Raw genomic sequence first — 72,089 nt, 5'->3', positions numbered from 1 at the left:
CCTGCTTCATTTGCTGCATTTTTGTATTTTCTTCTGTCATCAATTAAACTCAGTATGTCCTGTGTTATCCAAGGACTTCTTCTAGGCCTAGTCTTTTTACCCATTTGATATTCTCTTGCCTTCACTATTTCAGCTCTCAAAGCTACTCATGCATCTTCTACTGTCTTCCTTTCTCCTGTTCTAATCTGTCATTACTGAATGCTCCCTCTGAAATGCCCTCTGGTTCTTTTAACCTATCCATGTAACATATCCTTAATTTCCTCTCTTTTTGCAACTTCTAGACTTTTAATCTACAGTTCATAACCAATAAATTGTGGCCAGAGTCCACATCTGCCCCTGAAAATACCTTACAATTTAAAATCTGGTTCCCAAATCTGTCTTATGACTATATCATAATCTGGTAGTCTCCAGTTCTCTTCAATGTATACAGATTTCTTTTGTGATTCTTAAACCAAGTGTTTGTGATGATTAAATTATTCTCAGTGCAAAATTCTACCAAGTGGCTTCCTCTTTCATTGCTTTACCCCTATCCATATTCACCTACATTTTTTTTCTTCTCTTCCTTTTCCTACTATTGAATTCCAGTTCACAGCCATATTTAAATTTTCCTCTACCTTAACTAACTGAATAATTTCTTGTACCTCATCATACGTTTATTCAGTTCCTTCACCATCCGTGGAGCTAGTTAGCATATAAATTTGTACTACTGTGTTGGTCATTGACTTTATGTCCCTCTGGTCTATGATAATGCATTCAACACAATGTTCATGGCACCTTACCCATATTACTGCTTTCTTATTCATTGTTAAACCTTCTCTTGCATCCCCCTATTCGATTTGGTATTTATAACCCTAAATTCACCTGACCAGAATTTCTGTTCCTCCTGCCACTGAACTACACTAATTCCTACTATATCTAATTTCAACTTATCCATTCCCCTTTTTGAATTTTCTGACATACCTTCACAATTAAGGGATCCTACATTCCATGCTCGAATCTGTTAAACACCAGTTTTATTTATCCTGATAATGATGTTCTCTTGATTTTGATTATGCTGCTTAATTAATCTGCTATCCTTCACATTGTCACATAAAGACTAGTAACTCAGAGTTCTGATTTCATTTTTGATTGTCTGTTTCTTACTAACTTTGTATCTACCTTTACTCTGTCTTAAGTGTCCACAATGATTTGCCATTCGAAAGTGTCTTACAATGATCACACCCTATATAATTTCTTTATTTTTGATAAAATACACACAATTTCATTTTATCTCTATTTCATCTATGTGAAGGTCACTTTCTTTTTGTATTCTTCTCTTACAAAACAGTGTCCACTTATAAATGTTCTACTATCTTTGCTATTTAACCAAAGGTTTCCCATTGAAGAACTTATTTTTCCCATTAGAGTTTCCTTTTATCATTTTCCTCTGAGATTTGTCATTGATTAGTTTCTGTAGCAGTTTGTTGAGATCAGTTACCTGCTATCAGACAGTGAACACATAGATTTTAATGACTTGCATTCAGTAATCTATTTTAAGATCTCAAAGTTCTGCAATTCATTGGTGCTAAATAAATAGCAGTAGAAAGATTTGCATTTCTAGGGCCCGTATTATTGTTTGCTTAGCCAAACATGGAGTAGAAGGCTGTAGAAGAAGATGGATGAGCCTCATGGACTAAAGCCATTGCCTGAGTTCAGTCAGTCCACTGTTCCAAACATTCATTGAGATGCAGATCTAGGCTCCAGTTCTGTGGGGTCATAGTTTGTTACTGACTCTGTCCCATCTATTCACCATCCCCTACCCCCCCAAATACAGTTTGCTATCACCTCCACTTTTAATATGTCACAAATGTATGTGCTTTCAATAACATTAACAATAATATGTATAAAATATTGTAGTATAACAATGAATTGTTAACTGCAACAAAATATATAACATATTTTAATGTAATTCAGACAAATAATGCCTTTGAAAAGCATACATCCAAATATCTTATATGTATGTGTGCCATGTTATTAAGAAGTCTAAAACCAACAAACTCTCACAACTACAATAACATCATAATTTGCACAATATGAAACTGAAATGTGCACTCACAGTTATTTCTATTTAAATAAGCATTACAATTGCTAACACTGATTCACAAACAGTAGCTAAGTGAGTATGTAAATGAGGGAATAATGTTTCTTTCAGTCATTTTTGAGTTTGTTTCAGAATTCAGTTTCTTATTTTTTTAGTTTTTCCATTCCCCTTCTTTGTCTCCCCTGCACACCTTCCTGTGGGTTACCTCATCCACCTGTGGACCTATGAGCAATGTCAGATTCGCAGGCCACAAACCCATGTAAATGAGTGGCAACTAAAAACACCACACAACTAAGAACATCATGTATTGAACATAGCATTTAAGTTACTGAATTCCTTGACATTTCTGGAACTCTCAGTTTTCATGATGATTTATTCTCCAAAAGTTAATTGTGAAATTTGGTGACTGGTATTACTAAAAATATAAATGCTTCTGCTAAAATATTTTGTGGGGGGGGGGGGGGCTGGAGAGGCTATGAACACAGTGTCCCCCTCCTCTCGAACATTAATTCACCTGGTTTGGAAAACCATTCCAGGAATGCATCTATGGCAGTAAGTCATATGGTATAATAAGCTTACAAAGGTCTAAAGAATTTTGCAAGATGCTGGAACCCTGAAGGGTGTATGCTCAAAGTAGTCTAGCACATACAAATGTGCTTCTAAGTCTCAGAGCCTGGGATCAACACAAAAACCGAATGTATGTTTATCAAACGCACACTGGCCTCTTGTGTCTGATGTAAGTATTGTTATTTAGCAGTCATTCAGTCTTTGTATGACTCATTAATTATTGCATTCAAGAAAGTCATAGGTTTTGACTTATACATCATGGACTGGACATTGGGATACATCCTGAGTGGTTTCTGAAACCCCCAATACAATGTAACAACAGCTTATTCCAATAAGCTACTGATGTACATTTATATATGTTCCATATAGGTGGCGCACTCATCCTACAATACGTCAGAGTTCAATCATTGAAGGCTTAGCACATAAAGTAAGCACCAAGATACTCCAGTATGTATGGACAAATTCATACCCTCATCCTACAAGACGTCAGAGTTCAGTCACTGAAGGCTCAGCATATAAAGTAGCGATCTCGATATTCCAATATAATGAACAACTTCATAAGCAGAATGTCACGCATTTCATTTGGTTCCCATACAAATCTTCATGAACAGCAGCACACAACATGGCATGAACATTATCACTGTTTTGTGTAGCTATACTCCTTACTGAGGTTTTTCTGCTATAATGTAATGACACATTCGTTTTAAACGAAATTTTAGTTTCAGATACAAATCCATGCTTGAAATGGTCTTTCTGTGTTTTCATAATACCATACGATCTCACAACACACTGGTTTCAGAGGGACAGCATTGTCCAAGTACATAAATAATTACTTGTTCCACTAAGTTTCCCACCTATCATGTAGTTGGTGACAAGTGACAGAAAACAGTTCTGGAATTCTTTCTTCCTCATCAGAGTGCCTGATACACCCCTTTCTAGCCATCTGCTCTTGACCACCTTACATGTTTTGCTTTCCGGTTTCTCTCAACAACCTGATGTACCATAAGATTTCACAATGTCTTAAACCTATTAATTTGTTCTAACACTGTAGAAGGGGGTGAACAGGGACACTTTTGTGGTCTTTAATTAATAATCACACATTGGGAATAAAATTTGAGTTAATGTTCTATCCATGTGATGTCCATCAGTATAAGGCACTTACTTATATAGTTGTATAAATTTTAATTCAAAGAACACAACATAAATTTTTAAAAATAGTGGCTGTCTCTTTTCACCACACAGGTGGGGTGAGTAGGGACAGCATATATCTAACTGTGTTATTTTATTCATTGTCCCAATACATCACTTAGGAGAGTGAATAGGGACACCAGAGAAAGATTTAAAATAAGTTGTAAATATATCAAACTGAATAAAGTTTATTTTTAAGCTTACAGTACCTTATAATGTGGCATTAGACTGCAGTTTACAATAATAACACAAAACTCAAAGAAAGCAAATGTCTGTAAAATTCAGGCAGGATGAAATAGGTACAACACTAACTGCCACTCATGGAAATTAACACTAAACTTCATTAGCCCTCTTCAAAGGAGTTGTGGGCGAAGTAGACCTCCTACAACACAGTGTCTCTTGATTAGGCAGCAGTCTTCTTTCTCTGGTCACTTAAAAATTTATCCTGAATTGATTCTGGTTTCAGCGAATTTAACAAATGATGCTTCAACGTCTTTTTCATGTTTTACATCTGTCATACCTGTGAACCAGGAGTGAGGGGCCTTTTTAGTAGCATATCATTCACTGACGTCCATCACAATCCACTCTTTTCTTTTAAGATTTTCTCTTGTCACAACTGATAAACTCCTGTAACTGGCAGGCCATTCCGCTTCACATAATTGCTTTCTTCAACAATTTCTTGCTCAGGTATAGAATCTGAATCTGAAGAACTGCTCATTTCATTTCCTAATGCCTGGCATTCATCTTCTGATTCTTCACCACTGACATTTGGACACAGATCAACATCAGAAAAACCCTTCCCAGGTTCCACATTTATTCTCTTCTTGGGGCTCTCGCCTTGGGGCCATCATATCTCAGCTCTTTCAATAGTGAAACAATTGAGTCATTTATTAAATTCGTATCTGTAATTGCGTCATCAGGAGCAGAAAGCCTGTCTAGTACATGGTGAGGATTTCATCGAATAATGCCAGATTTTCTAAATCCAGCCACAATATTTTCTCTTCATTTATCATAATGTGATGTCTTAACTCCCTAAGAAGTTGGGAAAATGTCTCTTTTGAAAGAGAGGACTACTTTCTTCCAGGACCTCTTTCCATTTCTCCAAAATTTGACACCATGTTGACTTTAGAGGAGCAAAAAGGCCACCTCAAGAGGCTGAGTAGGATGTGTAGAATTTCTAGGTAAGAAGACAAACCCAATATCATTCTGCTCACATAACTCTATGGCATCTATGCACAAATGAGATGGCAAATTATCACCAAGAAGAATTTTCTGACCTGATAATTTTGAAACATATGGTATGATAACTGTTTTTAGCCAGTCTTGAAAACTTTAGTGGTCAAACCAATCAATTGCACTTCGTTTATATCTGGAATTTTGGTCCTCCAATTGTCCATCTGTCATAAACATGTAAAGCCTTGTGTACAATCTGTTCTGGTAAAAGCACACCATCACCTGAAGCAGCATACATTATTGATGTCTATCCTTTAGTATGGTTCATTACACATTCAAAATATTTTGTCCCAAGTTTCATAAGGATCTTCTTCCATCATCTGATAAATTGGTTACATCATAGTTTAAAATATTTTATGATGGTACATCATTTAGAGTGTCTTCATGCCTGGTGTAATAAGCTTTCAATGTTTCAGGGGTAACTGCAGCTCTGGATCTCTTAATGTTTTGGCACACTCTTTCTGAAACTTCCCTTTGTGGCATTCCAGGAAACTATATGCAAAATCTTTTCCTGGAAAATTGTTTTTAAATTTAGAAACAGTTTGTCCCTTGGAATCCAAACATACCTTAACTGCACACCTTAATCATAGGCATCTAGAGGGTAACCCCATTCAGCATATGTCATTAAGCATTCCAAGAATCGATGCTGCACAGCTTTGGGCAGAGCAGGCTGGTCACCAATTTTTAGAGATGTTGTGTTTGATTTAGTGCCTTTCTTACGTCTATGCAGCACTGACTTCGGAATTTTATATTTCTCAGCTGCTTTCCTTAAAGACAAACCTCTTGAAACAGCTTTTAAGGCCTGCTAAATTTCCTCTGCTGAATGTGAAACCTACTGCTTACCTCTTACGTTATGTTTGTACATTCTAGGCATTTTGTCCTATATGGATTTCAGATAACCTATAAATAATATACGAAATTATATGTGGTTTTATTTTAACAAATACAAGTTTAATAATAAAATGGGGCAGCCTTTACCTGTCCCTTTTCACCCCAACTAACAACAAAAAAACCTCAAATTCGATTTTTGCTTTGTTAAAATCAATCACAATGACGTAATGAGTGAAACATTTCAGGAATTAAGTACTGTATCATACTTTAAAAGAAAAGATAACAATAATGGAACGAAATTAATATTTACCTATTGTTTCTCACAAAGAATTTAGAGTATTAGGTGGCTTACAGAATATCAAAATGGCGGAAATTACAGCAACAGCATGACCACTGACTGAGTCAAATCAAAAAACTAAATTTGTCACTGTTGGGAAAAAAATAGTGGGTAATCGTAAACATATTACAATCACATGTTTTACACATAAAAGTAATTTTACTGAATTTTGTCCCTATTCACTCCAGTGTCCCTTTTCACCCTACTCTGTGGTAATGATGATCTTATTAACTTGATTAAATTCTTACAAATTAACTTTCAGATGTTGACACTTGAAACAACAATACAAAAGTTATAGATCAATTTACTCATAAATTTTCACTGTACGTTATTGACATTCTAGATGTAATCTGATACAGAGTAATTAATATGTAAAACACAACAGTCTGTTATCACAAGTGTTTGTATGAAACTAACATAAGAAAATATTTTTCGATTACGCATCACATGAGCATATTACATTGGATAAGCCATGTTTCTGGAAAAGAACAATAAGCAGGTATTTTAAAACCAGTTCAAAAATAAAAAATAGCACTTCTGTTGTACCAATAAGAACTCTAATGAGAATAGGACATTGACACACCGATCAAACAACTGATTCCGCTTTAATTCCCCTATGTTTTACTTATACATTCCGTTGCCTGCAAAAGAATTCCATGAGATGCAATGGAAATCGATAAATGTGTTATCACATTAGACAAATCTTTAACTGCACTTAATTCGTTAACAATCGTGTGCCAGGAACGATGCAGAGCTCTCTTGAATAATGTTAACATCGTATACTCAGATATGCCACTCCTGATGATAAAAACTACGAATGAACTAAGCATATACTCATCATGACTGAACAAGTATTAAAATGTGCAAGGGTACATACTTCAATGTCTAAAGCGAAATACGTTTTTACATACTTTGTATCTGAAGTGTTGCACAGTCTACCATGATCCATGTATTTCTATGAATGTGACATTTAATATCGAGTTTCTGGAAAACTACTTCTGGATACTACATGTGTTTTAATTTGATGGAGAGATAAACTTTCAGAGTGACAGATAATGCATTATGGCAATAGTGTTGTGATGCATGCATAAACAGAAACAAATAAATAATCTTGATAATGTACAATCGATGTGTGCTTTTTTCATAATTATAACATGGTGAATGATGTAGATGACACGAACTGTCAGACACACTGCAGTCCTATATACAGAGACCAAAGTTCCACATCCAGTTAGTACAGGTATCACCAGCCACATCACCTTGTTAGAACCTCTACCTAACGGTGGTATGTTCAACTGGCCACTGTTTTTAATAATTTTCTATCGCAACTGTGAGATTACATAGCAAATATACACAACGTTGCTTCAGATGGGTAAAGACAGAGTTCATAAATTGCATAGTTTATTTGAATTCTTACAAAATTTTAATAAACACATCTTTGAAAATATTTAATTTGGAGATGTTGTAATGGAATGGTCTTTTAAGATTCAGTCGTGTATGAGCATGTTTTGACTTGCCTGGCATAAATGCAGACAGTGTGTGTTTATCCCTGTCTGCTGACCACCACATAGACAACAAGTGCGCAGTAGGACTAACATGCCATTTGAAGAGAGACAAATTGTCATCTTTCGCCATGATGTGTTGTAGTTAAAGAAATATCACTTGCGGGGTCTTGCCCACTCATCTCTAATGGGGTGCCTACGGGATGCAGTGTTCTTAGAATGCTATGCAACAGTTCAGTCAAATAACATTAGTAGCTTTATTTCCAGAAAGCAAATTGACAATACTTAACTATAGCAAATGTCGCTAGCAAGAGACAGCATGAAAACACTACAGTTCTTGTTATACACAGAGTTCAAGGAAGCACTTGATATGGATTATGACAATCTGACAGCATAGTATTAATCACATTGCATGCTCGGGCCGATCTGCATAGCCGAGGCTATCAGAAGCGTCATTTATATGTACTTGCTGCAGGGGGGCGCCTGGCGCAGCATGGTCCAATTCTGTGCACAATTGGCCGCCGTTTCCTCACTGCCTTCTCTGACTTGCTTTCTGCCTTTTTGTTCCAGCGTTTGTGATTGCGCCAGAACATCACTAATTTGCTAAATGTACACAGAAGTAGAGCTGGTGATAACATGAGACAGTTTGAAAAGAAGAATTAGAACACAAAATTTTTCTATTATTTGATAATCGGTTTCAGTCTATGTGGTCACCATTAGATATCTCTAGAAAAAGACAAAAAAAATTACAAATTTAAGAGAGAGCATTACACTGCTGTAAAAAGAATGTATTTAATTTATATAAGAAGCACCTAAAAGGTAACACCCCTATCATTTTAATCTCTTTCACAAAACAAAAAAGTTTAGTACATCAAATTCGTTGAAATTTGACATTTTCTGTTTTCCACTCCATAATGGACTTTGGACTTTCCTGAGCATTTTGGTATGTAATGTATTAAAATCAGACAATTGTGAGACTTTCAAATAATATTTTGAATCTTGACATGTGACCGTCAAATTTCGCAGCTACGCATATACTGCCACAGTTGAGCAATCATATCTTGGGAACTACACCGTCTAGAAGGCTGTGAATTGCTTTGGTTTGTGCCTACTGAATGTATGGTAAAACAGTCCATACATTCAAGACATAAAATGTAGGATAACCTACTTTCAAATGTAGTTCTTATAGTGTTCTGGAGATATACTTTCATCAAAAATGGTTTCAGCTGGAAATGCTGGAAGACTAATGGAAAAAGTAATTGATGAATTACATGAATATTATGGGAAGGCCATTAGAGATAATTGTGACAATTCATAGAAGATGAAAAGAGCTGTGAGGACCACTTTCTTTATCGAATATGTCTGATGCTGTAATAACTTTTAATGGTGGGAACTATGAAAGACTTAAGGTCCTGGAGAAGTTAGGGGTAAGATTTCAACGGAACACACTCAAAGGGCTGCAGGAACTGGGTGAGCTTCGTGTACGTGAAGCTGAGTTAGCTTCTCAGCAAATGACAAAAGAAGCAAGAATCAAAAGGAGGAGGCAAGCACTGGGCTGTTGTGACACTGAAGAAAACACATACTATGGGCCAGGGCAATACTAGCGCATAAAAGACGCAGAAATGTAAATCTGTATAGGAATTTGTAATAAAAAGGTTTAAATCTCAATATCTCTTAACTACAATTTTGCAGTAAATGACCCATTTTCTAAAAAAGTACTGCTGGTAGAGACATGAAATTTTCACAGCATGCCAAGTGTGAGATTCAACACATATGGAACTCGAATAATTGAAATATACTGCGTGGATTTATGTTCATTTATTCACAAAATTCTGTCAAAAAGTTGAGTGTTCGAAAAAAATGATAACATGCTCCACAATACAGTTTTAGTAATAATTCTAGTTCAGTGTATCTAGAAAGGTGCATTCAATAATTATGGAAAATTGTAAAATGGTGTCCAAAAAAGTTTCCAAGATAATGGGTTACAAAATTCGGTTATTTAACATTGACGACATAGGACATACAATATCCCGTTAAGGTAGGTGCCATCAGTAGCTATAAAAATAATGAAACAGAATTGATCCCTAGTGAAGGTCACTGCCTGTATGCTGTGCTTGCATTTGCAGCACAAGTAACTGAAGAACCTTGGCTGCCAGATGACCCTTGCATGCACAGTTTACCTCTGTATATTACAACAACATTGACATGAATAGTGAAATTCCATGTGAGTAAATATATCTTGTATTGATATTAAAAAAGCAAGGACAATATTTTAGGCCTGTGATAAAATACTGCCTAGAATTTTAAATTACCAGGTGGCTTAGATGTCTTTACAACACATATAGTATATCATAAAATGCTTTGGAAGCAGCATACCAACCATCAAAAGAATCTCTGGACATAATGTGTACATGCTAACAAAGCCAATAAGGCGCCATAAAATCCGGCATTGCTGGTATCAGAGAATGCTGCACGCCTAAGTGATTGACAAAGATGTGGGTAGCATGCAGTTAGAGTTATAAGAAACTGGGCAAGAAAGACAAAGTATGCTTTGATTAAAATATCCTGCTATATCCAGGAAGATAAGCATTTCCTTTGGATTCATCTCAATTTTACTGGGATGATGTTTCTTGCATCCATCGACTCCTACTTCATCTAAGACCTTCAGCAGCCATTTTTCTTCGCCTTTCTGGCCAAAATAAAATTTAACAGTTTCTGAAATTCATTTTGTAGGCATATGATTTCAAAACTGATTATATTTGTTGTCCATCTTAAGCCCAATTTGAAGTTCATTTGAAAGCTATATCTCAATGTTGCCTCCTTAAATTTCTTCTCTATTTGTTGAGAACTCAATCCGTTATATAAAATCCAAACAAAGTTCTAGTTGTTCTTTATTGTCACTAGCATTCCTGGATGCTTGTGTTGTTCCTTTTTCTTTTATTATATAGTCGTATGTTGTAGTTCTCTGTCCATCTATTTACTAGTTATTTGTTTAATATGTTTAAGTCTTAATATACTTTTTGTCTGTCTGATAGATACAAATATATTGTAGAATTATTATTCTCAATTTCAGAAGTTAAATCAACTTTGAAGATTTAATTAAAAATTTATTTACATCGTATTAATAAAATATAGCAGCTAGTGAGTCAGTAATAGCACATAATTTTATTTTTAAAGTGCAGAAACTTAATAAAAAATTAGTTCTACTCCATTAATAAAAACATCAGCCAGTGAGCCAGTATGGCTATTGCCCACTACGAGGTTTTGTTGTTGAGAATATATTTTATTGTATAATAAGGTATTTATTATATAATAATATATTTTATTATATGCTGTGAAGACAGGTAGCAATCAAAACATCCTCAATCTCGGATTAGAACCTCACCACTGCTTAAATTTTGAATAAAAGTCATCAGCTATGGCAGCCAAACACTTTTGGCATAAGAAGTCACCATCATACTGCCTACAGCCTTATCAAAGACGGCAGAGGAGCGGATAGAGTTTGAGGGCTCTATCTTGTCCTTGGGGAGTGAAACTGCCCCCAAGGGCAGAAGAATCAGCAATGATCAACAGCATGAGGATGCAGAAGGCAATGGGAATTACTGCATTAAGGACATATATTTCAATTCTCATGTTTTCCAGTTTTACCACGGTCCATGTTTCACTACCAGACAATTCTGTGCTCCAGATGTACATTCTCAGAAATTTATTGCTCAAATTAAGGCATATGTTTGATACTAATAGACTTCTCTTGGCTGGGAATACCCTTTTCAGCCTGTGGTAGTCTGCTTTTAATGTCCTCTTTGCCCTCCACCATGAATTATTTCACTGCCTACGTGGCAGAATTCCTTAACTTCATCTGCTTCGTGGTCACCAATCCTAATGTTAAAATTCTTGTTGTTCACATATCTGCTAATTCTCATTCCTTTAATCTCTTTTTCGATTTGCTCTCAATCCACAGACTACTTATTAAACCATTCATCCATTCAGTAGATCCTGTAATTCATCTTCACTCTCACTGAGGATAGCAGTGTCATCAGCAAACTTTAACGCTGATATCTTCTCTCCTTAAATTTTAATTCCACTCTTGAACCTTCCTTTTATTTCTGTCATTGCTTCTCCGATGTATAGATTGAATAGTATGGGCAAAAGACTACATTTCTGCCTTACTTGTTATAGGAGCACTTTGTTCTTGGTCTTCTAATCTTATTGTTCCATCTTGTCTCTTCCACATATTGTATGTTATCCACTTTCCCTATAGCATAGTCCTATTTTTTTCTCAGTATTTCGAACACCTTTCACAATTTGATACTGTCGAACGCTTTTTCCAGGTCGATCAGTCCTATGAACGTGTCTAGATTTTTCTTTAGTCTTGTTTCCATTATCAACCAAAACCTCAGAATTACCTTTCTGTTGCCTTCATCTTTCCTGGAGTGAAACTGGTGGTCATCTAACACATCCTGAATTTTCTTGTCCACTTTTCTGTATATTATTCTTGCAGGTAGCGTGGATGCATGAGATGTGGTGCAATTGAAGAATGTTGAAAAATAGGTCGACTGATAAGGTAAGGAATGAGTAGGTTCATGGGAGAATCAGCAAGGAAAGACATATATGGAAAACACTGACAAGAAGAAGGGACAGGATGACAGGGCATCAGTTGAGATATCATGGAATGATTTCAGTGTTATTAGATGCAACTGTATGAGGGTAAAAACTATAGAGAGAGAAAGAGATTGGAATAAATCCAGGAAATAATTGACAAAGTAGGTCATAAGTGCTACTCTGAGATGAAAAGGTTAGCACAGGGGAGGAATTTGTGGAAGGTCACAACAAACCAGTCAAAAGACTGATGACTCAGAAAAAAATGCGAAAACATTGTAAGAAAGAAGGAGTTCTACCATTCGAACAAGCTTCACGCTTTTGTTACACTAATTACTTCTTATATCTTTTCAAATTAATTATTTTTTGTGACACATTTAAACAAAGCAGACAAATACTCTGAGATGCATGTCTGCAGTATAAGAAAGATAGAATGGTGCTCTGGACAAAGAACTAAACTAAAAGCAGAGGACCATAGACCACACATTGCTGACTATGGTATAACAAACTGCCAAGCTTTGTTAGGTGTTACAAAGAAAGCTCACTCAAAGTGAAACTGAAATCATTCTTTATTGATGTGCTTATACTGTTTGAATGAATATTAATTTCAAATTAAATTAGATTTAAATCTTTCTGATTTTGTTCTGAAATATTTGAATATATGTAATAATAATTGTGATGTAACATGCAATTTTGCTGCCTTATTAAGTATATTACACTGATAACTATATCAGGTGTAAGTATAAGCAATCACTTACACATATATAAAATGTAGCTACTCTCTGTTGGAAAAAAATTATAAAAAATTGCTATGAGATTTGTAAAAGCAGTTAGTTGGTGGCTCTATGCAAAAAAAAAACACAATAAATACAAAAGTGAACAAAAATTAAGTGTATTAGTATAAAAATTAGTTCTTCACGGTAAATGAAAACAGCCAAACAGTTCCAGAATAAAGATTTATTGAACGCCTTCACCACAGTTTCGATATATCTAAATATACTTTCATCAGAAGCAAAATTACACCTGTACAAGGAGACACCTTCATTATCAGAAACCTTAGCAACATAACTGAGATAAAAGAAAAATCAAACACTTGTAGTTTTAAGTACCATAAAAATTACCAAACTTTAACAAGCACAACTTTTAGTCACTTACTAAAATCACATCCTATAGTGGAGGTGCATAAAACAATTGTGCCAAAGGCATCGTCAGTAGCTAAAATCAAAATATCACCTCCATTGGTACAGCATATTTATGAAGAGATGGTCGATGTGAACATGGCATACTATCAAAAATGGTTCAAATGGCTCTGAGCACTATGGGACTTAACATCTGAGGTCATCAGTCCCCTAGAACCTAAGGACTTCACACACATCCATGCCCGAGGCAGTGTAACATCCAAGTGATAAATTTTTGGCTACAGTGGGATGAGAGGAAATTATGCCTCTAACAGTTATAAACATTATCTATCTGACATATGAAAAAACAGTGAAAACGATGATAAATATTAATTATTTATGTGATATTTTATGATGTAATTGGACATATCGATGTGTATCATACAAAGACAATGATAATTGTAAATTCCTTTTATGTTCTGCGATTGTCCTCCTTTGTTTTCACCTTTTGTTGGTTGGCTTTTGGAAGTTGCGGATGCATATCAAACTGAGGTCTGTGAAGAAATTGTAATTATTTGTTAATTATTACTTGAAAATAGAGTTCATTATTATTATAAATATGAGTGAATAGTTATTTGTAACTTTAATTCCTCTCTCAGTAAGCATTATCTGTGTTAATTATATCTTTCCGCTGCAAGGAGCGCAGCCATTGATGATAGCGATTTGTATCGCGTTTTTGTCTGTGTTTTCCTTAGAAAAAAAATCAAATGTTTGCTTGATGAAGTCTAAATAGCGCACAATACAAAAGTAAAGTTTAATAAGCATTTCAAATACTTATCTTATTTGCTGTGACAATAGAAAGTCTCTATCAATTGTCTGCCGCCATCTTAACAATTATCTCACCGGCAAATTCAAATTACGCAACTCTGCAGACATAAATGCTGAACGTAATATAAATTTGTAAAAATAAATGTGCACCAGTGGTTCCGAACTCATTTTAATGAGAATAATTCGAATCAGATTGGTTCTTTAAAAATAGTGCTCATAGCACAATCGTTATAGCAAACTTTTCTACCTGGTGTATGGAGCCGAAATTAATTATGCACGAGTTGTGAAGAATATTGTTTCAGGCAACATATGTCAGTGTTGTGTGCGGCTGATATTCGGTGGTTTCAGTGATCATTTTGCTGAAGATAACTGTTTCCATCATAATCCATAGTTGTATAGAATCTGTCGTATGAACTGTGATTTAGTAACACTTACACAACTTACAGACAACTCTTTAATACGATGTTAACTTGGAGTTCTTTAGCAACTTGATCAAATCTTTAGCCGGGAGAAAAATTATTTAGTAACTACTCAATGTAATAAAATAAGATTATCATTTCCATTTACAAACTAATTAAATACCAAACCACTGAATAACCCAGCAAACGCCACAGCAGAATTGGAACCTGCGACCGTAGCGGTCGCGTGGTTCCACACTGAAACACCTAGAACCGCTCGGCCACTCTGACCCGGCGGCATACTATCAGTACTTATCCTGTGAATTAGTGCGAAAAGGGTGTGGAAGCACTAGGGCAGACAGATTCACTGGTAGAGGGCACTTGTAGTATGCACAAGACACTCGCAAACATTAAAACCCAGGATACATACTCATGCGCGTCAAAATTGTAAAGGTTATGCTGCTTCATGTTCTGTGTCTTAAAAAATAAAACATATCTGAACCATTTAAAACACCTGCATACAATAGAAATATGAATACCCATTTGCCTCTGTCCTAGTGTCAAGCAGGTAAAGCTTACGCTAAAGAACATATCCAATGAGAGAGGGCACTAGTGTTATGCACGAGAATCTCGCGCAAATTAAAGGCTAGGATACATAACAGCGAATACAAACAAAATATTGTAGTAAATCGAAACCATCTGTCGTCATGAATAAAAAACATAACAGAATCATTTAAACCACAAACACACATCAAAAACTGTGAACAACAGCCATCAAAAATACGTAACATCCCAGCAAGCCAGAAAAGCAGCATTCCACCAGCGTCAACAGACAAGAAAACTAGCTTCTAGTCAGCCACACTATGTTATGTCAGAGAAAGAAGGGGTTTGAAACAATCCATAAAATTTTTGTTTCTAAGCTGCACCTGTTCATTAATCCATTTTTTGAGATAGGTGTTTGAAAATTTGTAATTCCCGAAACGGGTCCAGTTTGTAACCTTCACTCACTTCGTGTAGTAATTCTACATCATCCAGTTTACGTGGCGTATGTTGTAAGAGCAATAGATGTTCAGCAAACGTGGAACTGCACACGTTTTCCCCATTTTTACCTAGCATGTGTTCTTTATATCTTACTTTAATGAGTCTACCTGTCTGTCCAACATAATAGTTGGGGCAGTCATTACAAGTAGTTTTGTAAACTCCAGATTTAGTGCCAAGTTCTCCCACTAACAGACATTATAGTTTTCCCTGTCTTGTGTGATAAAATTCTGCCAATAATAAATTCAGGTAGAAAGGCTGACTTGACATGTAACAGGACACCACAGCTGAAAAACGGATGAGCAAGTATGACTGATCTGCATGTCTGTCTGGTAAATTGCATTGATTGTGGACTCAACTTTTAAAGCTGACTGTACATGTTTAGTGTGATTGCAACAGAAATAGTGTTAAATTTTTCCATTTAATCTGCTGCTGCTTGTGCAGATTTGTATTGCAGTAAACATTATGTATTTTGACATGCAATAAGCAACACAGAAAAGTCAGAGCGTTTCAGCAGTACAACATTGTAACTACACTGTTCGTCCATGAAAATAAAAAATGTAGTGCTATTTTTTCAAAAATAAAATAAGTAATTGTGTAATAACTGTTATAAAAATATGCAAAATGATGTTTTACCTCAAATACACTGTCTGCATCAAAATAGCCTAAATACATAACTATAAAATAGGTGAGCAAATAGATAAGCATAAAATATACAGAACACAGAATACTTCAGTTATATCAATAACAAAATTCCATTTCTCATTCATGACTCACTGGAACACACACCATTTATTCAACTATATGTGAACGAAAATAGTTATTGAATGTTTTGTGTATGAAAATGTTAGCATAGACAAGAAAAATTTACATACACAGTACATAGCTAACTCTGCCACTGGATCTGGCATTACCTACACCTGTTTTAATGTGAAAGTTATTCTTAGTGTAACATTAACTTAAAAATATGATTGTAACTCACTTTATAAATCGTATATGAATGAGAAACATGAGCCGCAATTCTGCATAGAGCTGAGCATCACATCTCATCATGGCCAAACGTCAACATACAGGGTGCAGAAAATAGTTGCACTTGGCGACATGCAATTCCTCATACAAAATCAAGACAAAAGTGTATCTAGCAAAACTTAGTACCACCAGTGGGTTTAAAAACGAGGCCCTGGTAATACTGTAACTGTATTCTGCATGGTCAAGAACAGATAGCATTAGCTCTGTGCTGTGCTTGAGCTGTCCCATTAGCCCAATGAGAAGAAGCAAAGCTGTGAGGAAAGAATATGCAGACTTGCCAGTGTTCAAGCTGAATTCGCTCAACATGTTTTTTTTTTCCTTCTTCTTCTTCTTTTCAGTTAAACATCAAATTGTATCCAATTTGCACCTCCACAATGCGGTATCTTGTGTATTTCTTTCTGTTATTGCTACTTTTATTTAAAGATTAAGACATAACATGAACTTCTTACAGACGTAATAACCACTTTGTTTCGTCTATGACATAAATAAAACTAATAGAAAATAATGGCGGATACAGTAACGTAGCCTGTATCCAATGAGACACAAAAAACACAAATGGTATCCTTCACTGGACTGCACTTCATGCTATGCACTAAAATTCCATTGTGTATGTTTATCATCGCAGCTTATCTTCACAGAGCCAGTATGTATACCTACAAATAATTTACACTTTAGAGAAGACGCTGAAAAGGATCACCTTGCATTTGCAAATCTTCGCCACTCACTGGCTCATGCTTTGCTGAACTCTATGCAACACAACCTCATCCACAACCGCTGAAGTGGCATGCCCACAAGCTATTAGGTTGTATATAATCATGGATGGAGTACTATGAACTTATTCCTTTAAGTGTCACCAAAAATACAAATCTAGTGGATTAAGGTCCAGGGAACGTGGAGATCATAACATTAGATCTCCACAACCAATCCATTTCAATGGAAACGCTTCATTTAAATAGTTATCCACATTCATTCCAAAGTGTGGTGTGCACTATCATGCTGAAACCGTAGCTGTAACCGAACACCAAGTAGTATGTTTTCTAATGCGTCAGGCAAAGTATTGCAAAGAAATGTGCGATATAGGAGTGCATTCAACTTGTCTGGCAACAGGTAAGGGTCCAAGGGCACATCTTCCACGATTGCAGCCCACAGGTTTATGCCAAAGCATGACTGAAAGCCATATTCATGGAGGACATAGGTGTTGTGTTCTGATCAATAATGGAAGTTGTGGAAGTTGAGGAAGGACGATTTGTCAGTACATGTCACATTATTTATAAAATGTTCATTATCTTCTACTTGGTGCAAAAGCCATTCCCAAAACTTTACTCACTTAACGCAGTCTTCTGGCCGCAGGTGTTGAGTTAGTTTGTAATAATATGGATGCCGTTCTTTATCGTGTAACACTTCAACAACCAGTCTTTCAGATATCTGGAACTGCCTTATAATGTCATGGTTAATTTACTGGAGTGACTGGTAGACAGTTTCCATTGCGTCCTCTGTTTGTGGAGCACATCTAGTGCTTGGACGACATCTGCCCATTACTTGTGAATGAAGACTACTATTGTCCGATCCAGAAACGATGGCGGTTCGTGCAGGTCGACACAAGAACGCAGACTGCATTTTGCCGCTCTCAAGAGGCACTTATGGTATGCACGTACACATGCTTCGCCCTTGATGAAAGTGCTTGTACGCAAATAATGTCTCTCGCTTGCTTGTGTAGAATTTGTCGTTCACTGCCGCCATCAGCCATGACAACTCGCAACAAATGAAATAAAAATTCACTAAATAACTCGCTACAGTAGCATAAAGTGCTCACATTGCATATAAAATTCACAGCAGGACGCCCAGGATACTACTGAACACTGCTTGGCTATCACAGAAAGTGTGACGTCTGTGCACGAAACAAGCCTAAAATCGACTGCCATCGTTCGACTCCAACTATAGTTATAATCAGGATGGCCCCTTTGAGGGGACCACACAGCATACTCACGAGTAGCAGCAGCAGATTGGACACGAGCAGCAGCAGCAGATTGGTTACCGGGTGCACCCAACACTAAAAGCATATTGATGTATTCAAAATTTTATACTCCACCGAGGAGCTGCCCTACAGGAACGTGATAGGACCAGTTATGGTTGTGCACTGCATGGTTACTAAAGACATGAATCCAGTTAATGGATCCCACTATCATGTCATGGGCTATGTCTTGTAGCAAAATTTTCTTCGTTATAAACGACAAGAACTAGGACAGGGACATCTAAAAAATAAAAAGGAACCTGATAAGGCTTCGAAATGGTTTTGATACGCCAGCAGTCTACTCACTGACCTACCTTAGCTGGTATGGTAGTGCTGCTATACAGTCCAGTGTGTTGCATGATATGACAGATTTTTTTCAAGCACGTATTTTCAAATGCAGCCAATCTATTTTGTTAGATAAGCTTTTCTGTTGAATCTGGATGAGGTATTGCATGCCGACATCCAAGTGCAGCGTTTTTACTTCACCTGTATATCACTTATTTACTTAGGAGTGAAAGAGGTATCTTTCTCCTTTCCATGATCAAAAACAATTTCCATATGTTAACTATATTTCGTACATGGCAACCTATCTCCTAAAACTCACCAAATGTAAACTAGTCAGCGACTACATTCTTCATTGAAAACTTTTTGAAACATGACCAGTGTCTTACATATTTTTGAAGTATCACTATGCTAGTCAACCACAATACGATTGCACCTCAGAGTGAAGGTGCTTTGGTCATATTATCATTAGTCAGCATGTAATCAGGTTGAAAATATATGTACAGCTGACATGGAAGCATTGACACTGTAGCGCGTTTTCCTTAATTTCCTGTAATGTCACATATGTTTCCAATAACAGCCAAGTCCAATAATCTCGTAGCTGATTTATAACTATGGGCAATAACGAAAACGAAATCAGTCCACTATCAAGCTGTGATATCAGCCAAATAGTTACCTTCACAATCGAATGAGAAAGCCTGCATAGTGCAGAATGTGAACGAATCCCAAAACAATGGTTTTTAATTTACACAAAAAGTAAGATTTACCTACAAACTATCTATAGAAACAGATATAGCTTTTCTTTATCTACATAAAACAACTCTTTTATTGAACATCAGATGACATCAAATTAATGAAAACAGCAGCATGCACCTGAGCATCTTGCCACACGTCACTTCGACGCACCAATTGTGACGACAATCGGACGTGGTGCGGAGCCTGAAGCGATGCCACCCCATCTGTATGTGAACTGCTCTATTTGTTAACATGAAGGCGATGGAAAACAGCGCCAAGTCCCCGCCGGACCTCCGCGCCACGCCACTACCGCATGAACTGTATCTTTATGGGCATAATGTGTCAAGCAAATCATAGGCCAGGTTCACACATGCAGCTAATGTGAAGCCACAGCTTGTGGCTTCCTGTAGTGACTCCATGATCTAGTGTTCAAGGAAGGACGCTACAAATTCTACATAGTAGCACAGTTTTCAGTATGGCGTCAATTGAAATCATTTGGGTGGGTACGAATGTTATAGAGCAGGTTATGGCATTAGAGCTGTAGCAAGAGTCAAATGCAAGGAAACCGAAACCGGTATGTTTCATCCGAAAATAAATTTCGTGAAAGAACAAATATTTTGGTTATATATATATATATTAAGTTTATTTATTTTTTCATCCAAAAATCTTATAAGATTATGAGATTGTGGGTTACGTCATTTGTTTGCAAATATACCCCCCCCCCCCCACAAACACACACACAATCGCACATACTGCTGCAGAAAACCAAACATAGGCTGCAGTCCTTGTTGTAGTTCCACAAGTTGCCGAAGTGTGCCTGCCGACCACTGTTTTCGCTTTTTTCAGTGAAGTGAAATCACACTGAAATCGAATGGAATAGAGCAGCAATTGCTCCACGATAACTGCGACACAAAGATCGTGTTTCGAAATATTACCACCAGGAAGCAGTGGTGGAAGAAAAGTGGCGCAACAAAGTATAACCAAGTTGAACTTTATGTGGCACAACAAAAGTTGCGCCTCTTAAGTTGCGCCACTAAAAACTGGGAGTTCACATATACAACTACATTGTAAGTGCACTGTTCCACTAGCTCTGGTGACGCTTATGTTGGGTGTATTAACCGACTGTAGTTGATCGTGCCATGTTAAAGGTTGGCAGTATTGAAACTGTAACATCTTTGGACCAAAAAGCACCTGTGTGAACTGTGATGTAAACATAAACATGTGTAGCAAAGTCCACCAATCGTCAAGTTATTGAATTGAGTGAGACTTAAACAAAATTACGGACAATGGAAACAGCATGGGAAAAGTTAGAAGTCAGACTTTCAGCTCCTGTTCTGAAAGCAATCAAGGATCTTGGGTTTAAATACATGACACCAGTGCAGGTACAAATTATAAAGTGAATCATAAATGTGTTGCGAACCTTTTTTTTTTATTAATGTGGTGTAATGTGTTTGAAATTAGCCGTGTAAATTACGTATTTATGTAAGACGGAATTCGATTTTTTTGTTATTTTGATTTTCTAGCGCGTAAGTTAAACGCTATTCTCTAGTAGCAAAGCTTTTACAATGTAAAGTAATTAAGCTTCAATGCGATAATTAATTTTGTGGCCCACAACTATCTAATTACACCCCGTGATATAGCGTATCCTGACGAATTGGGGAAAATAATCTCTCTCGACGCTCGTTGAAATCCAAGTGAAGATGTCAACAAGGGAACAGCGAAGTTCTTTAAAGAGTATACCATTTGGAAAATATGTGTAGATATGTCGCACGTCTGTTTTACCTTACCTCCACTATGTACAGAATATTTTAGAAGATTTATTGCACTGTTTTTGCTGAGAAAAGAGGGGAACAGATGAGTATGTGTTTATCTTTAAAGTTTTGTAATACCGGTTTCCTAACAGGCGTATGAGCCAAGTGTATCAGGATTACTTGATGACACAAATGAATTTTCATTGTGCCATGTATTACCTGTTCTTATTATTCCACTTATGTAAGAAGTGAGAGCATGAAGAGGAATACTTACATTTTCCTGCGTTCCTGAAATTATTATTATTATTTGTGAGTTTGCTATTCAGGTTATTCTGTCTTTGTGAGAATCTCTGTGCACATAGCAAATTTGGAGCAATCATTAGTACAAACTTTGTTTGCTGAATGTACTCCATATTCCCACTTCTGCCAATGACCTTCACTGGCAAATGACGTCTTGATAACCTATCTTTTTTCTACCAATATTTCTGTTTCTTTTTAATGCATTGTGTTTTTACCAATTCACGTAATTGAGTGATGTAAGGATCCCAATAATGACTTATTAAATCTGTTTTCTTTGGATACTAGTAGGAGGATGCTTGTGTGTATACGGGACAATAAATCACTATAGATAATGAATGACAATTTATCATTTATGAGGATTGTCTCAGAGACACTTTGGGCCGCCTCCCTGTCTTTCACTTCTGTATCTAGTTGCATAGTATCACACGGGACTCTGCTTCCCTAGGCAATCTGAGCATATGCTCTGTCTCTAATGACCTCATCATCGATAGAATATTAAACCCTTATCACCTTTACTGCCCCCCTCCCATTGAAGAATTGCCTAAGAACTGGATGTTGCATGGGGTGGTCCTTAACTACAAGTAGTTTTCCAAGAGATAAAGTTTTTAGGTTCCGTAGTCCTATTCCAGTCAACAAAAAACAGACTGTAAAAAACTTCTGCTGAAATTGGACGACTAGTAGGTGATCTCAAAGTGCCTTGAAGTTAAATATTGTTTATCAATGGTTAATTCCATAAAAACTAATACACTTCTCCCCATTTCCACCCTTTTTGTTATATTCTAAGCGAGAACTTTGGTGACACATCCAAACCATACTAGCATTCAAAACAAAATGTTCCAAACGATCCCGAAAATCATGACAAACTTAATAAAACCCAAGTTTTCCTTAATGAGGAACACAATTTGCACAAAATAAACTTGTTTCTGTAAACAATGTCTACAGAATCAAAACTCGATATGAGTGAAAAACCTTTGAACCTTAATTTTTTTTTAAACATTAGTTAGTAATTTAGTCATTGTTTGAATGGGTTTCGAGGATGTTAGTGCTGATAGAAAATCTGTAAATGAAGAGAAATAACTCTGGTGCGTGCTGTACTGCAGTTGATGTTTTTTTTTCACCTTTGTTTACTTGCAGTATTGCTTGTTCTATATTTGAGTTAACTACTGTTGCATCATCATCAATTAAGAATAGAGTCAATGATTCAAAAATTAAATTCCAGAAACGGTTGCAAATTTTTGTTGCAACCCGCCTTGATGATATCTGAGTTAATGCTCTGGTAATTTAACACATGAGTAAGGAAATCATAAAGTGCTTTGATTGCTCCTGGTAAAAGAAACGGTGGATTGCAGAAGTGTCTGATTCCACCCGTCATTGAACCGTGACGTCACCAATATGGCGGAAACGACAATTCTCAACGTCTCCAATATGGCGCGTATGACGTCATTACATAAACACGAAAATACATATAAACCCAACAAACACATCTCCCTAAAAAAAAAAAAAAAAAAAAAAAAAAAAAAAACGCGGGAAATTTGGGGTTTTTGGGTGGGAACAAACTAAATATAGTAACATACAGACACACACCACGATCACAAACCATACAAAACGACGACATAAAAACACCACAAAGTTCCCAAATTCCGCTACAATTACAATATCGACAGGAATCAGTCACTTCCCTTCACCTACATAGCCCAACGGCAATTGTCGATACTACAAAATAAAAAGCAACTACTCCAAAAATTATAATCACACTGCAACTATCGATACAACAAAACCAACAACTGAAAAAAAAAAGAATTTGGAATTGGACACTTCCCTTGACCTATATAGGTCAACAGCAGCTCAGGATACCAAAACACAAATAGCTACGACACATTGGAATCGTACATATCCCTTGACCTATGTAGGTCAACAGCAGCTCATGAACCAAAACACACAAATTTAATTGGTCACTTCCCATGACCTATATATTTAAAATACAACTGACGATACCCAAAAAAATTCAAATCGAGTACTTCCCCTAAGATGCATAAATCAACCACAAGTACCGATACCAAAACATCTACCACCAACACATGCAGCAAATACCACCGACCCAACAACACATAAAAAACCCACCGAACATTATAACACATGAACAATAAACCCACAAAAAAGTTCCAGCATTACACACTAGGTCAGCCATCCCAGTGACACACACACACACACACACACACACACACACACACACACACACACAAAACCAAAACAAACCCCCAACTCAGATATTCTGCTTGCATACGCCGCATTTCACTATCTCTGCCACAAGCCCAAAAAGTTGCAGAAACTTAACCCTCATTTCTATTCTTCTATAACAGTCACGACCAATAAATGCACACTTCAAGCACCAACACCCAAATGAACCCAATACACCACATAACATGCGGACCATACACACACCACCAGAGGACACCATCAACCACAGCACACTCATAAATTAAACTCCACACTGTCATGACGTCACACACCACAATACCCTTACGTCAGGGGTCAAAGCCGACGGGTGGGAATCAGACGCCTCCGTTGACCCCAGAAACAGACTCATTTATGCATTCAGGCAAGAAGAAAAGAAGAGCACTTATTCTTTTTAGACAGGTTTTATGATGTAATGCTTTTGGCATTCGCTTCGAATGATATGTAAGACCTGGTACACAAAATATCCTGCCATTTGGATTGCCACATTGTTAACTCCACAAAACAGCTCACTGTGTTTTTGCATGAAAAGATGGTGTTCAAGAACAGTAGAGCCATCATTGGGCATTTCATTGCTACCTGTTATGTGATTCTTCTTGTCAAGTTCCTTTCTAGTTTGTATAAATCTTTTGAAGGCAGCCAATGGTAAAAGTTATGGCTTTGAATATTAGTAAGCCTCAGTTTGTTATCAAATATTATGTTTGCTACTGTCATGTACTTTTTTTTTTGTAGGCTGCCTGCATTCCATTACTGTTGAAAAATAAGGATGTCGCAGCTGAAGCAGTCACTGGAAGTGGTAAAACATTGGCATTCCTAGTTCCCCTTTTGGAAATGCTTCAGGTATGTTAAAATTTGCTCTACACTTGACTCCTCAGTTGTGAGCAGTGAGTAGTTTTATTTATCATCAATACTTCAAGATATTTCAGCAAGTATCTTTTCAGTTATGTTAATTGAATTACATTAGACAAGAATTTCACTCCATGTGATTTAAAGAATCGCATTATGACCTCTAAACTGTAATGAGGACTCACATCTAGGAGGAGTGGAGCTCAAGTCCACATCAGGTTATCTTGATTTCAATCAACCGAAGTCTGTGGTGCCACCTACAGATTGCATTTGCAGAGGGCATGTTGGCGTATGTGGTGACACACTGTAGTGTGGTTGTTTCTTTCTGAATTGTTTATGAGTGCTCTTAATGATTCATTGGATTTTCTTGAGTGCTGTTTCTGAAAATAATGTTGAAAGAATTTGTTGCGGTTTGTTAGTGAGTTATTTTGATATTGGCAGTTATGGGCAATACCTTTGTTTTCAGGTTTGAAATTATTAGAGTGGTGTGTTGTTTATGATTGGAAATTTAATTTTATGGTTTGGTTTTCTATCTTTCTATCTATCTATCTACGTGATTACTCTGCTATTCACCCTGATTTCTCTTATTTTATCATGATGATCATTTCTCTCTAAGTAGGTGGGTGCCAACAGAACAGATGACAGCATGATCTGCAAACAGTCTAAGACGGCTACTCAGATTGTCTCCTATGCCGTTAATATAGCCAGGAACAATAGAGGGCCTATAACATTTCCTTGGGGAACACCGGATATGACTTCTGTTTTACTCGATGACTTTCCGTCTATTAGTACGAATTGTGACCTTTCTGACAGGAAATCACGAATCCAGTCACACAACTGAGGCGATGCTCCGTAGGCACACAGTTTGGTTAAAAAACGCTTGTTGAGGAACGGTGTTGAAAGCCTTCTGGAAATCTATAAATATGGAATCAATTTGACATCCCGTGTTGAAAGCATTTATTACTTCATGAGTAAAAAGAGCTAGTTGTGTTTCACAAGAACGACATTTTCTGAAACCGTGCTGACTATGTGTCAATAAAACGTTTTCTTCGAGGTACTTCATAATGTTTAGATACAGTATATGTTCCAAAACCCTACTGCAAATCTACATTAGTGATATAGGCCTGTAATTCAGCGGATTACTCCTACTTCCCTTTTTGGGTATTGGTGTGACTTGAGCAATTTTCCAGTCTTTAGGTACGGAACGTTCTGTGAGAGAGTGGTTGTATAAAATTGCTAAATATGGAGCTATTTTATCAGCATACTCTAAGAGGAACCTGACTGGTATACAATCTGGACCGAAGGCCTTGTCTTTATTAAGTTTTTGTTAGTCATAGAGAAGACAACACAGTTCGTGAGTAGATTGCTGTGTGTCTCAACAGGGGACGACATGTTGACCACGACTGAATTCGTACAGTTATTCAGTTTAACTGTGGAGGATGTGAAGTGTTATGTACATGGGGAGGATATGAGATGAACCAAAGTTGCTGAATCATGCTCCAGGGACCAATATTATCCTTAGGGGTTCATGGTTTGAGAAGTCCAGGCTGGCCATTCTAGAGATAGTGTTGGTACCATAGACTTCGTTTTAGTGATGTAGGTAAGCTGAAGTTTGTTTATGCGTGTGGCTTTGTGGTATACTGCATTTTGAAACTATGTGTGGGTTTGTGGCATCATAGACTTCATTTGAGCTGGGTTAACAGAAGCGTCCGATTCCACTTGTCTGCTTTGACCTGTGTCGAAATGGTGTTGCGACACGTGATGTCACTATGACGCAGAGTTTTTAAGTTGGTTATGTTAGTAGATGTCATGTCATTGTAGTTAGTGGTGCCCTCTGGTGGTATTGGATTCATTTGAGTTTTGGTTGTCATGGCGCTAATGCGGTTCTGAGTGTAGGTGAATACTGGGTTGGTCCCCACGGCCCGCCTCAGTTACACAACTCGCAGACATTTGAAACGCGTTCCCACTGTTTCATGATTTCTACTAGACACAGACAGCTGGGGTATACTGATTCTGTCACGGGGGTACGAGGTGGCGGCAGGAAGGGCATGTGGCCACTCCTTCGCACTAATCATGCCAAGTCCGATTGAAACAATGCCGACCCTGCGCAGATTGTGGGACAAAGGCTCAAGCGATAGGTTAGGATATGCTGGTCAAGTCCACTAGTGTATCATTACGTTCTGAGATAGGTGGTGATATGATATCTGGCATACAGTTTCTGCAGATGTTCAGTCTGATTTCTGAATATGTTAGATGTCATGTTTGTGGTAACAACATGAGGTTGGTAAAGAGTTCAGGCAGCTTGGGCCAGGGACATGTATATGTGGCATTGCTTGTCTCTGTAGTAATTGTGATGTTTTGTGTGTTTAATTGATGTAGTGAATATGGGTATTTGGGTTTCTGAGTTGTTGAGGTTTTGGTTCCACTTTTCAGAATTGTAGGTGTCGGTTCTTTGGTATCGATAGCTGTGGTTGAGCTGTAAAGGTAAAGAGAAATGTCCAATTCCACTTTTTGGGGTTGTAGATTTGCATTTGAACTATATAGGTCAAGGGAAATGTCCACTCCCCCTTTTCTGGGTTGTAGGTGTTGGTTTTTTTGTATTGGTGGCTGTGGTTGAGCTACGTAGGTCAAGGGAAATGTCCAATTCATTTTGTTTTGTTGGTGTAGTGGAATGCTGTAATTTAAATTTTTTTGTATATTGTTTGTTTTGGAATGGTGCAGTGTTTTTTATTGCTGTATATTTAGCTTGTCCCTGTCGTAATCCCGCAATTGTCCGCGGTTGTCGTGTTAGTTTCATTTTATTTTTAGAGTGAGACAATATTGTGTCAGTTGTATTTTTGTTCGTGTTCGTTAGCATGTGTATATAGTGACATCATTGCCATTTGTATGTACTGAAAGTAGCCATTTCAGCCATATTGGCATCACGGGTCAAAGCAGATGCATGGAATCAGACACTTCTGTAATGGCGTTCAAGTAAAATTTCTGATAATTCTTTTAATGTGGTTTTATTGTTCCCTGACAATTTTTTTTGCTTGTTTTTTACATTTCTATTTGTTTTGGTATGTTGTCAATATTAGGATTGTTGTATTTATTTTTTTTCTCCAACCTAAAAAAGACCCAAATTTCTGTAGTTGACCCATTAAAATCATGTTATTTGTGCAATTAAATATATTCTGTATTATTTGAGTCTGTTCATATGTGTTGTAATGAATGATATCATAGTCAGTATATTGTGTAAGCTTGAAAAATGGGTGGCCATTGCCTTTTTGAAGTTGGGGTCAAGCCAACAGGTGGTGCCACAATCTCCTGTTCTGTCGCAGATTTATGTTTGGCGAGATTTCCCTGGTGAATGATTTTAGTCATTTTTGTGATCACTTATCTCAAAATACATCATTCAGCATTCATATAACGTTTGAAAGTAGGAAACATAACAATTTTCCATAGTAAAAATTTATGAAAATTGACTTTTAGTCTTCTTTCGATAATTTTCCATTATGGTGCCAAAATGACCACTGAATAACACTGTATTATTTTGATCCATTGACTAACTTTATGTAAGATAAATGCTCGAATTTTTCATCAAATCGGTTGCCCAAGTTTTGCTTAAAAATGCTTATTTCTTATCTCTCCTTGTTCAAGTTTCCCTGTTTCTTCACAAACTAATCTCTCATTGCTACTCTGATTGAGCCTGCAATCGTAATCTGGATTTGTGTGTGTGTGTGTGTGTGTGTGTGTGTGTGTGTGTGTGTGTGTGTGTTCATTAACATGATAATTGCCCCCTTTGAAGGAATTAATTGACTCCTTTCTACACATTCTCTAATGCTGATATTTTTTTCAAGTACTGTTATTGTACCAGATGAATTCCCATTCATTTGTCATCCGTATCCTAAGCCCTAATGTTTTAGTAAGAAATTTACTTTTTTGAGCTTCCATTTGCAGAACCAATAATCATTCCAAGTATCTCTAATTTGCCTGCTGATAGTGTCACCCAGTAGGTACTGGAGATGCAAGTCAGCCGAAGCATTCCGTACTTCTACTAGCACTCACAGTGATGTACGATGGGAAAGAAAGAGAGTGTGTTAGCTGCTGGTTCTATGCAGACAATACGAAAGCAAGAGGTGAAGGAAAATAGTGACAGTCTCTAGTCAGTATACCACAACCTACCAAATTATTACACATTCAGCAGAAACTGGCAAACATTTGGACAACTAGGATTATTAATTTAATTCAGGTTGAGCTATTAGGTCTCAACCGGAACACAATCTCACGATTCTAGACATATTCAGAAAATACAGTCAAATATTTGTGGCAACAGTGAGGAAGAGAATAGTTTCAGTCTCAGCACTAGAAGTGCATTGCCTCTTTTCTCACCTCCCATTGATCACATGGAAGTAGAATCCCATTGGCTCTGCAAAACTGTCGCATTACCAGCCTATGAACAGTAGAGAACGACCGCTGTGGTTGCCACTGTCTCTGATATAGACTTTTGCCAAATTTTTGGTGCTATTGTAGTTCATTTGTGCATCAGTTTGAAGGATTTCTCACAGACCTTAGAAATATTAGTGTTTTACACCCTTTCCCTCTTCAGTGTATATCCCCAAAGCTGCCAGTTTCCCTCTTTCTTACTAATTGGAAATAGAAAGATTTGTAAATAGAAACAGAAAGATTTGTAGTTCTTGACAACTTACCTTTCAATAAAATATAAACACTTTTGTTTGCAGCAGTCCTCAGCTTGTTGCGTTCATACAATTATTGAGTCACAGAAAGAGCTCTAGAATTCCTGTTAACTGCTTTAAGAATATCGTCTGCATATGGAGAGTTGCCTGTGACCGCAGCATGCCCTTTCGATACCAATAATAATTCAAACAAACTTCAGATGACTCTGAAAGTCATCCCCGAAGATGCCACATAAAGACCTCAGAGGGCATCCAACATTAGATGTAGACACATTTGGCATGGCTGGCAGGGGCAGATATTCATGCAGTATTGGGTTAAATGCCTATCAGAGAGCAAGCCGTGAAGGACAACAGGAAGAAATGCAGATAGGAAATTAAATTTCAGGGCTGAGAAATAAAAACTTTTAAGATTTGCTGATAGCACTGTAATTCATTCAGAGCTGGCAGAGGACTTGGAAGAGTAGCTGAATGCAGTGGGTATTTCTTGAATAAATATTAAGAGATGTACATCAGAAAAAGTAATAAAAGGGTAATCAAATGTAAATGAATTAGCTGAGTTGATGCCAAGAAACTAGATTAGAAAATGAGACACTAAATATAGTATACAAGTTTTACTACTTGGGTAGCAAAATAACTAATGATGTCCCTCATCGTGCCCAGAAATGAGGACATCCTACCAGTGATCCTTTCTACCCCTCCTAATATGGTATTCTACCACCCACCCAACCTTCAGAACACCCTGCTCCATCCCAGTGCCAATCCCATCCCCAACCCCTTGCCACAGGGGTCATATCCCTGTGAAAGACCCAGGTGTAAGATCCACTCGATTCACCCATGCAGCACATTCTATTCTGGTGCTGTCACAGGCTTATCCTATCCCACTAGAGACTGGGCTGCTCGTGAAAGCAATCATGCCTCATACCACATTTGTGCACAGCATGTTGTGTGGACATGACTACCAACCAGACGTTCACCAGAATGAACGGTCTCTGCCAAACTGTTTCCTCTTGACCATCTAGAGGCAGAACACGATGCTGAGCACAACATGCTTGAGTTCCATGGCTACTTCATAACCCATGCCATCTGGACCCTCTCCTCTGTCACCAGCTATTCTGCTCTATGCATGTCGGAGTAATCCTTGCAGCACAGCCTTTACTCCCACAATTCTCCTGACTTCAGGCACCGTTAACTTAATGTACCCACATCCTGTATCCAATAATCTCCCCTTTACCTGTCCTGTCACCCCCTTCCTTTCCACACCTCGACATTACGATGCTGGTACACTGCATGAACTCTCCAGCTGTATGCCCATGTGTAACATTTCTAGCTCATTCACCAGCCACCTCACCCTCTTGCATTCCTACCCCAGGCAATTGCAGCCTTTCTTCAAGCTGTCAGCTACTCCTCTTCAACCTCTCGTCTCACTCCCCACCTCTTTCTTCCCCTGATCACCCAGTCCCACACAACTCTTCAACCTAGTCCACATGCCGAACTGCAATCCCAGTACTGTTTGTCCAGCTGTTAAGTGTAACTGCACAGGTGTATGTAAGTGTATGTACTTTAGCTCATTATCAGAAAGCTAACAGTTTTAGTTTTCTTTTATATGCCTTTCGATGACTCAACAGTTCTCAAGTTCTTTTTATTTGTGAAATATTACTTATAACAACAAAAGTACTCCACACATCTGTCTTTACCTTTTTCTTTCTTTTGTTTTATGCTTGCAACACGAAACAGTCTCTTCCAGTGATTTCTTTGTTGCAGAAGCGTCCAGATAAACTGAAACGGCATGAAGTTGGTGCAATAGTAATTTCTCCAACACGCGAATTAGCCACACAAACTAATGAAGTCCTCTCACATTTTCTGAAGTATGTCAGTAACCTTACACAGATTCTTGTTGTTGGTGGCACCACCATTGTGTCAGATGTGGAGAAATTTCGTAGTAATGGTGCCAACATCATCATTGCTACTCCTGGTCGCCTGGAGGATCTCCTTACTAGACAACAGGACATTAACCTTCCAGCTGCTGTGAAATCTTTGGTAAGTTTGCAATCAGATGTAATGCTTTGAAGAGTGGTGTAGTACTAATACACCCAAATTTGATCAAATCAGTGTCATTTCTTTTTTGCTGTTGTGCATGAAACAACTGTTTTAACACAGTTCACATCTTTTATGTATCTTCACTGAGCCTAATACCAGTTCATAGATTTCATGTTACATGTAACCTTCTAATCGTGGTAAGTACTGTGACACACACAAAGGATAGTAAGTACTTACCAACTAACTAATGAAATGGTGAATTCATGGCTAGCAGCAAAAACTTGTCAGGCCTGAGCTTTCAAAACAGCAAATTATTCAGATTCCGTTGAATAACTTGCAGCTGAAAGAAATGAAAGGTAAAGATCTAGTATCCTGGCCTGACACGTTTGGAGACCCATTAGAAGATATGCTTTCGATGACAGCTACTAGACAGTCCTGCTACATCAGCAGATGCTGATGTCACCGCTACCACGGGGATGCACTTGCCTTGTCAGCCTATCAGCATCTGTGACCATGCTTTAAAGCCAGCACCACAGCAGCTCGGTAGTCAGTCCTGATTCACTGTGCCCATTACATGACATTTTTCGGTTCAGAATTCACATCATCTGATATTTTCAATCAAGGTTTACCCGCTGGACTTGTTATTCCGCCATGCTCTCTCCATTGTCTATCCGTCTCTTATCGTGCCATCCTGTTTACTCTCTGCTGCTCACTGTTGATGCCTCAGCCAGTTGGCCAGTTTCTGCTGCTTCTTGACTTGTTTCCTGTCTTCTCAGATCACCGGTCACTGTAAAAGGAAACTGGAAAATGGAGAGAAAAGATTGTAATGGATGGAAATAGGCACAAAATAACAAAATTAGAAAATGAAAAGTGATGTGAATAGAAAGAGGAGAATTAAAATACATAAATTTAGGGGAACAGGTGCTGAAGAAGAGGACTAAATAGGAGAGCAGTATCACTTAGAGGTTGTGGTTGTATTCTTCACTTCCCTTGTAACTAAGCAAACCCATGGCCAATACGCAGGGTGATTATAATTAAAGTTAAACTTTAAGAAACACTGTAGAAATACGGTAACACCACTGGTCAGAATGGCATCAAATTGCAATGGAATATTATCGGAGAAGGGTGAAAACGAATGACAGAAGAAAAAAATTAGTGTAAAAATTGATCAATAGATGGTGCTGTATGTGTCAGAATATGTAAATGAAAACACCTGCCATGCACACGACATATTCAATTTGGTATAAACACTCCGGGTACATGGCTTTCCCTCCTTTCGGATCTGTGACGTTCGCCGTGACTGTCTCAAAGCAGGATTGTGCTCTGCTTGTAAAGCTGTGTTACAAGAATTATGACTGTGCCCTTGTCACTCTGCAGAAGTTCCACACAGAAGGGTGTGAAGAAAGGAGGCATTGGGCCAATGAGTGCCGTAGGTCTGGAGAAAATGCTTTAGAAATTCTGGAATACGGGTTCTTTTGGTGTGCAACCTGGTAGAAGGAGCAAACAAATTGATTTGACATCAGTGTAAGCAGTGGCTACAGCAATGCTGTAGGAGACAAGTGGCGGTGTGCAAACATGTTGTGCACGGAGAATTGACCGAACAGTGGACATACGCGTGAGCACAGTGAGTAAAATCCTATGAAACATCCTTCTTTGCTATCCATTTAAAATTACCCATGTGCACGAGTTGCTTCCTGTTAACCTGTGAACAAGAAAGACCTTTGCCTTGGAATTTCTTGTTTGCATGGAAGTGGACAATGATTGGCTGGGGAAGATTTTGTGGACACACGAAGCCCACTTCCATCTGGCAGGATATGTCAATACACAGAATTGTCAAATCTGGGCAACGGAATCCACATGCTACTCAACCAGTACCACTTCATCCTGAGAAGGTTTCTGTGGTGCGGGTTTACGGCATCATTTATAATAGCGCCACATTTTTTCGAAGAGACATGTGCTTCCGGTCCTGTTACCTGTACTGTCACTGGTAAGCACTATGAGTGTCTTTCGTGCAACCATGTCATTCCAGCTCTCCAAAGCGCGGATGTGCCTTTGAGATCATTTTTATGCAAGATGGTGCACCTCCGCACATTGCAAATCCAGTTAACCAGCTGTTGAAGTGCCATTTTGCAAATGCTAGAATTATCAGCCACCATTTTCCTACAGCTTGGCCATCCCAATCACCTACCTTAATACATGTGACTTCTGCTGTGGGGCTATCTGAAAGATCTTGTGTCAGTGTTCCGATTGCAAACTTAGCTGCATTGAAGGCACGCATTGCGCAGCGCATTTTGATTGTGACTCCAGAAACATGATGTTTCTCAATTTCAACCTGGAGAAAAACAGTGGACAGCATATTGAACATGTTTTGCGCCAGTCACATGGAAATTAATAATCCAATTTGATTTTGATTGATGCTTTTTATGCAGTTTTTGGCCGCAGGGCAACTAAAAGTCGATGTGATTGATGCTTTTTATGCAGTTTTTGGCCTCAGGACAATGGGAAACTGATGTTATTAATACTTTTTATGCAGTTTTTGGCCTCAGGACAATTAAAAACCGATCTTTCCCATCCAATGGACTTCGTTACCAACAGCATCACACCTGCGCACCCATGCACACTGAGTAGCACAGTTTGTTAATGTCAAATGTACACCTTGGGCATTGTGTGATTCATTTGTATTCAACCACTATTAAATTGATGCTTACAGTACCATCTTTTGTTACTTTTTGTAACTATTTATTTTTCTTCTGCCGTATGTTTTCGCCATTCTCAGTTAATATCCATAGCTATTTGATGTCATTCTGACCATTGGTGTTATTTCTACAGTGGTTTGAAAGTTTAATTATAATCACCCTGTATTTGTGATCTCAAAACTAATGATCATTTGCAACCTACTTCACTATAGGCATTCACAGTATATAGAATGTTAAAGAGATGTCAAGTGGAAGTCGTGTGCTGCTATTGTGATGGTTATTTTGTTTAGGGAAACCATAGAAAAGATAAATTTAGATTTGAACTGCTACTCTGCCAAATGTGAGTCCATTGTCTTAACCACTGTGTCACCTCTCTGTCCAGACAGGCTGACATGGAAAACTTGGTTGTTAGTACGGAAAAGATCTGAAAATGTGAGAACTTAGCAGTGACATAAATTAGTAGGCAGATCAGGGGTGAGTGGAGATGAGTATGGCAAAAAGTGAGGGAAATTAAGAGTGAGACAAATGTACAGACAGAGAAAAATATAATTGAAATGAAAACGAGAGCAACAGTCCAAATAGCATTGAGCCAGAAAACCGCAGAAATACAGAGGATTTGCAGAAATATAGTCCATATTACTTAATGTTCTTTTGTCAGCACCCCTGCTCTAGGTTTTTCAACATCCTCATCAGATCCTGTGCTCCATCTGAATCCTTTCCTTTTCATTATTGTTAAGACCCCAGTGACTACCACTAATGTAAGACTGGTCCTGTGCATCCTACCACTACCTGCACCTGTCCTGTTACAATTTTACATGAAGAGGAGAGCCACCTGCAAAATAAGTCGCATCGTATACAAACTAATGTGCATTCTCCAGCCTTTTATTGTGCCATGACAAGCACCAAATTATGAAAAGTGTGAATGGACACAAGCAGAGAATATGTATGGCAACAGATAGTACTGTGTTGTAGACCTTGCTCTTTGCTGCAGTAGTTAATATATTGGTGCCTCTCTTCCCACACAAGGTATCTGGATTTACATTCTGATACCAGTTCTCCAGAAATTTGCAGGTAGGAACTTTATCCGCAGCGTGTGCCTGGTTGTCATCACCAACATGTCTTCAGTTTACAACCAGTTTTCTCCTAATCTTCTTGTATCATTCCTTTCTTTGTCTTTCTGTTTCTTGTAATTTATGATTTTCCCCCTCTCTACCATTTTTCCAGCATTTAGTGTCCCATAATTTTTGGCCCGTTTATTGCATACTTCCACTCATTTCTGACTTCTGATTTTTCAATTGTTTTACTTTTTGCCAGATGCCAACAGTGCAGTTTCATCTCTCATCCATCCATGTGCCTGATTTTTCCTGATTTGTTAGCTTCCTCCTCCAACCCTTTCCACTCTTCAGCCAGGAGCTGTACCTCATCCTGAAAACTATCAATTTTATGTCTTTCAGCCTTTGTCCGAATGATCCCATTCGGTGAGTAGATTTCTTTTACCCATATTGTAAATAACTGAAATATATGTCATAATTAGATAAAGTTTCAGAGTAAACTGCAGTGTATGGGCTGATATTTCTGCTCTCAGCACTGAAAATTGCTTAAAGCTCATCTCAAAGTTACTTGTGACCTACATTTTCTATGTATTGTTTGTCTATTAATTCTTTGCATTGTTTATGCACAGGAGTTACTAGTTTTGGATGAAGCTGACAGGCTGTTAGACATGGGCTTTGAGAAGACTATATCTGTAATACTGCAGTACTTACCACGGCAGCGACGTACTGCATTGTTCTCTGCCACTCAAACTCGTGAACTAGAGCAGTTAGTACGTGCTGGAATGAGAAACCCAGTACTTGTCTCTGTCAAAGAGAAGGGGAAACAAAGGTTAGTGGCTCCTTTAAAATCTTCTTAATAACTTAAATATCCTTAAGAAGCATAGCTCTTCAGTCAAATATCTCTTTAATGAATTAGGACATATTTATGCAACTTTTGAATCCTTAAGTTTGAAGCAATAATTAAATGTAAGAAGAGTGTTGTGGTCCTTGTTCTGATGTAGAATGTGTGCTACATTTACAAATAGTTATGTTATTTATACTTTTGTTTTATTGTCATGTTTTCACATTGTGTACAATTGATGATACTCTACAAATTTTATTGGAAACTTACTTCTCATAACCCTTATTTCTTTTATGCATATAGTGATGTTTCTACACCAGCTTCCCTCAAGAATTATTACATGATATGTGAACCAGAAAATAAAATGGCTTCACTTCTTGGATTTTTCAAGGAAAAAGGAAGTGACAAGAAATACATGTTATTCTTGTCCACATGTGCCTGTGTCCAGTACTTTACTGTGGTCCTCAATGAGTAAGTATGGACTTTTTAATGGAAATTTAATATTAAAATTGTCTCTCTTTGATTCTACAAGTATGAAGATAAACAATAACACACTTAAAATATGGATCTGAGCAATGAGCTCATTTCGGTGAATAGATTCAGTGAGTGCTATATTGTAAATAATAACTTGTTTCTTCTATTTAAAAAAGTAACAGTGACACTGGTGCATGTAATCCTGCAGCTGTATGGGGTTTTAATATTTACATGTTCTGTTCTTAAGGACAACCATTCAGACATTCTCTTCAGATCTGCTCTAGCTATGATACTACATTATTATCTTCTTCGTAGAAATGAACAAAATTTACTTTTACTCCTCCGAGGAAACTTAAAAAGCTACACAGTTCATTATTCAGGGGAAAATTGATAGATTTATAGACAATGATAGCAATGCGTCACTGATGCTCATTGCTTGTTAGCTCTGATGTAAAGAAGGCTTAACTGAGAATGCAGTTCAGTGTAATGTGTACAGTGGCACATAGTTGGCTGTCAGTCTGCAAATTGTCGACATCACATTGAATTGACTCTCCTTCTCTCTGTGCAGAATGCACTTCTCCCACCGATCTTCATTACTGCCCCAGACTTGAACTATGGATGACGCTTATGTTTTTATGGAAAGCTGCTCACATCAAGGGTGAGATAGTGCTTGAGCTCTAGCCACTCTTCCACACTCTGCTGAACAAGTCTTTGTTGGAGTGACTCTTTGGTCACCAAAATCAAGAGCTTAATATTAGTTGAGATTAAACCCAAGCCTTTAAATTAGTAATTACAGATGTCACCTTATCGTTATAAGGTCCTGCTTTCTCCATATCACCAAATGGTTCAAAAAGTATTAACTGATATTGTGAATAAGTATTATGTCGAAAAAAGTGCTATACAGTGCCTTTAAGTATTCAAAATAATCCTATGGTTTGATCTTCAAGTGTTGACATTGCCCAAGCTGTAGGTGGTGCCACTTTCCCCTCCTCAACAGTTGCCAGTTGGTTGCAGAGTCTTCTCATGAGACTCATAATGGCTGACACCTCAGCAGAGCATTTTCTGCATTCATAAACACATGGAAACCAGGGCATTTTTCAAAGCACATTCAACAGAGATTTGTAATTATAAAGTACTATGTGTGTCAAAACTATCCAGTTTTGTGTTCCTAATCATTATGGGGGAAGAATTTGAGAGGTGTTACGTGGAGTCCACAGAAGTCCATATCTCTCATGTGGTCAATGAGTTCTTTGCTTGTCTGTCCAATGTCCTCTTGAAAACAGTCCTGAAGGCACTTGCCCATAATATAATCATGAAGTGGGTGCAATTTTGTGAAGCATTGCCAAGAACAATGGAATTGAGATGAAACATGTAATTTTTAATGCTGAAACAACCTTTCTCCCTATTAGCCATGTCGACCATCATACCACTAACAAATAAATGTATTTTATCTTTGTATAACAACATGGTTTATGGTACTTTATCTTCATTGTCCATTAAGATCAACTGCTTAAGCTGGGATAGCTAAGTGCTTTCTTGAATGGGCTGTTAAAATTATAGTTGCTCTCCAGCGTGTCCAATTACTCCACTACCTTCCTGTGGTTTAACACAGGCCCCATTGCTTGATTTTTTGCCCTCTCACAATCTGCCTCCTTTTAATGATTTTACATTCCTCTCTCTTTTTCCCCTTTCGTCATATTTATTAACTGCACTGTTCTTTCCATTTTTCACTTATCTTCCTCTTTTGGTCCATCTGTACTTCTCATTTTGTATGTTTTATGTACTCTTTACATTGCCTTCTTCTTTGTCTTTGCTTGCTCCTTCCAACTTTCACCCAACAGGCTTCCTTCCCAGAAGAAGGAGCATATCAGTTACAAAAGCTAGGATTAGCATTCTGCCTTAAATGTTTCTATTTGCAGTACTAGAAATTTTGTCTTACGTCTATCCTCATTCGGGTTTTCTGTCTGATAAAATTAGTAATTGATTGGTGAAATGGGGATTAAAAACTTTCCTCTGCATGAGTGACTTGAAATGAATTAATCCTGGACCTTACTCCTAGTTACTTGAAATTATGAAAATATATAAAAGATAACGCTATTGTTCCATCTCTACATACAAATTTGCAAGACTTTGAATACAAGTGATCAACACGAAAGATTGTAATGTGCTGCAGTGCAGTTACGAGGATACTCACCTTGATGTGATTTGCGGTTGGTCCAATGACCATTGTGAAAGTTTCTGAGACAAAAAGTAAACTGTGTGTATCTCTCTCTCTCTCTCTCTCTCTCTCTCTCCCCCCAATGCTGTGCAGGCTTTTCACTTCATTTTGACCAAAAGAGCAGTGTTTTACATGTGTCAAGCTTTTCAGTATAACTTTTTTCTCCACAATGCCTTGCCAGTTGTATTTAACGATTGAGAGGCTGGGCTGTTGGTCACTTAAACAAAATTGTACTATTTTTTGTTGAAAAAACTGTATGTGTGTGTCCATTTGAACTTTTTACATAAAAAATTCTCAGTTTACTTGCTGTGTCAGATTTGGATAAAATCCCTTTTGATGAGTGTGTCATTTCAACTTTTTATTCAAGGACTCTATCACATTAGGCGTTTCAACTGTTTGTTTAGTTGCTTTCTTTAATTTTTTCTGGTTTTATGTGGGCTAAAGAAGAGGGAAACAATTTTTAAAAATTCATTGATGTTGTTTGGAGCTCAAATTTACCAAAACACATTTGACAAATTTATATCTCTGAAAAAACCATATTTAAAAATTTGTTCTTCACTGGGTTTAGAAAGCAAGCAGCGCACCTTGGTTTCGTATCACTAGTATAATAATTATAACTCCTTCCACTCCCCCCCCCTCCCCTCCCCTCCTCTCACAGTTGTGGATGTCTATCTTACAGGAATTGTTAAATTACTGCTGTCAAAACTGCCAGTCCACTTCATTTTTAAATAAAATTATCAACTCATGGTAAATGACAAAATAAACATATAGGGATATAGTTAGAAGGCTCTTAGAGTATTTTAGTGATTATGGCTACATATTGTTACTCTCTTTTGTTACCCTGTTTCTTTGAATCCATCTTTGTGGTGTGTGTGTGTGTGTGTGTGTGTGTGTGTGTGTGTGTGTTTGTGTTGCATACATGTGTACGTGCTTGAGAAAGACAATGTGTTTTCAAGATAAATGGAAGCAGTAAATTTACTTAATCTCCATTTTTAGTCAGCTGTAACCTTCTTCATACTCCACAAGCCAAATAACAGTGTGTGACGGAGGATACTTCTGATACCACTAACTGATCTCCTTTTTTCTGTTCCACTGGTGAATGCCATGTGGGAAGAATGACTGTTGGTAAGCCTGTGTATTAGCTCTAATTTCTTGAATTTTTTCATTGTAGTCATTTCACGAAAGATACGTGGGAAGAAGTAATATGTTGTCCGACCCTTCCCAGAAAGTACTCTCGAAATTTCAATAGCAAAGCTCTCTGTAATCCACAACACCACTTTTTTAGTGTCTTCCACTGGGGTTTGTTGGGCATCTCTGTAACACTCTCTTGCCAACTAAACAATCCCATGATGAATTGTGCCACTCTTCATTGGATCTTCTTTATCTCTTCTATGAGTCCTACCTGTTAAAGGTCCCAGATTGATAAACAATACTTAATAGTTCCAGAATGAGATTTTCACTGAGTGTGCCCTGATATGAAACTTCCTGGCAGATTAAAACTGTGTACCGGACCGAGACTTGAACTCGGGACCTTCGCCTTGCGCGGAAAGTGCTCTGCCAACTGAGCTACCCAAGCACAACTCATGACCCGTCTTCACAGCTTCATTTCTGCCAGTACTCAATAGTTGGTCAAACAAACTCTGTGTAAGCCACTAGTTTTGTGGCTGTGGTACATCTCCTTTAGATTCTTCCTATGAGTCTGTCTGGCGTCGTCTTTTCCAACTATTTGTCTAATGTGGTCATTCCACTTAAGGTCACTCTTGATAGTTGAACAGATCCTGCGAGGTCATTTATATACATTGTAAGCAGTGACAGTCTTGGGATACTCTGAAAATTATCTTTACATCTGTCAATTTTGTTACATTATGAGTGGCACATTGAGTTCTATCTGCAAGGAAGTCCAGTATCCAGTTACATATCTGGTCTGATTCTCAGTAAACTTGTACTTTTTTCACTAGATGGCAGTGCGGAACGATGTCAGGTGCCTTTTTGAAGTCAAGGAAAGCAGTATCAGCCTGAGCTCTCTTGTTTACTTACAGTGGACCTCATGGAGGAACAGAGTGAGCTGAGTTTCTCAGTATACAGTATTGAGACGTGCAGAGGACAAGTAGTTCAAGCTTACCGTAACTGTTATCATGATGATTAATAACAGCGGAGGGGGGGAAGATGTTAAGAAGACTTACGAAGTGATCTCAGTGCAGTATGTTTCACACAATGCAAATACAGCAGTAGTCTTCGCAAAATGGTATACGTAGTGTCAAAGTATTGCACTAGAAACAAACAAAAGTTTATGTACTACATCCTTATAATGGTGGTCTGAGATGTTCACAGCCTGATAGTGAAAATGACTATTTATGCTTTCAAAGAAGTTTTTTTCCAGCATAATCTCCTCTAATATCAATACATTTATCCAGTGGTTTTCCAGTGCCATTATAGTCACTCTGTAGTTCTCTGAAAGTGCTGCAAAGTAGCCATCTACAGCGACAATGGCTTCTTTATTGGATGAAAAGTGCTGACCAGCAAGGAATTTCTTCAGTTTTGAAAATGGATGGAAGTCTGAGGGACTCAAATCCAAGGAATAGTGTGGATGCTAGTGCGTCAGTTTCCCTGTTGCCAAGATACTTCTGCAGGTAGGTGCATTGTCCTGGTGGAAGGTGATTTTTATTCGTCTTTAAGCTGGGTCTGTTTTCACAGATACTTGAATCCAGTTTTGTTAGAAATTGAGGGTAGTATTCTCCAGTTATGGTTTTACCTTTCTCGAGATAGTCATTCAATACAGTTCCTTTCACATCCCAAAACATGTATGCCATGATATTCCCCACCGATTGCACTTTCCTAGGCATTTTCGGAACTGGAGAACCAGCTTCTATCCACTGTATAGACTGCTGTTTGGGTTATGATGTGTAGTAATGAATCCATGTTTCATCCACTGCCATATAATGATGCAAAAAGTCACTTCTGTTTTTCTTAAAATGCACCAAGTATTTTTCGGAAAGTGTCTTGTGAATACGTTTTGTGATCCACAGTGAGCACACACAGCACACATCTTGCGTAAAGCTTTCTCATGTTTAATACCTGGTGCATAATGTGACCAACACATTCCTTTGATATTCCTAGCATGTAGCAGTTTTACACACCTTTGTACACTGATCTTCCTAAATCATATGATGCACTTTCTTGATGATTTTTAGTGTGCTTACACTTTTTGGACGTCCTTCATGTGGATCATCTTGGATGCTTTCATGGCCACATTTAAACCACCCATTTCTTTAAGTGGAAATTGAAAGTGAAGAGCCACCATGCACATGTACAAACTGCAAATGACTTTTGGTCAGTGTTCAACCTGGAATGACTTGCAATTTTATGCAACATTCACTAACATCTGTACCGACATGAGGAGGAAAAATCACACGAGTAGTGTTGTGATCTCTGGGTGAGACCGAGGACTTTTCAGTCAACCTTCTCATTGTCAACAGAAAGAGCAGTGAGAGTACAAATAACATCTGAAGATTGTTGCTAAGCACAGTGGTAGGTCAGACAGTCTATATGACACTAATATGGAATGGCAGCTTATACTCAAGCCATCAGCTGCATCCTTGCATTTGGTCAGTGTGGCTTTAACCTGAGCATTAAATGGGTGTCCATTGCAAATGATGTACTGCAGAATTTTGATTGTTGTTAATCAAATAACATCAAATACATGTATAAATGCTGGTTTTGGCATATGATAGTTCAGTTGTCTTTTAACATTATTGTCCTGTTTGCTGAACACCGATGACAACCAATAAATTTCATGAATTCCTTTGTGACATGATTTCAGGTTACTAAAAGATTTCAAAGTGTTCAGTATACATGGGAAAATGAAGCACGCAAGAGGCAAAGTGTTTACCAATTTTCGGAACTCTGACTCAGGTGAACCAAGATTTTACTTCATCTTTGCTTCTCATTTGTTTTACATTTAATGTATTTTCAGATACAAGTAATCAAGATTAATTATGGCAATTTGTTCTCTCATACTGAAGGAATTTTAGCGTGCACAGATGTAATGGCCAGAGGTGTTGACATACCAGATGTCCACTGGGTGATTCAGTATGACCCACCATCTTCTGCTGCGGCTTTTGTTCATCGTTGTGGAAGAACTGCAAGAATTGGAAATGAGGGCTCTGCGATAGTGATGCTGATGCCTACAGAAGATGCCTATGTGGATTTTATATTAAGAAACCAGAAGGTATTTTTAAATTTTCCTCAGATTTTACATCAGTTCACTAACTACAGTGCTGGCACTCAGTTGAGTTCATTCCCTGTAGAGACTAATCTACTGTTTCTCATAAGAAAAATTTGATATTTATGTAATAATAATAAAGAACTGACAATTTTGCATTTTTGAAGTAGTTCAGTGTATCCTTATATCTAGTATACACTCATTTGATATTAACTCTTTTATACTGATAAGCTTAAAAATGTATTGTTGGTCTTGTATGTATTGCTTGTTTTGCAATTTTATTCTGTCTGTTTAACCAGGCCACATGAGGCTTAGAGACAGTACATCAAAACTCTTCCTTCTCATTAACATATCGTGAATTAGTGAGGCTTGCTAATGAACTCTGTTTAAACATTTGAGATGCTAACAAGAGTATGCCTACACCCAAAAAAATTGGTGCCATAGGAAGGAAATTAATTACTCAGTTCTTGTTCATAATTTGTGCAGAATAATTGAAAATCATATAATGAGTAGATTCATCCATAAAAGTGAACACACATGGAATACACACTATAATTTTATGCTAGGGGATACACAGAAACAAAGCTATTATTTTTTAAAAGCTATACATTTTCAAATTGTTTACAAAATAACCTTATCCCCTTCAAAATATTCTCCATTACAACTAATACATTTGCACCACCAGTGCTTCCACTGTTCGAAACATTTTTTGTAGTCGTTTTTGGGAATGGCTGACAGCTCCTCCCTCATTTTTTTCTTGACCTCTTTAGTGTTGTCAAATCGGTGTCCTTTCATGCCTCTTTTCATGTGTGAAAATAAGAAAAAGTTACATGGAGCCAAGTTAGGCAATTAAGGTGTGTGTTGCCATGAAACTATGCCATTTTTAGCCAAAAACTATGTAACAGAGATAGCTGTGTGTGCAGGTGTGTTATGGTGGAAGAGCCAGTCTCCTGTCTTTGATGAACACTATTGTGCAATCTTCTTAAAACTTTCAAATAATTGTCAATGGTCTTTGAGCACATGCTCTCAATTTTTTTCAGTTCAGGCAGTTGATGGACATCCAGAACAAGGTTGTCATTAACCAACAAATCACCATTTTCAAATTCAGCAAACCACTCATACATTTTTGTGAATGCCATTAAAAGACATTATAATCTTGTCTGTTTAAATTCCATCCCAATCTCCCTGGAAATGTACCCAACAACAAAGCATCATAATGTGTGAGTGCTACCCCATGGGAACTGAGGACAATGTATTGCTTGGATGAACCAGAACCTCAAATGCTGACTCATTTGTATATGTCTTGATGGACCATTAAGTTTCAATTTCTCTGTTCCCACTTGAGACAGCAGTAATTTCCAGCTTTGTTTTCTTTGGCACTGAGTGTGCATATCGTTTTGCCTTGTCAAGAAACATCTCTTGAGTCAGGTGGCACAGTGCTTAGCACATTGGCCTCCCATTTGGGAGGACAGCAGTTGAAATTCCCATTCAGCCAGCCTGATTAAGGTTTTCTGTCATTTCCCCAAATCTGTTAATGCAAATGCCAGGATGGTTCTTTCAACAGGGCATAAATGAAGACAGTAAATACTTATTATGGTTACATCATCAGTATTGGTAGCATTGAGAAATGGCCAAATGTACTGACAGCACAAACAAAGTTCACAGTCTGCACAGTGGCTGATAAAAACAGCTGTACATAACAAATGCCTTTGCTCTTGCTCCCATCTGCAGTTGCACCAAGTGTCACGTTATGAGTAGTTTGTGCAGACTCACATCGACATGTACTTACAGCTTATGAACAGAGCTGGAACTATTGAAATGTACTTACTACGCTTACCAACTTCTACAAGTTTCTTAAAAACATCGATTTTGATGGTATGTATGTAGAGAGATTTATTTTTGCTATGAATATTTGGAAAACTGTTAAATTTGAAGATGAACAATATTAAATTTGAATTTTCCTCATGATAAACATGTTTAACATTCAGCACTCGGAACACTAACACAACAGAATCTGTGACGAAATAACTGCTATGGTGGCTTCTAGCAGCACTTTTTGGAACTCCCTTAGGCCTTGCCCCTGAGTACAAGCTGCAGGTGCATTTCTGGACCACAAAAATCAGAAAAAGGTTAGTCATGTTTGGATAAAAACTGTATATGCATTGAGTCCCATAATGCTTCTGGCTGTTTTTGTTATTTAGTATGGTCTTAGTCCTTCTCATATGGTCATATCTGATTTTATGCTTAACTGGTTGTCACTCTTTTGGAACATGAAAGCATGGTCCCTAAAGATAGTGGATACTGTAAAAAGCATTTTGTAGTTCATGGAGAGCCGGTAGATCCTTCATGCTATAATTTTAGAGTGTCTTCATGTGATTCTAGCTTGCTTTGTGCGTGCATGGTGTTTGGATCTGTAAGACTGACCTATTCAGAAATGTTGAACGTGGTGCCCCATGAGGGGATTAGGTGGCTACAGGGGCATTAAGGACCAGCCCTATCCAGGCCTCTGTGCTAATTTCACTGAGCTGCCACTTAACATCAGGCAGTGACTCATCATGGTGCAGCAAACCTATAAGACAATATCTGTGCTACAAACATCTGTACTCCATACTGTTGCTCATTCCTCAATTTGATTAAGTCGCTGCAAGTAGTTAAGTGACTGAAAGTAGTGAAGCCTTTTAGTATCCATGCATACATCAGTCTTTTAGAGAACTGCAGGGTTTCATGCCAGAGTTTGAGTAGATCTCCACCATGGCTTCTACTGAACTGTTTTAAACTTGATGAGTTTTAGAAGACATGTTCTCCAGATTTATCTTCAAATAATCACCTTGCTCTTACACTTATGGGTGTTATATTACGTCAGTGCTATTCCAGAAACACTTGATGTCATTGGCATAAATATGTTGACTTATTCAATTTCGTATTCCATTGCAACATTATGCCTAGATATTTAAACGAAGTGACTGTGTCACCTACATCTACATATATGCTCCGCTAGTCACCAAGCAGTGTGTGGCAGAGGGCACAATTTGCAATTTGCGCCAAAGTCATATCCCCGCCCCCTCTGTTCCACTTGGGGATCACGCAAGGGAAAAATGACTGTCTGAATGCCTCAGTACGAGCTCTAATTTCCCTTATCTTTAAATGGTACTCATTGCGTGATTTGAAAGTTGGTGGTAATAATATATGCTCTACATCCTCGGTGAAGATCGGATTTCAGAATTTAGTGAGCAGTCCCTTCTGTTTAGCGCTTTGTCTATCTGCAAGTGTGTCCCACTTCAAACTCTCTATGAGATTTGTAATGGCGAAATGTACCACTCACGAATCTTGCTGCTCTTCTTTGGACCTTCTCAATCTCTAGAAGCAGACCCAACTAGTAAGGGTCCCATATAGACAAACAGTACTCTAAGACTGGACGAACTAACGTGTTGTAAGCCATTTCCTTTGTTGAAGGACTGCATCGCTTCAGGATTCTGCCAATAAACCGCAATCTAGAGTTTGCCTTGCCTGTCACTTGTGTAATCTGATCATTCCATTTGAGATCATTTCAAACAGTCACACCCAGATACTTGACAGATGTTACCACTTCCAAGACTGGGCATTTATTTTGTACTCATACATTAATGGGGATTTTCGCCTTGTTATATGCAGAAGGTTGCACTTATTAAAATTGAGAGATAGCTTCCAGTCATTACACCAAGCATTTATTTTCTGCAAATCCTCATTGATTTATTCACAACTTTTGTGTGATACTACTTTCCTGTAGACTGCAACATCATCGGCAAACAGTCTGATACAGCTGTCAATACCATCAACCAGATTGTTTATTTAAATTGTAAAAAGCAGCAGTCCTATTACGCTTCCCTGTGGCACATCTGAAGTTACGCTTGTTTCTGTTGAAGTCACCCCATTCAGGATGACATACTTCTCTCTGTCTATTAGAAAACTTTCTATCCAATCGCATATGTCATCGGATAGACCGTAAGTGCACACTTTTTGGAGCAACTGACAGTGCAGAACTGAGTCGAACGCCTTTCAGAAGTCGAGAAATATGGCATCAACCTGGGAGCCGGTATCTAGAGCCCGTTGTCTGTCATGCACAAAAAGGCCAGCTGTGTCTCACATGACTGCTGTTTCCTAAAACCATACTGGTTTCTGCATATGAGCTTCTTAGAGTCTAGAAAGGTCATTATGTCTGAACACAAAATATGTTCCATGACTATACAACAAGTCGATTTCAGTGAAATTGGCCAGTAATTATGTGCATCTAGTCAACATATAATCTTACAGGGATACTGTCTGGGCTAGATGCCTTCCTGTCATCTAAGGATCTTTAGTGTTTTACAATCTCAGATACACTAAACACTATGTCAGCCATCCTTGCGTTTGTTTGATAATTGAAAGGGAGAATGGTGCTGCAGTCTTCTACTGTAAATGAGTTTTTGAAAGCTAGGTTTAGAATTTCAGCCTTTTGTTTATCATTATCCATTACATTACCCTTACTGTCAGCAAGAGAAGGTATTGAATTATTTGTAGCTTTCATAGATTTTACGAACGACCAAAATTTTTTGGAGCTATTTTTAGAATCTGCAGATAAAATATTGCTTTCAAATTCGTTAAAAGAATCTCTCATTGATCTTTTGACAGCTACTTTCATTTCGCATAATTTCTGTTTGTCAGCAGGGCAGTGACTACATTTAAAATGACTGTGCAAAATTCTCTGCTTTCTCAGCAACTTCCTAATATATTTTTTGCACCATGGTGGATCCTTTCCCTCCCCCATATTTCTGCTAGGCACATACTTCTATAGCACATGGTGGACAATACCTTTAAATTCTGACCAAAGATGCTCAATATCTTTGTGTCTCCCAGTGAATGCTCGGAGCTGGCTATGAAGATATTCATTAATGACACTTTTATTTGCTTTCCCAAACAAGAAAACACTTTTTTTTTTTTTTTTTTTTCCTGCTTCCACTGACATAGAAGCCACAATGATGTTATGGATGCTAGTACCTTCTGCTAGATTAACTTCCTCAAAAAGATCAGGTCGATTTGTAACTAAGATATCTAATATGTTCCCTTCTCGAGTTGGTTTTCTAACCAATTGCTCAAGGTGCTAATGCTGTATCCGAATGTTACAGTTTTCTACACTTAGTAAGCTGACATTCATCACACCAACTAGAAATTTTGCCCATGTCATTTTGTGTATTCCTACAGTCACTCAATAATAACACCATCCCATACACCACAGCATCATAAGCAGGCAGGGGTAAATTGCTGTTCACACTGTCCATTAGGTCAGTTATGTATATAGAGAATAAAAGCAGCCCTATCCACTTCCTTGGGGCACTCCCACCAACACCCCTGTCTCTGATGAATAGTCGCCATCGAGTACCACGTATTGAGTTCTATTATTTAAAAAGTCTTTGAGCCACTCTTATATCTGGGAATCTAAACTGTGTGCTCAGATATTTGTCAGCAGTCTGAAGTAGGACATCATCTCGAATGCTTACAGGGAATCGAGGAATATTGTATCTGCCTGTTGCTCCCCCCCCCCCCCCCCCCACCACCACCACCACCACCACCACCACCACCACCACCACCACCACCAGCACCACCGAAAGTTTGTAGGATATCATGTCAGAAAAAGGCAAGCTGAGTTTCACGTGAGCAGTGGTTTCTAAATGCATTCTGATTTGTTACAGAAGGAATTTTTGTATTCAAACTCAGAATGTGTTCAAGGAATCAGCAGCAAACTGATGTTAAGGGTATTGGTGTGTAATTATACGGGTCAGCTCTTTTACCTTTCTTATAAACGGGAGTCGCCAACATATTTTCCAATTTCTCAGAACTTTTTGCTTGGCAAGAGATTCGTGATAAATGCAGGCTAATTAAGGGTCTGATACTGCAGATTGTTTCAATTTATTTGGGGGAGGGGACCAAACTGCGAGGTCATTGGTCCCAGATACTGCAGAGTACTGTCTGTAAAACCAAATTAGGATTCCATCAGGACCTAGCATCTTTTTTGTTTTCAACTCTTTCTTTCGGTTGCTTCTGTATGGCATGGCTGCCAGTTTCTGTGTACTCATTGTGGAAGTCTGTATGACAGTCAAACGATGGTATGTTTGTACGACCCACCTGCTTGAACGATTTCTTAAACATGAAATTTAAAGCTTCAGCTTTCCTTTTGCTTTCTTCTATTGTAACCCAGACTAGTCAACAAGTGACTGGTTGGAAGCCTTCGACCCGCTTAGGATTTTGCATGTGACCAAGTTTTCTCAGGTTCTCAGCAAGATCTTTCACTAAGGTGTGATGGTGGAAGTTGTATGCTTCCCACATTGATCTTATGGACACATGCGTTTCTACTAACTTTTGCCTGTCAACATTTTCGGGCTTTTTTTTTTTTTTTTTACCAAGAATGGAACAATCTGTTTCCTCAGCATTTTCCGAATTTGGTTATTAAACCACGGAGGGTCTTTCCATTCTTAATCTTTGCACGTCTCCAGGGCGTGATTTATAATCTGTTTAAATTGCCCATAATTCCTCAGTATCCATCATACTGGAGCTAAATAATGCCCATTCATTGTCCAAGTGGGATGTTAATAACTGCTTATCTGATTTTTCTGGCCTTCTTGTTGAATTTATTAATTTTAGTAAACATCATCACTGTAATGACATCATGATCACTAATCATTTTCTCTGCTGACACTGTTAATAAGGTCAGTCCTTTTTGTAGGCACAAGGTGTGAAACATTACCATTTTGTTTGGATTGTTTAACTAGTTGTTCAAGGCAGTTTTTAGAGAATGTGTTCAAAATGCTACAGAAGATTGTCTGCCTGTGCCACCTGCAGTGAATCTATATATTTGGTAAGGTGAAGTCACCTCCAACTAATGTTGCATGATATGGATACTTCTGTGGCACTGACCATCGGCTTTCCTTGAATGACTCTAAAACTGTCACAGTGGAAATTGGTGGCTGATAAAAACATTCACCAATTAACTTGATTTCACCTAGACCTGTTGTACGCATACAGGTAACTTCACTGTCACACTCAAAGTTGATCTCAATAGAGACAATAATTCTGCCAACTACAATGAACACTCTCACTCGTATGGCGCCTAATCTGTCTTTCCAATATACGTTCCATGAATCACTAAATATCTCAGAGCTTCCTACTTTGCGTATCTGGCAACAAGTACAATATATTTTTCTCAAAGGGAACTTGAGACAATTGAAAGAGTTTCTTTTAAAGCCAATTATCATGCCAAATCCTGGACATGGCTGCAGACATAAGAGAAACAGCTCACGAAGAAATGAAGAGGTTTGTAGTCTTTTCGTTCCTGCTGGGCAAAAGTACAGATGCACCTTACTGTGCAAAGCTTTTCGTAGTTGTGTGTGGTATACATGCGTTTAACTTAGTTTGCACCCAGAGAACTTTATATTTTTCAAGCTGTTTGTGAATAAGTGGGAAATATGAGTGTGTCATGGGACACTCTTCATTCTCAACTACAGACATAGCACCAGAAAAGATCAGGTGTCAGCAGGAATTTTTCTCTCATTTAAAAAGTTCAAAAGTGAAGTCTCATTGAATGTTCTGAGTATGTATTGTTTCAAAAATCAAGAAGCATTGTGTGCTGAAAACAGTATAACTTGCAGTATCACTGTGGAAACCACTGAGAGTTGAAATGAGTCTGGAAGATTTAGAAGTGAAGTATAGGGACATGTTACACAACAGCAGAATGAAAGGGAAAGCACTGCGGGGTTTGTAACGGTTATAAGACTTGGATTCCTATCAGATATAAATATACCTCTGAATTTCTACACATACCTCTACCTACATACATTCATACATACATGCTCCACAAGCCACTTATAGGGAATGGCAGAGGATACTGTATACCATACTCTCTCCTTTTCCACTTGCAAATGGAGCTAGAGAAAAATTATTTCCTGTACACTGATGAGCCAAAATTTTATGATCACACACTTAGTAGCTTCTTTGTCCATCTTTGGAACTAAATACATCACAGATTCTGCATATCAGGTATCTGACAGTTTGTGGGTAGGTTTGTGAAGATATGTGGCATTAGATTTCTGTGTAAAGATTATGTAATTTGCATAAATAATGGGCCACTGAGTTGCGTATGTGGTGATGGCGCCTGATGGCAATCCAGACAGGTTCCATAGTACTTACATCAGGTAAATTTGGTCACCAAGACATCTACGTGAGTTCACTATAATGCTCCTCAAACCACTGTAGCATGGTTGTGGCTCTGAGACATGGACAGCTATACTGCTGAAAGATATCGCTGTCGGGGAGGACATCAAGCATGAAGGGATGCTTGTGATTCACAGCTGTCAGCATGTCTTTGATTACTATCACAGATCCCAAGAATGTGCAGTAGAATGTCTCCTGTAGTATAATACTGCTCTGTCTAGCCTGTGTCCATGGTGAGCTGCATGTTTCGACAGCAAAAAGTTCACATCAATGACGGCATTTGTGGAGATGACCATCAACCTAGTGTAGCAAAAATGTGATTCATCTGAAGAGCTGATACATCTCCATTGATCAACGTTTGAATCCTGATGGCCCTGTGCCCACGCAATCTTAAATGACAATGCCATAGGGATGGCCTGCTGTGGAGCTCCATGTCCAACAATGTACAATGAACGGTGTACTCTGAAACACTTGTACGTACATTAGTATTGTGCCCTTTCAACAGAGATGCCACAGGTCAACATCTATCTTACTTTACAGAGCAGATAAACCTCCAACCCCACGTTCTGCGAAGATTCATGGACATCCAACCATTTAGTGCTTTCTGGTAGTTTCACTGTCCATTTACCTTTTTCCATAGATGCTCATGTCAGTATCATGTGAATATTAGACCGGATTCACTATTTTTGAGATACTAGTTCACAGGCTCTGTGTAATAATAATCTTCCCTTTCTCAAAGCACTTATCTCAATGGGTTTTCCCATTCACAGCCCATGTCTTCACTAGGGCGATCCCCCACCTTGGGTCTGTTCCACTTACATACTTTTGCTACCACATCACGAGCCCACAATGCCACCAGGTGTCATTCAACATCGTAGTGGGCAGTGGCCATAATGTTTTGGCTCATCAGTGTATGAACCTGAAGCTCCCTTATTTTGCCCCTACAGACCTAATTATAGGAGATTAATGTTAGATGCTGTGATCTGTCTAAATGTTCATTCTCTAAACTTTCTCAATAATACAAAAAAAATTATGTTTTTCCCTCCAAGGATTCTCGTCTAAGATCACAGAGTATTTCCTGATCACACTCACACTGACTAAACTGATTGGCAACAAATCTGTTAGCATACCTTCGAATTGTTGTGATGTCTTCCTGTAATCCCATCTGGTGAGGATCCCAAACACTTGAACATTACTCAAGAATGTGTCACACAAGTGTGCTGTTTGTGGACTCTTTTTATAGATGCATTATGCTTTCCCAGAATGATCCCTATAAACTATAGTCAGCCATTTGCCTTCTCTGCAGCTACATTGCTTACTCATTTCATGTCATTTTGCAATGTATGCCTACATATTTAACTGACATAAATTAGTTAAGCTGCATACCATACATAGTATATTTGAACTTTTTAGGATTATTTCTCCTACCTATCCATTTTAAAATATGTATATCCACATTGAACACAATTTGCCATTTGTCACACTAAATAGAAATTTCTCTACAAGCCATTCAGAATTCATCAGCAATCACTCAGTAACTATACTTTCCTTTACACATCAGGCCCACCCAGCCAATAGATTGTTTATCCACATAAAGAAGAATATTTTTCCTGTTGTAAACTTTGTCTGTGACAAGCAGTTATTATGCAGGTCAACAGATTGGGTGCTGTTACCCAGAATGTCACTGCTGAACAAAGAACCACTAATAGTTCATATGTGATACAAAATCAGGGTATTCACAGAAAATGTGTAATTGCTTGAGAGGCAAACAAGCAATGAAAAGCTAATATTCTTTCATTGTTTGACATGTTAAAACTTGTTTGAAAGTAGCAAGCTAATCTAAAGTAGCTTAATGTCATTCACATTGTAAGCCCATCAGCGATGGCAAAGGACTTAGAAGATTAGTCGATTTGAAAGGCTAACATCATGAAAAGAGATTATAATATGAACATCAACAAAAGTGAAACTAGGATAATGTAATGTGATTTAATTAAATCAGCTGATGCTGAGGTAATTGTGATAGAAAACAAGACATTTTTGTATGGAACAAAAAAACTGAAATTATTGTAGAAACTGATAGAAAATGTTCTGAATGTTTATGCAATTGTGTCCTCTGTATTAGGTTGTTCTGGAAGATATAGAACCATCGCCCATTCTGCCTGACACTTTGAGCAAAGTGAGGAAACTGCAGAAACTGGACCGTGACATTCTTGACAAAGCTCTTAGGGCATTTGTATCATACATTCAAGCATATGCCAAACATGAGTGCAATGTTATCCTAAGGCTTCAAGGTATGTAGTAAGGCAATAACTACTTTTTTTTAAAAAAAAATTGTTATTAACAATTAAAACATAAATGTCTTTTGTTGTAGATCTGGATTTCGGCTTGGTAGCAATGGGATTTTGTCTTCTTAAAATGCCAAAGATGCCTGAACTTAAAAACAGAAATATTGCAGGCTTTGAAGAAGAGAAAATAGACTTCAATTCAATTCCATACAGGTAAATTATAAACTTTTGGCCTCTAAGAAACTCATAACATGTGATTCATTGTGGCAATGTGTACCTATTTCCAAACAGTAAATGGAAATTCCTGATTAAGGAGAGAGAATATGGATCTTGTGCTGTAAATATCGGGAGAAGTACATGACATAAATAACTCCTTGCCATGATATTTCAGTACAGGGTCTGTATCCTCCTTCAGATGGATGTTTATTGTATTCAGAGTTCTGTAGGTTGGCCTGCGTTTGAATGTATCTTCCATACTGTGGCTACATAGTTAGGTTGTTAAACGTCTAAGTAAATTATACAGTTACATAGGGGCATTGGAACAGTAATGTTTGAACCAATAATTAGATAACAGTGTTTATCTAATGAGGTAGTGTAACAACTAATTTTCTTTAAAATGACCTGTTGTTTTATGGGCATTTAATAACCGTTTAAAATATTTTTATAGTGTTACAACTTTTAATGCTTGTGTCCCATTTTCAAAAATAGATAAAGTTTTATAAGTGCATTATGTGCCAGGTTTGCCACACCATGCATTTACAGCCTCATTTTGTGATATGTTATGTAGACAGCAGAGGTAAAATTGTGTTCTCCTTGCAGTGTTGGCCTTGTTTAACTGATTTCTTAGCTGTTACTTGAAAGCTTAGCTTCTAATATTTGCAAGTGACATATCAATATATAGGGTGATTATAATTAAAATTAAAACTTTCAAAACACTGTAGAAATAACACCTCTCTATCTGTGATTTCTGGTTGTGGGGCTACCTGAAGGACAGCGTTTACCAAGGGGACATTCACACATGTGCTGATCTGAAGCACAGCGTATCAAGAGAGGTAGCCATCCTACTTACAGACATGCTTCGTTCTGCCATGCAGAATGCAATCCTGCACTTTCAGACCCTTCCGAACACTGAGGGGCGCCATATTGAGCCCCTTTGTAGCAGTAATGGTACCGGTATGTAATGGTAAGATGTACCGTAGCAGCATATTAAAAGTGTTTCAGTTAAATTGATTCTGCATTATTTCTCTTTCCCTTGCCTTGACATTAATGCTACCAAGTTTGGTCCTCATACAGTAATTACTTTCCATGTCATAATGCGTTAAATAGGGAAAGTTTAATTATAACCATCTGGTATACAGCAAAACATCCTTTTAAGTGCTTCAAATTTGATGTTTCTTCTACGTGTGTGTGAATTTTGAACAATTCCAACAGATGGCAGAGCCAAAGTGAACCATTAAAATAAGAGTCTTCACAAGACCATCATTACAAGCAATGTACTGTACTTAAATTATTGGTTGTGGGGAAAGAAATCTTGGTGAACATCCATAAACGTCTTTGTATTTTGTATGAGAATGATATAGTTAATAAGAGTAAGTTGGGTGATGGTTAGCTCATGCTCCACATGTCAGTGGCGGCCTCAACCAACCTCCTGATCTGGAAGGTCAGGTTGTACTCGGCAGCATGCCATATATCCAACTACTAAACATCATGATGGTACAATGAAAAAAATCTCATTACCCCAGGCCCCAGTCAATAGACTGGGATCATTGTGAGCATTGATTTCCAGGGACTCAGGGAGATTCTCAAACTCCCTTCTCAAACTCCCTCAAGACCAAACTCAAACACTACATCAGCACACTCAACGTGAACACACTGATGAAGACAGGAAAGATGAAACAACTCACAGACACTCTCGAAAAATTTCAAATCAAAATATGTGCATTGCAAGAAACACAATTCACAGACGAAGGCCATTTCAACATGGTGAACTTCAGAATATACAAAGGAAGACCATTGAGACAACTGAAAAATCTATGGCTTTTTGGCACAAGATTTGCAGTACACAGGTCCATCACAGTCAGCACAATCGACTTTTCGTCGCCAAATGAAAGTATTTCAAAGTATTAGAGTTCATTTCCTGGTACTGCCAGGATTTTTGTCTGGTGGGAGGAACGGAATAGTGTGTGCTCAGTCTTGTGAAACCATTTTAGAAGCTACCTGAATGCGGAGTAGTGGCTTCAAATCTGAGAAGCTGACAGTTGCAAGCAGTCATGTGCTGATTCCTTGCTGCCCCCATACTACACACAAATGACTTCATGTGACAGAGGATGACTTGGTGGACAGTCAGCTTTGCATGTTCCACAGATATACTTTTAGAATTAGCATGTCTAATGTTTCTAATATACTATAAGTATTTTTAGATTTGTTTGAGGTAACAGCATATCGCCCGCAGTCAACGATAATTTGGTGGGACAATTTTGACAAGAAAACTGATGTAACTTTCATTTTATGATTTATCTTTCATTCTATATTTCAGAGATCCAGTGAGAGAGGAAGCTCGCCAGAAAAAGTTGGAACAGTACAAAGAAACTGGTGTCTGGCCAGGGTCAAAGAACTTTAAAAGGAAACAGAAGCAAACTGAAGCCTGGTCACTCACTAAACAGCTAAAGGCTGAAAGAAAGGAGAAAAGGAGTAAGCGAGCTGAAAAACGAAAGCTGAAACAACAAGAAGGTAAAGTTAAAACAAAAAAGAAAAGAAAAACTTTAAGTTTGGAGGAGATGGAGGAACTTGCCAGAGATGTGGCTCTTCTTAAAAAGCTTCGGAAAAAGAAGGTAAGTGTGCAGTGAATTAAGCCTACATATTTACAATTTAAGGTAACTGTAACATATGATAGTGATTCTTTGTTTTCCTGCAGATAACAGAGGAAGAATTTGAAGAGGAATTCATGAATGATGACTGTGAGTAATTAATTCTTAAGGAAGACAGTGTAAATATGTATTTATTGTACATACTTTTAATAAAGATGTATTTTACATTGGCATTTTCACTCCATCCTGAGATTCTGCTCTGTCTCTATTGATTTGTTGTCAACAGGACCTGAAGTGATAATATATGTTGTCTTTTTATATTTATCTGTTCCTGAATTCTTTCCCCACTTTATTTCTTCTTTCCCTTTCTTATTCAGTTGTTCTTTATTGTGTCATCTATGCTTCTACTTTGAGTATTCTTTTTTGACTTGACAGCTGCCATCTCTTACACTTCAGAAGACATAAATGCTCAGATTGTGTGTGTTGCTAACCTTTTATAAGTGATTTCTCTTTTGTCCCTTGACCCAGTGGCCTGTATATCTTCCTTGATTAATCCCTGATTTTTGTCATTTCTTCCATTTCTTCCAACCTTTGTCAGATGACCAAATTCCTATCTCCAGAAGTTTTTGCACTTCTTTATGCGGCCATATTCGCTACCAGTTGGTAAGTACAACTTATTTTATCTTCATTTCTAGACAAGTTCTATTACATATACTGATATTACTGAAATACTCAATACACTGTTTCTCATATTCGAGCATAATTGGTTCAAGTGCACTTTGGAAATCATTATTTTATTCATTGTGTTTATAGAAACTTCATATTCAGCAGCATAAAATAATGCTGTACTGCATTTTCTGTGTGCTCTAAAGACTATGTCACTGTAGCTGGTGGTAATTTGAACACCCAACAAATTAATATATCAACAGAAGGGAAACAACAAATCAATTAAGTGTGTGTGTGTGTGTGTGTGTGTGTGTGTGTGTGTGTGTGTGTGTGTGTAGACATAACTGTTTGGTTTACCACATGTTTGTGATTAATTACTTCATATTATTTTGTTATTCGCTGCCATCACCACTTAGGTTCAGGGGGTGTTTATTTCAAATTCCGGAGAGTGTAATCTTGCACTAGTGTTATTGTGAGACTTTGCTGTGACATGAGCCAACATTTAATGATGGATATTTATAGAATAATATAATTTACATGGTTCTCCAGTCTTAGGGATAACCAGCCATACAAAAAAGAAACTGACTAATATTTTGTGAAAGACAAAAAACCATGGGGAAATATGGTTTTTGCACCTTGTTGGAATAAAATTGCTTTGTTTGAACATCACAGTTTTTATATAGATAGAAATGTGTGATTTCCATTTCTTTCTTACTGCTGCTCCTGGCATCAGCTATAAAATTTGTCAGCAGCTTTCCAGAGCTCAGGTGTTATTTGTAGCATGCTGTGATGTGATGAAATTCACCAGCAAAAGGAATATTTGTAAATTGGCAGCTATAAGAAAGGACAGAAGAATAGAATATGTGTTAAGACATCAGGGAAAATTTCCTTTACGCTACAGTAAACTGTAGAGGGGTAAAAATGAGAGGAACTCAGAGAGTAGGATGTACATTATGTGTAATTGATGCTGTTGGGTGTAGATGCTTTTCTGAAACAAAGGTATAGATACACAAGCAAAATGTGTGGTGATTCGCATTACACCAGTCAGAAGATTGATGGCAAATGAGTTGGGACAGATGTCAACTGTTTGAAGTTTTTTGGCGTGACATTCTTGGGTAATATGCTTCTTTGTTTTTGTGACACATCAGGTGTGGCTGTATACCCAAGCTTGACATCCTCCCGTCATCGTCAGGAGTTAATTGTTCTACTAGTAGGCTGCGTGGTGACATGGAATGGTTGTGGAATTTCTGTATGCTACCAAATATTACGCCAGTGTCTGTGATGGAAGTACGTTAGTATCGAAGCTGATTCCATTAGATATCAGAAATGCAGTTTATTTCATTATAGACCTTCAGCATCAAATATCAGTTTCCATACACAGCTGAGGCTAATAGCTGCTGCCCTGATTAAAGTTGTTACATATTCTGATCTAAGCAGCTTCTTTATTGACAGTATCACAGTAGTTAGATGCAGAAGGCAAGATTTTCATATCATCAAGCACAATCATATGTTCCAAACAATGGAAAGTCCAGGCTGAAACATCAACAATAATGGAACGGATAGATTGCTACTCACCATAAAGATGACATATAGAGTTGCAGATAGGCACAATGAAAATACTGTTACACATTAAGCTTTCAACCAAAGCCTTCATCAGAAAGGAAAAAAAACACACACACACGTGCAGACTAACAAGCACATACATGACTTCTGTCTCTGGCTGCTCATGTGTTTGTTTGCAGTAGCAGATTTTTCAAAATTACAATATTTAATGTTGCATCGGTGCTCTTTCCAGTGTTCTGACATTGTACAAATAGATTGATTGACATAATTGCTACCACTTTCACAGGGACATTCCAGGCACACTATAGACCATATTTTACTGACCACATAAGCTTTTTAATTTTCAGGGATGGCAGGAAAATGAATTGAATCATTATCTGCCCAGGATCTGTCTATTTCATTTGACACAGCTCTGAAGAAATTATGGGGTGCTACAGACTGATTATGTTGTGATGACTGAGAATCTCCTTATTGAACACCTTTATCAGATAGGTATCTGATCTCTGAATCTTGGTGGTTCTATTTAGACACAGTTGTAACTCTGTATATCAGCATATCTAAATCTGCTTTCTTTTGATCGGTCACACAGCATGAATTGGCTTGCAGTCAACAAAGGGGCATTTTTAGGATTTCCTTTCATATTAAAGCTTATCATATAGAAAATGTGTGTTCATTCCAGAAGTGAAGAACTATACTTTCAGTGCAGCAGTGAAATCTCTTTTGACTTCATCACCAATGTTGTTGTTGTTGTTGTGGTCTTCAGTCCTGAGACTGGTTTGATGCAGCTCTCCATGCTACTCTATCCTGTGCAAGCTTTTTCATCTCCCAGTACCTACTGCAACCTACATCCTTCTGAATCTGCTTAGTGTATTCATCTCTTGGTCTCCCTCTACGATTTTTACCCTCCACGCTGCCCTCCAATACTAAATTGGTGATCCCTTGATGCCTCAGAAGATGTCCTACCAACCGATCCCTTCTTCTGGTCAAGTTGCGCCACAAACTTCTCTTCTCCCCAATCCTATTCAATACTTCCTCATTAGTTATGTGATCTACCCATCTAATCTTCAGCATTCTTCTGTAGCACCACATTTCGAAAGCTTCTATTCTCTTCTTGTCCAAACTATTTATCGTCCATGTTTCACTTCCATACATGGCTACACTCCATACAAATACTTTCAGAAATGACTTCCTGACACTTAAATCAATACTGGATGTTAACAAATTTCTCTCCTTCAGAAACGCTTTCCTTGCCATTGCCAGCCTACATTTTATATCCTCTCTACTTCGACCATCATCAGTTATTTTGCTCCCCAAATAGCAAAACTCCTTTACTACTTTAAGTGCCTCATTTCCTAATCTAATTCCCTCAGCATCACCCGATTTAATTAGACTACATTCCATTATCCTTGTTTTGCTTTTGTTGATGTTCATCTTATATCCTCCTTTCAAGACACTGTCCATTCCATTCAACTGCTCTTCCAAGTCCTTTGCTGTCTCTGACAGAATTACAATGTCATCGGCAAACCTCAAAGTTTTTACTTCTTCTCCATGAATTTTAATACCTACTCCGAATTTTTCTTTTGTTTCCTTTACTGCTTGCTCAATATACAGATTGAACAACATCGGGGAGAGGCTACAACCCTGTCTTACTCCCTTCCCAACCACTGCTTCCCTTTCATGTCCCTCGACTCTTATAACTGCCATCTGGTTTCTGTACAAATTGTAAATAGCTTTTCGCTCCCTGTATTTTACCCCTGCCACCTTTAGAATTAGAAAGAGAGTATTCCAGTCAACATTGTCAAAAGCTTTCTCTAAGTCTACAAATGCTAGAAACGTAGGTTTGCCTTTCCTTAATCTTTCTTCTAAGATAAGTCGTAAGGTCAGTATTGCCTCACGTGTTCCAGTGTTTCTACGGAATCCAAACTGATCTTCCCCGAGGTTGGCTTCTACTAGTTTTTCCATTCGTCTGTAAAGAATTCGTGTTAGTATTTTGCAGCTGTGACTTATTAAGCTGATAGTTCGGTAATTTTCACATCTGTCAACACCTGCTTTCTTTGGGATTGGAATTATTATATTCTTCTTGAAGTCTGAGGGTATTTCGCCTGTCTCATACATCTTCCTCACCAGATGGTAGAGTTTTGTCAGGACTGGCTCTCCCACGGCCATCAGTAGTTCCAATGGAATATTGTCTACTCCGGGGGCCTTGTTTCGACTCAGGTCTTTCAGTGCTCTGTCAAACTCTTCACGCAGTATCATATCTCCCATTTCATCTTCATCTACATCCTCTTCCATTTCCATAATATTGTCCTCAAGTACATCGCCCTTGTATAAACCCTCTATATACTCCTTCCACCTTCCTGCCTTCCCTTCTTTGCTTAGAACTGGGTTTCCATCTGAACTCTTGATGTTCATACAAGAGGTTCTCTTATCTCCAAAGGTCTCTTTAATTTTCCTGTAGGCAGTATCTATCTTACCCCTAGTGAGATAGGCCTCTACATCCTTACATTTGTCCTCTAGCCATCCCTGCTTAGCCATTTTGCACTTCCTGTCGATCTCATTTTTGAGACGTTTGTATTCCTTTTTGCCTGTTTCACTTACTGCATTTTTATATTTTCTCCTTTCATCAATTAAATTCAATATTTCTTCAGTTACCCAAGGATTTCTACTAGCCCTCGTCTTTTTACCTACTTGATCCTCTGCTGCCTTCACTACTTCATCCCTCAAAGCTACCCATTCTTCTTCTACTGTATTTATTTCCCCCATTCCTGTCAATTGCTCCCTTATGCTCTCCCTGAATCTCTGTACAACCTCTGGTTCTTTTAGTTTATCCAGGTCCCATCGCCTTAAATTCCCACGTTTTTGCAGTTTCTTCAGTTTTAATCTACAGGTCATAACCAATAGATTGTGGTCAGAGTCCACATCTGCCCCTGGAAATGTCTTACAATTTAAAACCTGGTTCCTAAATCTCTGTCTTACCATTATATAATCTATCTGATACCTTTTAGTATCTCCAGGGTTCTTCCATGTATACAACCTTCTTTCATGATTCTTAAACCAAGTGTTAGTTATGATTATGTTGTGCTCTGTGCAAAATTCTACCAGGCGGCTTCCTCTTTCATTTCTATCCCCCAATCCATATTCACCTACTATGTTTCCTTCTCTCCCTTTTCCTACACTCGAATTCCAGTCACCCATGACTATTAAATTTTCGTCTCCCTTCACAATCTGAATAATTTCTTTTATTTCATCATACATTTCTTCAATTTCTTCGTCATCTGCAGAGCTAGTTGGCATATAAACTTGTACTACTGTAGTATGTGTGGGCTTCGTATCTATCTTGGCCACAATAATGCGTTCACTATGCTGTTTGTAGTAGCTTACCCGCATTCCTATTTTCCTATTCATTATTAAACCTACTCCTGCATTACCCCGATTTGATTTTGTGTTTATAACCCTGTAGTCACCTGACCAGAAGTCTTGTTCCTCCTGCCACCGAACTTCACTAATTCCCACTATATCTAACTTCAACCTATCCATTTCCCTTTTTAAATTTTCTAACCTACCTGCCCGATTAAGGGATCTGACATTCCACGCTCCGATCCGTAGAACGCCAGTTTTCTTTCTCCTGATAACGACATCCTCTTGAGTAGTCCCCGCCCGGAGATCCGAATGGGGGACTATTTTACCTCCGGAATATTTTACCCAAGAGGACGCCGTCATCATTTAATCATACAGTAAAGCTGCACGTCCTCGGGAAAAATTACGGCTGTAGTTTCCCCTTGCTTTCAGCCGTTCGCAGTACCGGCACGGCAATGCCGTTTTGGTTATTGTTACAAGGCCAGATCAGTCAATCCTCCAGACTGTTGCCCTTGCAACTACTGAAAAGGCTGCTGCCCCTCTTCAGGAACCACACGTTTGTCTGGCCTCTCAACAGATACCCCTCCGTTGTGGTTGCACCTACGGTACGGCTATCTGTATCGCTGAGGCACGCAAGCCTCCCCACCAACGGCAAGGTCCATGGTTCATGGGGGGAGGTCATCACCAATAAGACATTAAAATGTAGCTACTAAAAAATTTTGCAATAGGAGAGACCACTTTTATTGTAACTGTGTCCAAGAGTGTACTCAGAATCTGAGCTTTGATGGGGAGTTGAGGATGGGGCTGACAGACACCTCATAATATCAGTTTTGTGGAAGAAGGGAGAGGTGTAGGACTTGAAGAACAATGTCTTATAAAACTTCTGAAACATGTTAATGCTATCACTTTATAATAACTACTGACAATGTTCTTAACTAAAAGAATATTTCATGTGAGGTTTGTACTTATAATTTTGCTATCAGTTACAGGGCTGTTTTGAGGCCCAAGCGATGCAAATGGCCATTTGGGATAGCAAGCTGAGAGGAGTACCAGAAGTCTCCAAGTGCTGATATTGTATTCAGAGTGAAAAATAATTAGTAGCAAAAACTGACAGATGAAAGTATATGATAATACTCGTAGGAACATAAATGTTCCAGTGAACATGAGTCCACAAATGAGCTGTGCATGAGACGACTGTGAATGTGTGATTGTGAGATGCTGCTGCCTTCAGTACTAAAAATTGTTCTAGTTAGTACAGATTTATCTAAAATGAAAATTTCTGATTAAATCCCCATCTAATCGGGCTAAAATTTCACCCAAGACCTACCTCGACAAGAAATAAAATACTGTTTCAGCATGTTGTGTGTTACAAATTACTGTTAACTCTTACCTGTACACTGGACTCACATTCGGAAGGAAGATGGTTCACTCCCACGGCCGGCCGTCCTGATTTAGGTTTTTCGTGATTTCCCTAAATCGCTCCAGGCAAATGCCGGGATGGTTCCTTTGAAAGGGCACGGCTGAGTTCCTTCCCTCACCCGATGAGACCGATGACCTCGCTGTTTGGTCTCTTCCCCCAAAACAACCCCAACTCTTACCTGTTAAAGGAAATTTTCCACATGCCATTGCCACATTTGGAAGAAATACTGCTCTCGTCTGTGCAATAAATTACACATTTTTTCAAACACCTGTGCCGAAATCAGAAAGATCCAAAGCATTCAGCTCAAGTTACCTTGAAAGCCAAGATCCATGCTGTGTTTGATCTGTCCACCTTGGACTATACTGTTGCATTAGATGTCATCTTATATCAGCAGAAAAATGTGCCTTTCTCCCATTGTGTGTGTACCACATTCATCAACATTGCACAAGGTAATGTAGGCTGTACATGAAATTTGACTTAATAGGAAAGCTCATGGTCGTGCGGTAGCATTCTCGCTTCCCGTGCGCGGGTTTGATTCCCGGCGGGATCAGGGATTTTGTCTGCCTCATGATGACTGGGTGTTGTGTGATGTCCTTAGGTTAGTTAGGTTTAAGTAGTTCTAAGTTCAAGGGGACTGATGACCATAGATGTTAAGTCCCATAGTGCCCAGAGCCACTTTATAAAATTACAGTTTTTCTCACTAACACCTTTCAATGATCCCAGGAATTACCTTAAAGAGATATGAATTTGTTCTTCTATTAATATTTAGCACTGGAATAAGATTTAAAATGTATTTGTTTGGGAGAGAAATGTTTGTGTATTGCTTATTTTAAGAGAAAAAACAACTGACTTCCTCACACACTAGTAGATTTATTTATAAAATTCTTGTCAAGACCACAAGGAAAGGTGATTATGTAACATTTTGATATTGGTTAATGAGAAAGAGAAAACACTGTTAATCGAAGATACAATGCTCCTTGCTCCTGGAACCTTTAAGAATCAAGACCCCCCTTGCATTTTCAGTTGCAGAAAGAATAGTAGTGAATGGTGAACTAGTTTTTTGACATTTCATGACAAATGGTTTTGGGGTACATACTCTCAGCCATTGTCCATGTACTTGTTGTCTTCGTTCTGACAATAAATTAGTATGTCTGTGTGGTAGAGCACAGTGTGAATTTGGTTCGCTATGATAATTTTTGCAACGGCGAGGGAAAGGGGGGCAGAAGATATCTCCCATGCCTTTTACTCAGTACTCCCATCCTTAGTTCACAACCTCTGGTAGATGAAGCCCTTTTGGGAAATTTGCAGTGTGCCTTCAGTATTCAGTGATATAAACGAGTGACTCTTCACCTGAAACAGCCATACTATTGTAAGTTTGTTTTTTTAAACTGTCTCGTGGAATCTACAGCATTCATAGCGGCTGTATAACAGACAGTGAATGTTTTGAAATATTTTTAAATGGCTTGGCTGTTATGTGATTGCAGTGAAGTGTTTCCCCATTCAATCTCGATTGTATTAAATGTAAGGGCGTTTATTAACAGTAATTTTGATGTTGGGAAGACGTTGGAATAGAGCTTTCGTTGTACGGCGATGCTCTCTCGAGTAAACGACTTTCGTTTATCTTATCGTAACGATGTACATATTCGTAAATGATGGTCTTGGCTTACGGCAAATAGCGTCACCCAAGGAAAGCTACGAGATACATGTTCACGAGCTATACAAGAGATTACAGCGAGTCTTAACAGTTAAAGCCACGTGGCCCAACGGACCAATCACAGCAGGCCGCGTAAACTAATTCCGCTGTCGGCAAGAAGAGCGTTTGGAATAGATAAGCCATACTGCCTTCCTTTTCTACTCAACTTTGGGTCACGGTGTATGTGCGGTCGTGTTTGTTACCGATGTAGTTCGAGTAACAGACAAAGAAAACGTCCATATGTTTCTTATAATAGTATAGTATAGTTTTTTATAATAGTATCGCTATTTCATTGGAAGAGTCGCTGGTTTTTATCGCTGAATACTGAAAGCGCGCTACAGACTTGTTCGTAGCGTCATATGCTTCAAAAAGATTCGCACATTTTCATAGTGATTGACTAAGCGGTAGAGGAGCTGCGCTGTTACTATTCGAGACTGCACATTTACGCCAAACAGTCCTGTACTATACATAGGTATTGTACAAGGAACACCGTCGGAAGACTCGCGATTATTGCGAAAGACTTTCTTTTATGGCAGGCATTAAACTGCACACCGGCAACAGGAACAACATCGTCACTGCTTTCCTCTCTTTCAAATGCGACGAAAATGCTTCACTGCCATTAGTCTTGATCTCGAGATTTACAATTTGTGGAAACAACAAATTATTAAACATTTCTCCATTATAAATATAAAAAATGGCGATGGCAAAGTTACCTCAGGAATGAGGCAACTATGTTAACGAGGTTAAAACAAAAAAATTCAAGAGAGAAATTACTTTATAAAATTTTTTATTTAAAAGATGCGTACATACAAACATGCAAAACATTAAAATAGGCTACTTTAAATTCACACACTTCAAACTTAAAAGAAAATCCTATTACACAGTAAGGAGGATCAATTATACATATAACGTCTGGCACGTTGAGCAAATCTTCACCAGATATGCTGGAGAAATAAAACTTATGTCAGTTGTTCACTATATGAAATCTCGAAGTCTCCGCTTCCACAGACACGACAAAGACTTGTTTTGAGGCTCTCTTCTTCATTAGTCAGAGGGGTTATTTGGCCGCCTAGTGTCTTTTTAATGGAGGCAAAATGCTTTACTTTCAACGATTCTAAGCGGAATAATATGCCTTTCAGTTTCTTTTACACTGACCACTGCAGAGAAAAGAAGTTTCAAGCTAGCATTGTCTTAAGTTTGATGCTTGCGGCCTGCTAGCTTGACCGTAATTTGTCTTGGCACTTTAACAATAACCATGGAAAACGAAACGAATCACGCACAATCTGGAAACAAGTTCTGAAGACTTGAAAAGATTTACGAACTTCTAGGTTGAGGAAGTTGTCTCGTTCCTGGTGCAAACCGAACGAGGCGGTGCAGTGTTTAGCACAATGGATTCGCATTCGAGAGGACGACTATTCAAACTCGCTTCCGACCCTCCTGATTTAGGTTTTGTGTGAGCTCCAGGCAGATGCCGGGACGGTTCCTTTGAAAGAACACGGTCAATTTCCTTCCCCATCCTAGAAGGAATCCGAACTTGTGCATCTTCTCTAATGACTTCGATGTCGGCAGTACGCTGAACCCTAGTCTTCCTTCTTTTCTTCTTCTTCTTCTTCTTCTTCGTGGTGCAATTGCCAGTTAATTTTATTAAACGTAAACGTAAATGCTGTATAATACTTACACTACAAATTAATTCTGAAAGACAGTTGTATGGTCTGTAAAACAAAACCGGTAGTTTTTATTCAAATGTAAATGATTAAGGCGAGGGGTTTTCGTAGCCAACCAGAAAATCGTCTCCAACACAAAAGCAAAAAGACCTGTAAACACTTGACAAAGCAGAAAACGCATCCTCTTTATTTCATTATTAGAAATTGTGCAATGCCTTTATATTGGCTCCATTGAAGTCTAACTTTGTGTTCGGAAAAGTAACAATTGCACTTATATATTTTGTTATCCATCGTTAAGAAAAACCCGGGCTTTTCGTGTATTTCTCCGAAATCCGAATCGCGTTGTTAGCAATATTCACCGAATTAATGACTCTCACTTTCTTTTTACAATTTCTGAATCAACAGGTATCGAAGAAACCACATTCCTTATTCACACCGTTTAGGCTTTGTAATACGGTTCTTTCGGTTGTTACCATCCTCAATTGTCATCCATCCTTGTACATGGAACATTGGTTGACAGAGAAGGAAGTATACTGTAACGTGGTGGAATGTCCTGTGAAGTCCTCGGTGGCCCTCCTGGGTAGTGCAGCTACAGTATCGCCTAAAATGTGGTGCTTTAGAATCTAGCTCTCCCCCAATGCCCGCATACCACGATCCGCTGTATCTCTGTATAGCGCACAAGCCCACTAAACGTGTGTTCAGCAGTGCCCCAAAGCCACAACTATGTTCTGCTTTTATATGCAAACGCGTTAGACATTGGCCATGACCAGTCAGTTAGTAGAGTGAAGGAATTTCACCCTTACTTGTTGTTGATATTTGGGAGAATTTCGTGCGTTCTTCTGCCTCTGCTGGAAGTCCCTTTCATTTTGCCATGATTTTAAAATGCGATGCTGTCTTTCTGTTGCGTATTTACTTCAGTTCTAAGTATCCTACGTACTCGTAATAGCAAATTTTGTGCATTCATTTAACCGGATTACTGCTACTGGCTCTGCTAACGACATCTGAATACCCAGGATTGATTTTTCTTTTTGGCTCTCCTCGACCGGACCCTGCTTTCACTGTTTCTTCAACTGTACATTTCCCTATGTGATGTTTCAAACTGTTAAGGCTGGAAGTGTGAGCCTAACTGTTGATTTTGTAGGCAAGCACGGTTTGTAATCGTAAAGTATTTGTTCGCCCGATCTGGATACAAATTCAACGTAATCACTTACATGTGGCCACGGGTTTTCATCAGTTGCAGAGTTAAAATCTAATTCCATGATTTTGTTTCCACAGGTAATGCACTAACAAAAAGTAGTACTAAACGGGAACTCAATAAACAACAATTTACAGCGAACATCCAGTTATTCTTGCTCGCACGCGGGCGGCGTGGCGTATTTTTAGTGATAAATACCAGGAACCTAATTAACGATTAACGGATTAAAAGGAGGTTAACGGAAGTTAGAGAGAAACCTTTAAAGTTTTTTAAATTAATTGTTAATCCGTTAAAAGAGACTTCGTTAACTAACGGATTAACGGTCTCGTGGCTAGCTATGTTTATCTGCCTCCTTTCTATACAGGGTGTTACAAAAAGGTAGGGCCAAACTTTCAGGAAACATTCCTCACACACAAAGAAAGAAAATATGTTATGTGGACATGCGTCCGGAAACGTTTACTTTCCATGTTAGAGCTCATTTTATTACTTCTCTTCAAATCACATTAATCACGGAGCGGAAACACACAGCAACAGAACGTACCAGCGTGACTTCAACACTTTGTTGCAGGAAATGTTCAAAATGTCCTCCGTTAGCGAGGATACATGCATCCACCCTCCGTCGCATGGAATCCCTGATGCGCTGATGCAGCCCTGTAGAATGGCGTGTTGTATCACAGCCGTCCACAATATGAGCATGAAGAGTCTCTACATTTGGTACCGGGGTTGCGTAGACAAGAGCTTTCAAATGCCCCCATAAATGAAAGTCAAGAGGGTTGAGGTTAGGAGAGCGTGGAGGCCATGGAACTGGTCCGCCTCTACCAATCCATCGGTCACCGAATCTGTTGAGAAGCGTACGAACACTTCGACTGAAATGCTCAGGAGCTCCATCGTGCATGAACCACATATTGTGTCGTACTTCTAAAGGCACGTGTTCTAGCAGCACAGGTAGAGTATCCCGTATGAAATCATGATAATGTGCTCCACTGAGCGTAGGTGGAAGAACATGGGCCCCAATCAAGACATCACCAACAATGCCTGCCCAAAGGTTCACAGAAAATCTGTGTTGCTCACGTGATTGCACAATTGCGTGCGGATTCTGATCAGCCCACACATGTTGATTGTGAAAATTTACAATTTGATCACGTTGGAATGAAGCTTCATCCGTAAAGAGAACATTTGCTCTGAAATGAGGATTGACACATTGTTGGATGAACCATTCGCAGAAGTGTACCAGTGGAGGCCAATCAGCTGCTGATGGTGCCTGCACACGCTGTACATGGTACGGAAGCAACTGGTTCTCCCGTAGCACTCTCCATACAGTGACGTGGTCAACGTTACCTTGTGCAACAGCAACTTCTCTGACACTGACATTAGGGTTATAATCAACTGCACGAAGAATTGCCTCGTCCATTGCAGGTGTCCTCGTCGTTCTAGGTCTTCCCCAGTCGCGAGTCATAGGGTGGAATGTTTCGTGCTCCCTAAGACGCCTATCAATTGCTTCGAACGTCTTCCTGTCGGGACACCTTCGTTCTGGAAATCTGTCTCGATACAAACGTACCGCGCCACGGCTATTACCCCGTGCTAATTCATACATCAAATGGGCATCTGCCAACTCCGCATTTGTAAATATTGCACTGACTGCAAAACCACGTTCGTGATGAACACTAACCTGTTGATGCTAAACATTGATGTGCTTGATGCTAGTACTGTGGAGTAATGAGTCGCATGTCAACACAAGCACCGAAGTCAACATTACCTTCCTTTAATTGGGCCAACTGGCGGTGAATCGAGGAAGTACAGTACATACTGACGAAACTAAAATGAGCTCTAACATGGAAATTAAGCGTTTCCGGACACATGTCCACATAACATCTTTTCTTTATTTGTGTGTGAGGTCGTTTCCTGAAAGTTTGGCCGTACCTTTTTGTAACACCCTGTATACAATGTGTTAAGCTACTGCGGGCGCTAAAGACTACACCGTTGAGCGCCCATAACACCATATCCATCCTTAAGCTACCGAACAGCTGATGATGCCAGAAGCAAAGAGGATATAAAATGTCGACGGTCAAGACGAAGAAAACCTTCCCCGATAAAGATAAATAAATTAAACTGTATTTAAATTTGAGTGTTAGGATGTCTTTTCTGAAAGCATTTGTTTGGTGTGCAGCCTCGTATGGAAGAGAAACGTGGGCGATAACAGTAGGCCTACAGCGAAGAAGAGAACAGAAGCTTTTGACATATGGCCCTAAAGAAGAGAACAGAAATTAGGCAGATATATAGAGTGGCTAATGAAGACTGAAAAAAACTGTAAAGAAAGGAACCTTATGGCCCAATTACGTTAAAAAAAAAGATTGGCCAAGTGCGAGTAGGACCCGCTCACTGAGGGTCTCGTGCAAATTTAACCACGTGTACAAACAGTGCATCCAATCCAGGAATCGTGGATTTCCATGGTTTTCGCCTTTCGTTGTCACGGACACCGGGAAGACGTACATTCCAGGGATTCCAATATTTTCGAGAATGTTTTAATTTCAAGGTAGAACTCTGGCTACAAATGATAAAAGAAATGTTTTTCCTTGCATTATAATTACAAAATAACAATTTTCAGATTTTTTTTCTCTTTCTACTTATACTGTGAAACCTTTCTTGCTACCAAATTACACGTTTCTACGTCAAGGGAAGTACCCTACAGGTTTTAATGAGAGTGTGTGCGAGTGTCAAAATACGTGACATAAATCGATTTGGAAGTTTAACATTTATACATCACCAAAGGACTATAGACCTCATTATGTGATATAAATTTCCATTCCTGAGGAAAAAGCAGCTTAACAGACGGACGGACAGACAATCTGATAACAAATAAAAAAATTTTTGTGTAATATGCTTTCAATCCTTCCCCCATGAACCATAGACCTTGCCGTTGGTGGGGAGGCTTGCGTGCCTCAGCGACACAGATGGCCGTACCATGGGTGCAACCACAACGGAGGGGTATCTGTTGAGAGGCCAGACAAACATGTGGTTCCTGAAGAGGGGCAGCAGCCTTTTCAGTAGTTGCAGGGGCAACAGTCTGGATGATTGACTGATCTGGCCTTGTAACATTAACCAAAACGGCCTTGCTGTGCTGGTACTGCGAACAGCTGAAAGCAAGGGGAAACTACAGCCGTAATTTTTCCCGAGGGCATACAGCTTTACTGTATGGTTAAATGATGATGGCGTCCTCTTGGGTAAAATATTCCGGAGGTAAAATAGTCCCCCATTCGGATCTCCGGGCGGGGACTACACAAAAGGACGTCGTTATCAGGAGAAAGAAAACTGGCGTTCTACGGATCGGAGCGTGGAATGTCAGATCCCTTAATCGGGCAGGTAGGTTAGAAAATTTAAAAAGGGAAATGGATAGGCTAAAGTTAGATATAGTGGGAATTAGTGAAGTTCGGTGGCAGGAGGAACAAGACTTTTGGTCAGGTGGTTACAGGGTTATAAATACAAAATCAAATAGGGGTAATGCAGGAGTAGGTTTAATAATGAATAAAAAAATAGGAGTGCGGGTTAGCTACTACAAACAGCATAGTGAACGCATTATTGTGGCCAAGATAGACACGAAGCCCATGCCTACTACAGTAGTACAAGTTTATATGCCAACTAGCTCTGCAGATGATGAAGAAATTGATGAAATGTATGACGAGATAAAAGAAATTATTCAGGTAGTGAAGGGAGACGAAAATTTAATAGTCATGGGTGACTGGAATTCGTCACTAGGAAAAGGGAGAGAAGGAAACATAGTAGGTGAATATGGATTGGGAGGAAGAAAGGAAAGAGGAAGCCGCCTTGTAGAATTTTGCACAGAGCATAGATTAATCATAGCTAACACTTGGTTCAAGAATCATAAAAGAAGGTTGTATACCTGGAAGAATCCTGGAGATACTAAAAGGTATCAGATAGATTATATAATGGTAAGACAGAGATTTAGGAACCAGGCTTTAAATTGTAAGACATTTCCAGGGGCAGATGTGGATTCTGACCACAATCTATTGGTTATGAACTGCAGATTGAAACTGAAGAAACTGCCAAAAGGCGGGAATTTAAGGAGATGGGACCTGG

At 38.4% G+C, this 72,089-nt stretch overlaps 1 protein-coding gene across 1 annotated transcript; it reads left to right on the top strand.

Annotated features, from left to right (window-relative positions):
* Positions 1-20,962: 20,962 nt before the first annotated feature.
* LOC124544791 (ATP-dependent RNA helicase DDX55) lies at positions 20,963-56,661 on the top strand. Its single transcript, XM_047123473.1, has 11 exons — positions 20,963-21,158; positions 24,795-24,902; positions 31,346-31,621; positions 35,999-36,198; positions 36,514-36,681; positions 42,723-42,814; positions 42,925-43,130; positions 53,467-53,635; positions 53,716-53,842; positions 56,166-56,460; positions 56,544-56,661. The coding sequence occupies exons 1-11, from the start codon at positions 21,063-21,065 to the stop codon at positions 56,592-56,594; spliced, it is 1,788 nt and encodes a 595-aa protein (XP_046979429.1). The 5' UTR covers positions 20,963-21,062; the 3' UTR covers positions 56,595-56,661.
* Positions 56,662-72,089: the final 15,428 nt, after the last annotated feature.

This window comes from Schistocerca americana, chromosome 8, assembly GCF_021461395.2.
Source record: "Schistocerca americana isolate TAMUIC-IGC-003095 chromosome 8, iqSchAmer2.1, whole genome shotgun sequence".
NCBI classification, from domain to species: Eukaryota; Metazoa; Arthropoda; class Insecta; order Orthoptera; family Acrididae; genus Schistocerca; species Schistocerca americana.
This window is presented reverse-complemented; position numbering and strand designations above follow the sequence as displayed.

Coding starts and splice junctions, on each gene's coding strand:
- LOC124544791 (XM_047123473.1), top strand. CDS start 21,063: ATGGAAACAGCATGGGAAAAGTTAGAAGTCAGACTTTCAGCTCCTGTT. Junction 53,843..56,165: donor TTCAATTCAATTCCATACAG/GTAAATTATAAA, acceptor TCTATATTTCAG/AGATCCAGTGAGAGAGGAAG. Junction 56,461..56,543: donor AAAAGCTTCGGAAAAAGAAG/GTAAGTGTGCAG, acceptor GTTTTCCTGCAG/ATAACAGAGGAAGAATTTGA.